The sequence below is a fragment of the Neofelis nebulosa genome, chromosome 12 (assembly GCF_028018385.1).
Source record: "Neofelis nebulosa isolate mNeoNeb1 chromosome 12, mNeoNeb1.pri, whole genome shotgun sequence".
In the NCBI taxonomy this organism is placed as follows: Eukaryota; Metazoa; Chordata; class Mammalia; order Carnivora; family Felidae; genus Neofelis; species Neofelis nebulosa.
In genome coordinates, this window is record NC_080793.1 from 49,069,070 (window position 1) to 49,140,811 (window position 71,742).

At 44.7% G+C, this 71,742-nt stretch overlaps 5 protein-coding genes and 1 pseudogene across 5 annotated transcripts; 2 read left to right on the forward strand and 4 right to left on the reverse strand.

Moving 5' to 3' along the window:
- The first annotated feature begins 2,887 nt into the window (after positions 1-2,887).
- Positions 2,888-3,873, forward strand: LOC131491836 (ubiquitin-conjugating enzyme E2 variant 1-like; annotated as a pseudogene).
- A 5,081-nt stretch (positions 3,874-8,954) lies between these two features.
- Positions 8,955-9,723, reverse strand: LOC131490861 (interferon omega-1-like). The gene has a single exon (XM_058693301.1). The coding sequence runs from the start codon at positions 9,596-9,598 to the stop codon at positions 9,008-9,010; it is 591 nt and encodes a 196-aa protein (XP_058549284.1). The 5' UTR covers positions 9,599-9,723; the 3' UTR covers positions 8,955-9,007.
- Positions 9,724-16,775: 7,052 nt separating this feature from the next.
- On the reverse strand, positions 16,776-17,577 carry LOC131490862 (interferon alpha-like). The gene has a single exon (XM_058693302.1). It carries the CDS (start codon positions 17,491-17,493, stop codon positions 16,927-16,929), a length of 567 nt encoding a protein of 188 aa, XP_058549285.1. The 5' UTR covers positions 17,494-17,577; the 3' UTR covers positions 16,776-16,926.
- Positions 17,578-25,731: 8,154 nt separating this feature from the next.
- LOC131490863 (interferon alpha-like) lies at positions 25,732-26,521 on the reverse strand. Its single transcript, XM_058693303.1, has one exon. The coding sequence runs from the start codon at positions 26,509-26,511 to the stop codon at positions 25,732-25,734; it is 780 nt and encodes a 259-aa protein (XP_058549286.1). The 5' UTR covers positions 26,512-26,521.
- Positions 26,522-45,237: 18,716 nt separating this feature from the next.
- On the reverse strand, positions 45,238-49,605 carry KLHL9 (kelch like family member 9). Its single transcript, XM_058695226.1, has one exon. The coding sequence runs from the start codon at positions 49,020-49,022 to the stop codon at positions 47,169-47,171; it is 1,854 nt and encodes a 617-aa protein (XP_058551209.1). The 5' UTR covers positions 49,023-49,605; the 3' UTR covers positions 45,238-47,168.
- Positions 49,606-70,109: 20,504 nt separating this feature from the next.
- On the forward strand, positions 70,110-71,201 carry LOC131490757 (interferon omega-1-like). The gene has a single exon (XM_058693229.1). It carries the CDS (start codon positions 70,539-70,541, stop codon positions 71,199-71,201), a length of 663 nt encoding a protein of 220 aa, XP_058549212.1. The 5' UTR covers positions 70,110-70,538.
- The last annotated feature ends 541 nt before the right edge of the window (positions 71,202-71,742 follow it).

Genomic DNA, 71,742 nt, shown 5'->3' on the forward strand with positions numbered 1-71,742 from the left:
TGTCTCAAAAATAAATAAAACGTTAAAAAAATTTTTTTAAAAAAATAAAACTGCTAAATTTTTGCCAGCAATCGATGGATTTGTTTGGGAATAGCACAGAATTGCAATCAGGCACAGCAAGGTATAGCAAAACAGTAGACAAGTTTGGGAAAAAAAAGAGGAAATGTTCTTTTATAGACAAAAGTGGGAGAATGGCGTTGCCGGGGAGGGTAGCTGTTATAAACAAAAAGTCCATTGGAGTAAACTAGGAGGTCAAAGTATAGTGGCTTCCCATTGGCTGAATTGTGACTGTCTCTCACTGGCTGGACTATTGCCAATAGTAAAGTAATATTGGCTCGCAAGGCCCATGTCTTCCGGTTGGATTCACAACTGACTTTGATTGGTAGGGCTGGCAAGGCAGGAGAGTTCCCCCTGCCCAACCTCCTGACTCCATTTTATTGAGGTTTCTTTTTATTAATTTTCACAAGTTGGTTTGAAAACCCATGTTACGGATCACATTATTGATTGTGATAACTAGCTTATAAACAATGTGTACAAAAATGTTCCAACTGTCATTTTATTTAAATAGCAAATATATGTATGGGAATCTAGAATAAATAAATAATGCAAAACAAAGGGAAAAGGCAGGCTTTAAAATGATGATGTCAGGCTAACACCAGTTCTGTGTTGTTATTTACTGTCTAATCTGACTGCATCACACCATCCAATATAATTGGCTTTTAAGGGAATTGGGGGTAATTTTTCCCATCCTGGTTTTAATAACTTTATCACCTGGTATCACTTTGCTAAGAAGTAAGAAGCATATTTGAATGGCTGAATGCTGGCAAAAACAAAAGACAACAACAATGACAACAACAACAAAGCATTAGCTGTGGTCGTTAAGGATGAACACAGCCTGGTGCTACGTTAATTAACCAGATGCAGTAAGACGTATGAATACCTAGAATTACTTTGTTTTTTATGGACACACTGAGCAGCCTCTCTAGTGACTGATACTATTCTGTCCTCTAGTGGTTCGAATTGAAAATCCCTGCCTACATACATTCCGGGAAAATTGCTATAAGGTAGAAACTTTGTGAAATTCTCCCCTTAAAAGGAAAACAAACCAAAAATTAAAAACAGCCTGGAAAACTTGATGTATATACATCGTCAAATAATCAGAGCAGAAATAATTTGATCTCACTGTAATTCAGATTTCCATTGTTTTGCCCATTACGTCATTCAAAAGTTTTCAGAACTACGACATTTCAACTCAATTTTAGGCATTCACAACCAAAGGTGGAGTTCAATAGAGTCTTTTCCATGCCATTTTCTAAAGAGTACCATATCTTCAAGCCTTAAGAAAGTAACATTTTTCAAAGGCAGGAAAAAGGAACCATGTAACATACCCAAACACAAATAAAGCTGACAAAGTCTTAGTATTCTAAGTACTTTTTATACACTATTTCCTTGAAGACTCTAGGATCTTTGCCACTTTAGCTCAGTAGCTTTCATCTAGTTCACACACACACACACACACACACACACACACACATATACACAAGCACACATGTGTGAATGACACAGAATAGCTTCTGGATCAGTGAACCCAGATTCTCCCAGTGCCCGACATGTTTCAGCCAAGGTTATTTGTTGACCATCTGCACAGTCAGATGGCCATGACTACATCCCCTATTCTCCAGCACATTCTTTCTGCAGGTTGTTCTCCTATACGAAGCATTTTCTCACTTAGGATGGATGCGGCTATAAACACATGTGCTATTTTGTAATGCTTCCTAAAATCTCAGCTTGTCTGAACATATTCCCATCTTTCTTTTGTGGATATGACCAAAGGAATAGTTTAAATAGGAAGCAATATCAGAATAAGATCGATGTACATCAGATGAGAGCTCCCCAGGTCTGTGACTCAGGCTGTGCTGTTTTATTATGCATAGTCTCCTTTTCTAGTTCTTGTCTATAAAAGCATATCCAACTGTTTACTGGGCCATGTTCCCAAAACTGTTACAATAAAAATGGGGTCTTATCATTCTTTGACTTATTTCAGCCAAAATCCAGTCAACAGCTTTGGGAGTATGGACAAGGAGGCTGGGGAGAAGGAAAGTATAATCACTATTGACTCATCTACTTTATCTTATTACATGGGGAAAGTGTAAGACTCAGAAATCAAAATATTCTTTAAATCAAAATTCAGCCATCAATAAGAAATTTGCTCTGTGTGAGTTTTAATTTAAAAAAGTCAGCATTAACTCATAATTTACAATCCTTGCAAATTTTACTTCTTCCACCAGGCTTAAAGTTTACCCCATTTTTTTCTGTCATCCCCTCTGCCTACATGCATACACCTGCTTTGAGCTAATAATTACAAATTTACTTCAAGAAATATCTTACATTCTGTATGTATCAGCACCAACCTTGGAAGGTCACCTTATTTTAGTTCAAGGAAAAAGATAAACATAGGGTTCTTCACCCTTGGGTGCTGGATCTCCTGCCCAGGGCACAGGTGAGCACGCCCAGCATGCCCTTGGTCTCCTGGATCCATTCTTCCTACCTCTTTGCCCAAAATGTTCCCTCCTGTCCAGTATAAAAGCCCAGTGGTTTGCTTTAGCTCCATTCCAGTTCTGCTTCCCTTTCTATACAATATATCATCCTTAGCACACAGGAAAAACAATCAATCACACAAATGCAGGATTTTCTTTAGAGAGAGTCCCTGAGATAAGAAATACAGTGAATGAATTTTCCCCTGTTAGTAATGTGTTTCTGTTGCTATCTAATAAGCTTTTTTCCCCTTTGTATTTTTTTATGTGCATGTGTTTTGTTTTTTGTGTTGTGTGTGGTTTTTTTTTTTTTTTTTTTTTTTTGAGAGAGAGAGAGCGCGTGCGCACGTGCACAAGCGGGGAAGGGGCAAAGAGAGAGGAAGACACAGAATCCCAAGCAGGCTCCAGGCTCTGAGCTGTCAGCATAGAACCTGACACGGGGCTCGAACTCATGAGCTGTGAGATCATGACCTGAGCCGAAGTCAGATGCTTAACCAACAGAACCAGCGAGGTGCCCCCTGTTTCAATAAATCTTTTACCTCTGCATGATTTTGGTCATTTGGAAATTATTGGGTCACTGAATTATATCGTCCATCCAAATGTTGACACATTTCATTTTATAATTTTTAATGTTTTGTTTTTGTTTTTTTTTTGAGAGACAGAGACAGGAGCGACAGCGACGCAAGATGGCAGCCACCACGGGCTTGGGAGTAAAAGTCCCTCGCAATTTTCGACGGTTGGAAGAACTGGAAGAAGGCCAGAAAGGAGTAGGAGATGGCACAGTTAGCTGGGGTCTAGAAGATGACGAAGACATGACACTTACAAGATGGACAGGGATGATAATTGGGCCTCCGAGAACAATTTATGAAAACTGAATATACAGCCTTAAAATAGAATGTGGACCTAAAAACCCAGAAGCACCCCCCTTTGTAAGATTTGTAACAAAAATTAATATTAATGGAGTGGTGGACCCAAGAGCCATATCAGTGCTAGCAAAATGGCAGAATTCATATAGCATCAAAGTCATCCTGCAAGAGCTCCGGCACCTAATGATGTCTAAAAACATGAAACTCCCTCAGCCGCCCTAAGGACAGTGTTACAGCAATTAATCAAAAAGAAAAACCACAGGCCCTCCCCATACCCCCCTCCCATTCGATTTAAGCAGTCTTCATTTTCCACAGTACTAAGTTTTCTAGATACGTCTTGTAGACCTCAAAGTACTGGAAAGGAAGCTCCCATTCAAAGGCAATTTATCTTAAGATACTGGAAACGATACTAATTTTTTTGTCCATTTAAAATATATAAGTGGTGCTATAACAAATCATCCTGTCAAGTGTAACCACTGTCCACATAGTTGAACTTCTGGGATCAAGAAAGTATATTTAAATTGATTCCCATCATAACTGGTGGGGCACACATCTAACTCAACTGTGAAAAGACACATCACACAATCACCTTGCTGCTGATAACATGGCCTGGGGTCTCTGCCTTCTCCCCTTCTCCTCCCCCTGCCTCCCTGCCTGCCTCCCTCCCTCCCTCCTTCCGTCCCTGCAACAGCCCTTCAGCTTGGGTTGGCTTGCTACAGTAGGTGTGAAGGTTTCAGGTCACAGCCTGTGGGACTACTGCTGGGTGTGTGGGGGTGCTCCAGCTGCACCCCTGCTTTTTTTAAGTCTTAAATGATGCCCTCCACCACACCCCCCCCAAGCCATTGTCCCTTCTTAACTTTCCACCACCACCCTTGGCCGAAGCATAGATTGTAACCTCCTCTGCTCCCCTCTGAAATTGGCCTTTGGTGAGGAATTCAGGGCTCTCCCCATATCTTCTCCCCCACCTTGATTGAGGGCTGCTGCGTTTTCCTTCCTCCTCTTCAACTCCCTTTTTGTACCATCACCACCCAACACTTTCCACAGTACTTCCTTGCTTTGGCCAGAAGCCATCAGGTAAGGTTGGAAAGAGTCTCTGACTTCGCTCGTTTAGTTTTGGAACCACATTTACTCACTCTCCACCAGCCTGGGAATGAATACTGGGTCCCCAGCCTTGCCACCCTCTGCTGTCATCGTCAGCTGATGCGGTTTTTTAGCTCAGGTTCTGATAAAGTGAAAACAACAGTCACCAGGGGTACTCACACCTGCCAGCTCTCAAAGTTCTTGGTGGTTAAACTTGGAGAAAGGCCACAGAAGACACTTGTAAGCACACGCTATCCCTCTGAATGAATTTTCTTTTCCTGTAATTGCTTTTGCTTTTAAAAATTGAAAAAGTTTTACACAGGGTTCTCATGTGGTCATCTTGCAATCCACTTGGGTCTAGTTTGGAATGTGGCAACTGGAACAAAAAGAACCTTGAATTCGGTGCATACTTTGGTTTTGGTGCTGCTGTTTCTCACGGTCCTCAGCAGGGATTGAAAAAGAACTCGGTGTGCACAGCGGATCCCCGAAATTGGCGGTCTTGACTTCCTGGCAAATTGCTGCGTTTTTCCACTTTTCTGTTCAGGACCACTAAATGCTGAGATGTGGATGCATACCGAAAAAAAAAAAAAAGAGAGAGAGAGAGAGAGACAGACAGAGACAGAGACAGAGACAGAGTGCAAGTGGGGGAGGGGCAGAGAGAGAGGGAGATACAGAATCCGAAGCAGGTTCCAGGCTCTGAGCTGTCAGCCCCGAGCCTGACACGGGGCTCAAAGCCACAGACCATGAGACCATTACTTGAGCAGAAGTCGGACGCTTAACCAACTGAGCCACCCAGGCACCCCTGTGCATGTTATTATAACTAATTAATTACTTACTACAAACAAATCAAGAGTATCAGGATCTTGGCAAGAGTGGCAGTGATTAGGCACTGTAGATGAACTGACATGCCTTTGAAGGCCACTACTTGTAGATGCTGAAGATACTCTGGGAGATTTTTCTAGTAGTCGGCACATGTGCTCTGAGTTTTCAAAGCATGAAGGGAGGCCGGTCTGTGTGCTACATCTTTGGAGTGGTGGTGACATTCTTGGAGTTGTCAAAATATCTATTTATTTTATTTATTTTAGAGAGAGAGAGAAGGGGAGAGGGGCGGGGGGAAGAGAGAGAGAGAGAGAGGGAGGGACGGAGTGAGAGAGAGAGAAAGAGAACCTCAAGCTGGCTCCACACTCAGCATGGAGCCCGACACAGGGCTTGATCCCAAGACCCTGGGATTATGACCTGAGCAGAAATCAAGAGTCAGATGCTCAACTGACTGAGCCACCCAAGAGCCCCAATCTATTTTTGCCTTTAAGTGAGTTCAATCCTCATCTTCAAATAGAGACAATAATAGACTTAAAGCTCTCTTAGAGCTAGAATATTTTGATATAGAGTTTCTGTCAGGTGCCTGGAGACTCTCCCTCATCCCAGGAACTTAATGTGTCTATGGGTCCTGAACAAAAATGACTCACTGAGATTTGACCCCAGAATCAGTCTGGGAAATACAGGTATTTCCTGTTTCTAGTGTAGGTCTCTCCTAGAAAAAAACATCTCCTCTCTTCAGTGTGTGTTTGCATCGGCTTAGATATAGAAATTGAGCACATCACTTTTGAACACTTTTCAGAAGTTCCATGTGTTTTTACAGAACAAAGTTGTTATACATTATAATAAAAATATTGTTCTATAAAATATAAATACCATGCGCAAAATAAAATCCATAAAAACAAATTTAAACCTGTCAGACTGATCGCTGAACAGAATTCATATTTCTCTGATTAAGGCCACTATTGCTGATTCCAAGCTTCCGTTTTCAGTTTTTTGAGCAACTTCTAAAATGCATGACCACCTGGACTTGTACGAATCATTTGTTGTTGTTTTACGAGAGCTTACTTCTCTTCCTTTTTCCCTTAGTTTTTTTTTTTTTTACCAGTTTGTTAATGAAGAGGAAGCACCTGCTGATTTCCACTGTGACAATTTCTTACACACAGGGATGGTAACCCACGTTTCCCTCGAAGTAATACCTTATTTCCCTCCCCCCACTTCACAAACAAGCATATAAAGATAATTTCTGGGGCGCCTGGGTGGCTCGATCGGTTAAGCGTCAGACTTCGGCTCAGGTCATGATCTCACGGTCCGTGAGTTCGAGCCCCGCGTCGGGCTCTGGGCTGACGGCTCAGAGCCTGGAGCCTGTTTCAGATTCTGTGTCTCCCTCTCTCTCTGCCCCTCCCCTGTTCATGCTCTGTCTCTCTCTGTCTCAAAAATAAATAAACATTAAAAAAAATTTAAAAAAAAAGATAATTTCTATACATGGTATCCCTAATTCTCGTTCTTGTGTTTTCTCTTCCACCTGCTCCTATCTGGCCTCTGCCCCATTAATTCCACTAAACCAAAACCATGCTAAGGCCACCAGCCCCATCTGTTTGCAGGTCCATGGGGACAGTTCATCCACACCTGCCCTACAAAGCACCACCCTGACCCGTATTCCCTTCATGGTCAAGTCTTGTCCCCATGTGTCCTTCCAACTGCACTGGCCACTCTGCCTCAATGCCCTTCCCAGACTCTCCTCTGCCTGACCTTTAAACATTGAATGGACATCTCATTGTCCATTCTACTTATACGTGACCACATTCATTCCCATGCCTCGTTCCCAGATACTCAATAAGGAATCCCAAACTGACACCTCCCTCATGGTATTTTTGTAAATTCTAGACCCACATTCCCAACTGCAGGGAAGACTTCAGCACTCACGTGTCTCCCAGGCACCTTAGAAAGGATATCTAGGGGCGCCTGGGTGGCGCAGTCGGTTAAGCGTCCGACTTCAGCCAGGTCACGATCTCGCGGTCCGTGGGTTCGAGCCCCGCGTCAGGCTCTGGGCTGATGGCTCGGAGCCTGGAGCCTGTTTCCGATTCTGTGTCTCCCTCTCTCTCTGCCCCTCCCCCGTTCATGCTCTGTCTCTCTCTGTCCCAAAAATAAATAAAAAACGTTGAAAAAAAATTAAAAAAAAAAAAAAAAAAAGAAAGGATATCTAATATCATTCTTCCTTGCCAGCATCCTTTGTACCTAAAGCTTCTTGTGTAAGAACATCACTTTCTTTCCTTTGCTTCCCTTTGTAATTTTTAACATAATTGAAATAAAATAAACATCAGTACTGTTTTTTATGTCTCCTTCCCTATAAGGCTGAGTTTCAACACAGCAGAAACTGTATGTGCTTTATTTACCTCTAGATTTTTTTTCATTTTTTTTAAAAAAGATTTTACTTCTTTCAAATATCATTTATTGTCAAACTGGCTAACATACAGTGTGTAAAGTGTGCTCTTGGTCTCCGGGGTAGATTCCCGTGGTTCATCACTTACATACAACACCCAGTGCTCATCCCAACAAGTGCCCTCCTCAATGTCCGTCACCCATTTCCTCCTCTTCCCCACCCCCACCCCCATCAACCCTCAGAATGTTCTCTGCATTTAGGGTCCCTTTTGGTTTGCCTGCCTCCCTTTCTGTTTGTAACGATTTTTCCCCCTTTCCTTCCCCCATGGTCTTCTGTTAAGTTTCTCAAGATCGACATATGAGTGAAAACATGATATCTGTCCTTCTCTGACTGACTTATTTCACTCAGCATAATACCTTCCAGTTCCATCCATGTTGCTGCAAATGGCATGACTTCATTCTTTCTCATTGTCAAGTAGTATTCCATCATATATATATATATATATATATATATATATATATACCACATTTTCTTTATCCAGTCATCTGCTGATGGACATTTAGGCTTTTCCCATAATTTGGCTTTTTAAGTAATATCTACACCTCCAATTTATAAACCGGAAATCAAGATTTGCAAGCTCTACAGACTAAGCCAGCCAGGCGCCCCTTTCATTTTTTAAAAAGTGAGGTCCATGCCCAACGTGGAGCTTGAGCTCACAACCCTGAGATCAAGAGTTGCAGTTCTACTGACTGAGCCATCCAGGCACCCCAGGTGACCTCTAGTTCTTGACCACAATTACACATTTGTCATTTAGATACTCCCGTTTTGACATATACTCTGAATGGAATGAATGAGTAAATAAATTTTACTATCTGTTCCTCAATATCATTTACAATGATGTGGATTTTGATTTTAGAACAAATTCGAGAAGTTCTCTTTGATAAGTATGTAGCATATAAAGCAAAATGCAAATTTAATAACATGGAGGGGTAAATATGTTTTGTAAATTTTAATGCAATTTAAAGATGAACATTTCACTGTATATAATTCCTGAATTCTATAAATACGATAGATGCAAGAAAGAATACATATAAATAAATAAATAAATAAATAACTTTTTTAAAAAAGGGAAACCAAGCATCAGAGAAGTCATCTCTTAGAGACTAACAATCCTGAAGCTGAATTTTTTAAAACATCTTCTTCATACTATTCACAAAGTATTTGTTGAGTTAAATTCAATGAATTCTCTACTAAAGCAGGAATGAGTCTCTTGAAGTGAGCAGGCGTAGTGCAGGGGTGATGTGGCACGTCAGGCAATGAGAATCACTTCAAGGTGACCCCAGGTCTCCATCCTTGATGGCCAAGCTGTCTTGCAAGGTCGCCGAGGAGGACAAGGCTCTCATGATTTCCAGTCTGACAATTTCCCAGGCGCAGTCACTGTATCCCTCGTCCTCCAGGTAGACGCGGATGTCCTGGAAGTACCTCTTGATGGCCAGGGCAGGGCCGTGCATCCCCGGGGCGCGCTCTCCCTCGCCCGTGGCCTGCACCAAGCAGGCGTCCAGGGCTTCCAGCTGCCGGTGGAGGCCAGAGCGGAGTCCGTGCAGCGGCGCGGGGCTCCAGGCCGCCGAGGAGCGCTCCGTGTGCAACAGGTTGAAGGTCTGCTGGAGCAGCTCCCGCAGGACGGCGGCGGCGGCCTGGGCCTCCCGGAGCTGGCCGCCCTCCAGCATCTCCAGCGGGAAGCGGAAGTCTTTTCTGGCCCGCAGGCACAAGAAAGGGGACAGTCTCCGCATCTGGCCCAGGAGCACCAAGTTGTCCCTGCTAACCTGCGCGTGGCTCCCAGGCAGGGCACAGCCCAGAGAGCCTCCAGGGCGGCAGGTGAGCAGCGCCAGGGCGGTCAGCAGAGGGCGCAGGAGAGCCATGGGGAAGCCGAGGGGGCTGCTGGGCGGGCTGAGCTGGGCGGCTGGGGGACCTCGGGGCCGAGGTTCTCTGAGCACGGCCTCGAAGCATGGCTCTTAAATAGGGAACGCGGACAATTTCATTTTCTGAACATCCTCTCCACTTCTACTTCCTTTTTTTTTGTTTTCATTTATGCATTCTCCTTATTGTGTAAGAAGATGTCATCAATCTAAAATACTACGTTGGCAATGGAAGCTTTATTTCCCAATAAACTTCCGATATGTCCATCCCAATGGACACTTATCAACCAAATGAGAAACGTCTTTGTCCTAAAGACTGGAGTGATGTAGGCATGTAGGTACTCATACACACACCTGCTCACATGTATGTTTTCATATATGAACATTGCTCTTTGTGTTAGAAAGAAACTGGCCTTGATCGTGGACTAGGTTTTTACCCTCTTTACTTCATACAGAGACAGACTCCTTCATTCCTATGGGTTTTTGTATCTTGCTAGGTTCTGACCAGACGATGTATGGTAAATAAGCTCTTTAGAACCAGGACTGGGTTTTAACTACTGTTGTATTCACATTAGAGGCTTGTGGTGATAAGTGAATGAGTTTCTTGGATGTTTCTCTTCATTCTAGAAATAATTGATGCAGGTCCATGCAGTTATGCTTCACTGGAGCCTCAGGGTCAAGACTAATACAGACACTATCCTTCTGCCATTTTGTAACCTATCTACAGTGCTCCTCAGGCTGTGCCAGTGTCCCCAGCAGGAAGCCCGGTTCTGGTCTGGGACATGTAGCTGTGAAGATTCTAATCCCAGATCATTTTATTTTCTCAGCAAACCCTCACGCGCAAGGTTGTTATCACCTCTACTAACATGTTCCTCTGGAGTGACTGAGTGTCCTCAACCCAACCTCTCCTGGACTCACTCCCTGAGGGCAGGCTCACCTTGTCCTGAGGACATTAGAATTCCCCTGCTGTGGAGGCACTGGTTTCTTTGTTAGCAAAAGAGTTAATGCCCCTCATTCCTTGCCTCCACCCCTGGAGTGTTTTTGTGAGGGACCCTAGCTCTCAGTGTTGACCTCCTCCTCTCCTCCTCCTCAAAGTGTCAACAGCTCTCAGATGCCAAGGGCAAAAGTTTGTTTCCTCTAAGGAGGGGAGTGACCCAACTGTAATCATTTCACCTTTAGTAAGCAAATATTTTTATTTTGCAACCATAGCTTTTATTGTTCAATCTTTTACTTCAATCATTGAACACTAGTTAGACTCAAAACTTCTGAGCTGGGCTCAGGGGACTCACTGATGATGCCTCTCAGTGGAATCTTTCAGCACAGAAACTAGCGATTCTCAGGTGTTCATTCAGTCTAGGCATTTCTGTTTAGCTTCTTAGTCTGTTCCTCCCTCTCATGCTCAGAATGAAGGGGATGAGGCCGAGGCTATTATGTCAGAGAGAAATGTCTTTTTTCCTTTATTTATTCATGATCTGTCATTTTAAATTAAATGAAGATAACAACAAAAAGAATTCTAATAATTTTACACAGTGGTGACATAGTCTGTCTTCCTCCTCCTGCGTCGTGTTCTACATCATCCTGAGGTTAATACAAAGGGAAGTTAAAGAAAGGCCAAGGGGCTGCCCCATTTTTCTCTATCATTTTCAAAACATCAGTTGTGTTGTTTCCCATTTCAACTTTCCTAGAAAGCAAAACATGACAGTTCTGCATGGGCAAAAACAAACAAACAAACAAACAAAAACCTCACAAAGGTTAAGTCCAAATGTCACGAAAGTGAAAGAAGTGACCTTTCTGCTGACAAAATGTAAGTGAGCGCGATTCGGTGCAGCAGAACCGGGGACTGGGAGCTCTGGCAGAGAGAAGAACGAAGGCCACCCTGAGTTCCCCCAAATCAGCAAAAGAGCTGTGTCGGCCAGAGGCTCAGAGAAGACCAACTCCTGGATCCATGGACTCAACTCTGCAAGACCAGCACCTGATTTTACTTTCACTTAATCCACATATGATCAGCTCTGAGGAGAGACGACAGGGGTCACATCAACCAGCTCACAAGAGACTGGCAAGCAGACCCCACCTGCTAACCCCGTGTGGAAGGATCAGGATCGCAGATATTTGCCTTGCCCGAGCACGCTACCTCGTTAAGAAAGCCACTCACTCAATGGCAGTATTGCCCTGAGAAAGGGAATTGGATGGTCCTAAAAGATTCTGCTCTTCATCTGCATAATAATAAGGATGATGATGTTTTATGATGATAACATCGGGGTTGATTGGATGCTAACTATTCTAAGATCTTTGAAATGATGAATTCAGTCTTCTCAATGGACCCATTGGGATCACAGTCATTTATACAACGGTTTAGAGAGAATATAAATCTAAAGGAATAAATTATCCTGATGGGAGGAAAGATCCAAGGTCAAAACCATAAGGAGAATTGAGATAATGACTTTTCTGGAAGCACCTCTTAAGGGAATGAAGGATAGAAATGGACATTGGAATTCAGAAAGGCTATGGCATGAAATCAGTATGGCAGGAAGGGTGAGGTGATCAAGGATTCCAAATTCCACTTCAGATGCCAAAGGGTTGTCGTCTATGTTTTGGACGGCAACAGGGGCTGTGGTATGAGTCACCTAAATGGACTGACTTGACATTCTAAGGACAAGTTGACAAAATCCCTTTTAAATAGTCATAAGGCAGTAGATTTTTCTGCCAATTGAGACAGAAGTTTGCAGCTGGCACTGGAGTAGCCCACCCCCCCTTCCAATACCCTGCAGGCTGCTGTGATGTCATCATCACCCCTGCTGGGGACACTACTATTGGCCATGTCCACATAGGAGAAGTCTGTGCTCCCAATGTCCACTTGAATCTTCTCAGGGTCCGGAACTGAAGGATCTGGAGAGCCTGGACTCAATGCTGCCCTTTGGTGTTGTTCCACCCCCTGAGGACATGTCACTGATCCCATGGACCCTTTTACATTTCTCTTCTCCTTCCATGTTCCCCAGTGGCTGCGGACTTTCGACACCTTTACGTTTTCAGATGTGCAGCTGTGGTTTTTTGAAGAAACGAGCCTCTTGCACCTGTAATCAGAACACAGTCATGCCCAAAGACAGGCACAGATGAGCGCCTGGGTGTAGATGTGTGGGCAGGGTTCCCCGAGTTTTGTGTTTCTGTGCTGGACTGGACATCTGGGGGCCTTGACCACCGCAGCCCAGCAATCAGCCGGCAGAGGGTGGAGCTATGGCCCGATGCACACTCTGACTTCTGAAGCTGGAGAACGTTGGCTGCTTCCGCTGCTGCTGCAAGTGATCTTGCCAAGCCCATCAGTGGGCACCTGGCAACAGGCCCTGCCTCCTCCGTGTCCCCTGTCAGGATGGCCAGAAGTGCCTGGAGATGGAAAGTTGGCAGGTGGGGGCTCAATCCCCTGGCCAGTGCCTCTGGCCCTGCAGCTAAGTTCTCCAAAACTTTTGAATATTTAATATTTAATATTTAATATTTTGAATATTTGAGTCCTTTAAGTCGTAGCTTAAAGGGACAATTTCAGGAAGAAGTCGAATTTCTGCATGCATCCCAAACCCTTCCCCCAGTTTTGGTCGCTGCCCCAGTAGCACATGGCCACCAGGGGGCGGTCTTCCCTGAAAGGAGCTTCATTCGCCCACCCTTCAACGGGATCCCGCTTTCTGTTTCCTTTTAGCCTCAGTTGCTATTACATCACATTCAATGGAAATTAAAAGAAAGTCTCTCTTGCAGGTGTTTCTGCAAAACCTAGACGTTTCATTTGGTTTTTGCTTTCTACTTGTGATGTGCTGCTCTTAAGGGAAACTTTAAGCTGAGACCGCAACGGAACAGAAATAGGCTGACAGGTCAAGGGAGTGAGCGACCACGGTGTGTGGGAACTTCCGTCTGGGACAGGGAGGAAACCCTTAGGGCAGGGAAAAGTGTCCTGGAATGCTGGGGGAGGGGCAGGTGCCAGAATATTAAAGAAACATCATGTTCTTCTGTACTTCCACCTAGATGTGTATTCTCGACGCTCAGATATTAACACAAGCCACCGTTTCATCACTGAATATAAAGAAGACACTTTTTCGAAATGAGGAATGAATCAGTCAGCCATCTCTAGAATTCACGATAGGATTCTGGTTTTTTAGGCTGCTCCTTTGAAGGTTAGTGCAAGGTAGGACAGGAAAGCTTGCTAAGAATTGTGTAGAAAGAGACAAACACTATTCTCATATATAGCTGTCTGAAGAAAACTAGGAAAATACGAGCCATGTTTTTAGTCATTACTCTCAGGAAGATGCAATGCTCGGTGCCTTTCATGTGCATGACTTCATGCATAATATTCTACTATCATAAGGGTTTTTTTTTAATGTTTATTTATTTTTGAGAGAGAAAGAGAGAGACTGTGAGCAGGGGAGGGGAAGAGAGAGAGAGGGAGACACAGAATCCGAAGCAGGTTCCAGGCTCTGAGCTGTCAGCACAGAGCCCAATGCAGGGCTCGAACTCACACACCACGAGATCATGACATGAGCTGAAGTCAGACTCTTAACCAACTGAGCCACCCAGGCGCCCCCATAATATTCTACTATAATCACTCCTGAATTATATACGACGCTCTTGTGCTCTATGGATTTCCTTCTTGGTGTTGTATTTTCAGCTGATTTTAACTAAATTTTTCTTTGCCTTAAGTATTAACAAAGAGAATGCCTGACCCAGCTTCCCACTTTCATTTTAAGAAAACCTGTCTGTCTTTATGTCCGTAATAATTTTGCTATTTTGGGATCCACCAATGATTGTAGTAGTTACAAAATTAGGGAAAATTACCGGTGACTAACATAAGAGAATTCTTATCATATCAAACTCGCTTAAAAAATGAAACATGGCAGAAAACTGCTGTAGTAAACCAATGTCACAGTGATCAAAGTTAAGTAACTGAATTCATAAAGCCAATAATTCCAGGAAACATTATTGTGTCAGTGGTAACAGATGTTTTGATGAACGATTGAATTAGTTATCTATTCCTGCCTAGTGAATTCTTAAAGATGAATAGCTTGCTGATATACAAGGTAGTAATAACTAAGGATAAACCATTGAAAGTAATTAAGTAAATCATGAATCAAAATAAATGCAATTAACACATTAACATGCCAGTGCATCAATTTCATGAAATCACCCACAGGAAACCATATGGCATAAAAGGCAGAACGACGCACAGAAAAACTACCCCACAACATTTTCCAGATCCCACACTGTCTTCTCCACTTCAGAGGCCCTAACTTCTCTTATTAAGGCTTCCATCCACTCCGGGGTGGTTTCTGCTTATTAATTCCACCAAACCAGCTCTCATGAAGTTCACCGATGGTATCTATTTTTCTGACACAGCAGGCAATTAAATCCACATCGCCCATGAATCCACTGACACTCTTCTAAACACAATGTATTTCCTCAAATACGCTCCTCACCATCCTCTCTTGTTATCCTTCTACTGAATGGTCAGTATACTTGTGTATTCTTTGTGTCTCTTTTCTCTCCCCCCTTGAATGGTTGAGGATCCTTAGAATCCAGTTTATGTCTTTTTCTCACACTACACTGTCTCCCCCCCCCCCCCCCCCCGTCCACCTCTGTTTCTAGCTTCCCATTGTCACATATGGACCGCTAGGCATGGCATTACTTGTAAAATGCAAGCTCACTTGTCCTCTAACAATGGTAATTTGCACTCCGATGTCTCCCAGTCAACTGTAGAGATGGACAGCTTTTATTTTTATTTCTTGACATACTTCGTTCTAGCACCAGGTGAGAGAATTCACTTATTTGCCTTCTTCATTATAACATTAAGTATGATTATTGTTTTTATTATTTTTTTTTTCTTCAACGTTTTTTTTTTTTTTTTTTTTTTTTGGGACAGAGAGAGACAGAGCATGAACGGGGGAGGGGCAGAGAGAGAGGGAGACACAGAATCGGAAACAGGCTCCAGGCTCCGAGCCATCAGCCCAGAGCCTGACGCGGGGCTCGAACCCACGGACCGCGAGATCGTGACCTGGCTGAAGTCGGACGCTTAACCGACTGCGCCACCCAGGCGCCCCTATTATTTTTAATGTTTATTTATTTATTTTGAGAGAGAGAGAAAGCATGAGCAGGGGAGGGGCACAGAGAGAGGAAGACAAAGGATCCCAAGCAGGCTCCATGCTTCCAGCCCAGAGCCCGACACGGGGTTTCATCTCACAAACCGTGAGATCATGACCTGAGCCCAAATCAAGAGTCAGATGTTTAACTGACTGAGCGACCCAGGTGCTCCTGGTTATTGTTTTTAGATCTATCGCTAGAAAAATGAAAGATAAAGACATTAGAAACTGTATCTGTGGGACGCCTTGGTGGCTTAGTCCGTTAAGCGTCCGACTTTGGCTCAGGTCATGATCTCACAGTTTGCGAATTTGAGCCCCACGTCGGGCTCTGTGCTGACAGCTCGGAGCCTGGAGCCTGCTACGGATTCCGTATCTCCTCTCTCTGCCCCTCCCAGACTTGTGCTCTGTCTCTGACTCTCCAAAATAAAAAATGTTAAAAAAAATTAAAACAAAAAAAAAAGAAACTGTATTTGTTAGGTCCTATATCCTCGGGGCAAAGTACAACTTGTCTTATAGGAAGTCAGTTGCTACTTCTGATGTTAACATAATATAATAGGTAAATGCATTTTGCTATATCCATTTTTTTAATGTTTATTTATTTATTTTTTTTGAAGGAGAGAGAGACACAGAGTGTGAATGGAGGAGGGGAGAGAGAGAGAGAGAGAGAGAGAGACAGATTCTGAAGCAGGCTCCAGGCTCCCAGCTATCAGCACAGAGCCCGACACGGGACTCAAACCCACAAACCGCGAGATCATGACCTGAGCCAAAGTTGGACGCTCAACCGACTGAGCCACCCAGGCACCCTTTGCCATCCATTTTTAAATCAAGTTACAAAATTAGGCCTGGATTTCTTTTTAAACACACTTCCTATAGTAAAATTGAATAAACAAAAAACAAACACTAAATTGACAAAATATAAACAATACATTTTATTATATTACCACAATGTAAATGTGCACATATTATATGAAAAAATTTGATCTTACAAATAGTTAAATAAATAAATATATAAATAGACAAATAGACATCAGCATGGTCATTGATAAGTGGCTAGTGCTTGCAGAGTTGACATGATGTCATTTAATACTCCTGAAAACATTGGACAAATTGATTCCATTCATGTCACAGCAAAATGGAGAAATGAGAGTCTTTGACATGGCAGGACAGGTGGAAAGCGTGGTACAATTAGTCAGTGAGAATCATTTCCATGTTGAACAGGTCTCATTTCTCGCTCCTTAACCTTTTCTGCAAGGCTGTTGACGAATACAAGGATCTCATGATTTCTGCTCTGACGATCTCCCAGGCACAAGGGCTGTATTTCTTCTCTTGCAGGTAGAGGGAGAGTCTTTGGAAGTAGTTCCTCAGGATGGAGTCCTCGTTCGTGAGGGGAGCCTCTCCCTCCCCCACCTCCTGCATGACACAGGCTTCCAGGCGGGTCAGCTGCCGATCAAGTCCCGTGCAGAATTCCTCCAGGAGGGTGGTGTTCCAAGCAGCAGACGAGGACGCCTCTGTGCAGAAGAAGTGGAAGATCTTCTGGTTCGTCACGTGCACCACAGAGAGGGCTTGGGCCTTGTGGGACTGGTCTCCACCAAACACGTCCTGGGGGAAGGCGAAGTCATTTCTGTCCTTCTGGCAGGAGCTGGCAGGGAGTCTCCTCATTTGTCCCAGGAGCGTCAAGGCCCTCCTGTTCAGCAGGCCGTGGGTCTGAGGCAGGTCACAGCCCAGAGAGCAGACGGAGTTGCAGCCCAGCGCCACCAGGGCCACCAAGAAGGAAGAGGGCAGCGCCATCGGGGATCTTGCAGATGCTGTCGGCCTGGCTGGGGTGGGCGACTCTGTGACCCGTGGCTCTAGGTTCTCTGAACATCTTCCCTTGTGCGCGTGGCTTAAGTAGGGAACATAGCAGTTTTCACTTTCTGAACGTTGTCCTTACTTTCTACTTCTGTTTTTGCTTTCCTTTATGCACCTTCTACTTGGGGTTCCACAACCATTTTTTTTTTCATCATTACCTCCTGCCTCCAGAGTTTTTGTACATATTTATCTAATTGAACCTTCTAAGAAAATTTAATAACACAGATACACATTATGTGTAATTATGTACTGTATATTTAACTGTACTTTATACATAAAAAATCATAAAAAAGGAAATATAAAGTTTACTCTATTTATCCAATGCAGGGTTAAGAATTACTAAAAATTTTTAAGTTAAAATTTAATGCCATTGATGCTTAAGTATGGACCTAAATTTGATTTTTTTAATGTTTGCTTATTTATTTATTTGTATTTTTACTATGAAATTTATTGTCAAATTGGTTTCCATACAACACCCAGTGCTCATCCCAATTGGCGCCCTCCTCGATACCCATCACCCACCCTTCCCTCCCTCCCACCCCCCATCAACCCACAGTTTATTCTCAGTTTTTAAGAGTCTCTTATGGTTTGCCTCCCTCCCTCTCTAACTTGTTTTTTCCCCTTCCCCTCCCCCATGGTCTCCTGTTAAGTTTCTCAGGATCCACATAAGAGTGAAAACACATGATATCTGTCTTTCTCTGTATGACTAATTTCACTTAGCATAACACTTTCCAGTTAAATCCACGTTGCCACAAAAGGCCATATTCCATTTTTTTCATTACCAAGTAGTATTCCATTGTGTATATAAACCAAAACTTTATCCATTCATCAGTTGGTGGACATTTAGGCTCTTTCCATAATCTGGCTATTATTGAAAGTGCTGCTGTAAATATTGGGGTACAAGTGCCGTTATGCATCAGCACTCCTGTATCCCTTGGGTAAATTCCTAGCAGTGCTATTGCTGGGTCATAGGGTAGATCTATTTTTAATTTTTTGAGGAACCTCCACACTGTTTTCCAGAGTGGCTGCACCAGTTTGCACTCCCACCAACAGTGCAAGAAGGTTCCCATTTCACCACATCCTCTCCAGCATCTATAGGCTCCTGGTTTGTTCATTTTGGCCACTCTCACTGGCCTGAGGTGATATCTGAGTGTGGTTTTGATTTGTATTTCCCTGATGCGGAGCGACGTTGAGCATCTTTTCATGTGCCTGTTGGCCATCCGGATGTCTTCCTTAGAGAAGTGTCTATTCGTGTTTCTGCCCATTTCTTCACTGGATTATTTGTTTTTTGGGTGTGGAGTTTGGTGAATTCGTTATAGATTTTGGATACTAGCCCTTTGTCCGATATGTCATTTGCAAATATCTTTTCCCATTCCGTTGGTTGCCTTTTAGTTTTGGTGATTGTTTCCTTTGCAGCGCTGAAGCTTTTTCTCTTCATGAGGTCCCAATAGTTCATTTTTTGCTTTTAATTCTCTTGCCTTTGGGGATGTGTCAAGTAAGAAGTTGCTGCGGCTGAGGTCAGAGAGGTTTTTTCTTGCTTTCTGCTCTAGGGTTTTGATGGTTTCCTGTCTCACATTCAGGTCCTTCATCCATTTTGAGTTCATTTTTGTGAATGGTGTAAGAAAGTGGTCTAGTTTCATTCTTCTGCATGTTGCTGTCCAGTTCTCCCAGCACCGTTTGTTAAAGAGACTGTCTTTTTTCCATTGGATATTCTTTCCTGCTTTGTCAAAGATTAGCTGGCCATACATTTGTGGGTCCGATTCTGGAGTCTCTATTCTATTCCAGACCTAAATTTAATTTGTGACTTATAACTTATTTACTTATATAAATTTCATATAAAGTACATAAGTAAATTAAAATTTCTATAAAGACATAACTATTTCAATGTACTTAAATATTTAAAATCATTCCAAATTGCTTAAAGCAAGAAAAAATTTTAATTATTCACTTAAGTTATTCCCTGATTTATTTTCAGTGTACTGAATTTTAATGTTGCCTCATGACAAAATAATTTTTTTCAGTTTATTTATTTACTTGAGAGAGAGCACAAGCAGAAGAGGGGCAGAGAGAAGGAGAGACAGAATCCAAAGCAGGCTCCGCGCCATCAGCACAGAGCCCGACATGGGACTCAAACTCATAAACCGTGAGATCATGACCTAAACTGAGATTAAGAGTCAGACGCTTAACCGACTGAGCCACCCAGGCGCCCTGATAAAATAATTTTTAATTTAACCTGCTGCTAGATACTCTTGAAGATATTGTCACAATATTTTTTTGTTTCCCACTAGATAATTGCTGATGTGTTGAATGAGTTTTGTAGAATTAAATCATAAAATATAATATATTTGTATTTAATTCCCAAAGCCCACATCACATCGAGGCTCAGACAAGAGCAACATGCACAAGACAGCCAATAGCAGCTCACAAGTAAGCAAAGGCCACCTCTCCCAGAATGACTTTGAGATCCAAGAAACAATGGAGAGAAACTCTTCCAATCACAGAGACGGGTTAGCCCCAGTTTGTCACACTGATCTTGCAGATGTTTTGTGTATATTCCACAAATCCAATGTCCGTGCTTCTCGTATGATACCCAAGAAAATCCAATGAGAGAAAATAAATATTAAGGAATAATGTTTTGTTAGACTGGTCCAATGTTGAGCTTTGGAGTGCCACAGACCACTGCAATATTTCAGGCTGGTTCACACCCTAGGAACTTACTGTTATACCCTAGGAAGTAATTGTAACAACTATTCCACCTGGTGTGGCAATGCTGATAATGGGGGAGACTATTCATATACAGAACCGGGGAGTATGTGAAGTCTCGATATCTTGCACTCAATTTTGCTGTGAAGCTAACGGCTCTTGGGGGCTCAGTTGGTTGATCATCTGACTTCAGCTCAGGTCATGATCTCACGATTCATGAGTTCAAGCCCCACATCAGACTCTCTGCTGTCAGCACAGAGCCTGCTTCAGATCCTCTGTCCCCAGTCTCTCTCTGCCCCTCCCTTATGTGCTCACTCTCTCTCTCAAAAAAAAAAAAAAAGAGAACACTTGTGCTTTTTCAAAACTGTATCCAAGGTAAGGAAATTGGCTTATTATGTTATTGGAGTCAATTCTTTCCAGGAAAGAACCATTTTTCTCTGTAGAAAAGACTCCTGCCTGGGAACAGACTTCTGTAGACCACAAGCCACGTCTCCAGAGCCGGTCATTGTCTTTGTCCATCTTGGCCAGTAGGTGGCACTCTTCCTTTGTAAATATTTTAACAGACCCCTGGCTAAAATGATTCTGCTTTCTCTTTCCTTTTTCCCTACAGCTAGTTACATCATTGCAGGAGGAACATTCCCTCATGGCCAAAAATAGTCACGAGAAGAAAAAGAAGAGAACAAGAACTCTCCTATGAGAGTTTCCAAAAACCTAGAACTTTCACACAACTCTTGATTTCAGTTAGTGACTTTTGCACATGGCCAGAAACCACAGCGGAAAAGGAAGCAGCTGTGTGAATGGGCAGGGCAGGTTCAGGAGGAGAGACTGAGGAGAGCAGAGCTCACTGGGGGTTTCTACACTGGGGCAGAAGGAAACACTGTGAGATGCAGGTGAAGAATGAGATCTGGGGAAGCGGGAGGAAAGGGGAACGTGCTAGTGTCAGAATACATAGTGCACGTGTATATACATAGTACCTATGTGCACATAGTATATTAGTAGGTATATAATTACATTGATGAGCCACTTGTTCCCAATTCTGTTTCTTTAGACTATCAGCATTTTGCAGTCAGTTACAGAGAGAGGGCTAGGAGAAGTTACTTACGCTCTTATAGACCTCTACGAATAAATAAGAACATGATGGTAAGCCTTCATTCAGTGGAAAATACTCCGCTAAGTGCTTCTAAATGTTCTAACGTGACCACCCTGCTAAGGGGACACAGGAAAGTTAGAGGGGCTTGCAGTTTTGTCTTTCCTGTCCCCCGAGTGGAAGAGGAGAGAGGGCTGGACTTCCCTTCCCCCGGTGGGGGTGGGGGGAGGCTCTAGGAAAATCATTTCCCTGGAGAGCAGGCCTTTGTTGAGGGGAACAGAAGACTGAGAGGATTCCCAGCCAGTGATTTCTCTTTCCTTTTCTCTGCTGGAAGCACCAGGAGTTTGTTTTCTCATCTTCACAGTGAGAACCTGGTGAAGGTTTCTCCCGAAGGTAACACTCACAAAAGCGTGTGGCCCCCAAAGACAGGATATCTTGCAGTTTTTCGATCTCAAGCTCATCCATATGGAACTGCCAGTAATTCTTCCATTTCAGCTTGTTTCTACCAATAGGAGCTTCAGCTGTGCTTTAAACTCTTGCATTTCTGCTCCCAGTCATCCAGGGTCTCTGTCTGCATCCCCCTCTTTCTGCAGAGCTAAGGGCGGCAGCTGGCACCTCGAACCCCAATTCTCTGATGGATCTAAGAAGAGTTGTTGCTTTTCAGCTTGTTTGGCACTTGTGTTGTAGTTGATGGAAGGTCAAGGCTGACGACCAGCCCAGCTGATTACATGTTGGATGGGAACCAGAACGTCCGCCAATACATGAATACGTATGTCCCATCGTTAGAGGTACAGTGTCTCCCAAGGAAAGAGGCCCCTAGAGATAATCACTGAAGAAGAACATTGGAGCACATTTTTGAACAATTTAACTCGATACATTCTAAGACAAAAGCAGAAATAAAGTCAGCGAAATGACTAAATACCTGGGAATGTGACTTCATGTATTAAAGAGAATCATTTTGGGGTCTCCTTCCTTCCTCCTTACTAACTGTTACGAATTTGAATATGCAGACAATGATCACGTGATTTGCACTCAGGCATCTTTCTAGAGGCACAATCACTCCATTGCTTCTCTTTAGACTGAGATGAAGCCCCCGGATGGAACTTTTGTCCTCTAGTGAAAGGTTCTTGCAGGAGTGTCCGGGTGTATGCATTTGAGGCAGGTGTCCCGGGTTCTGGCTGTCCCTGGAGCCCCGTGCAGTTTGTCCAGCAGGATCGGGTTCCAGGCAGCAGATGGCACTTTGTGAGGAACTTAGAAGGTCTGCCGGAGCAGCTCCTGAGGACAGAGGTGGCCTGGGCCTCCTGCAACCGGCAGCCACCCACCCTCTCCCCGGGGGGGATGCCCCTCAGTCAGGAGAACTGGGACGTCCTCCTGATCTGTGTCAGAAGCAGTAGGTCTTCCTGTGAAGCCGCCTGTGGCCGGGAGGCAGGTCAGAGCCCAGAAAGGAGATGCGGCCACAGGGATCCAGCAGGAGACCCGCAGAGGGGGTGCGTGCTGGGCACGTGAGGGGTCTGGTGGCCTGGGTGACGAGCGAGGGGGGCATCTTGGGCTCTAGTTCATCTCAAGTTCTTTTTCACATGTCTTTTAATACGAAACCGTTTTCATTTTCTGAATGTTCCTGTATACGTTTTATTCTTCTCAAGTTTTTTTCCTTTCTTTATGTAAGCCTTAGATTAGAGTAGATTAGATTAGAAAATATTAACCCTATGAATTATTCATTTCACTATTTCAGTGAAGTTTAATTTGCCCCAGTACTTCAAATGTTTCAGCATAAAGGGATCCAAAGCTTTCAAATGACAGAAATCTTTTGTGTTACGATCAAAAGTAGGTAGGTGGTGTTCTCCTTGCTCAGGACATACTTTTTCCTCCGATCCTGAGCTCTGTTGTTGTGATTTTTATTTTTTGCGCATCAGTCAAGATGCCTGGTCCCTTTGGGTCAGCGTGCCCATAGCCCTGTGTGTGACACCTGGCTCCCCTCGCTCACTCTCTCTTTCTCTGTAACTGGCCGCCAGGGGACAGCTCATCATACTTCCAGCTTTGAGCAATATTTTATTGGAGGGTGACTGCTTTTGTCCCCCAAATAATCAACTGTCTGCGACCCAAGCTTGTTTCTGTGACCAATTCCTTCTCTTTCTGTCAGGTGCTCAAGAGTCAGATTTTTCCATAGCTTCTAGAGGACACAAACGTTATGCACTTCATGTGTGTAGGGGGCACTGGTGTGGGTAAACTATCCTTTTTTTTTTTTTTTGTAACCTTAAATAGCAACAGGAATTTTATTTTGCTAAATGTTGATTTCTATGTGGAGTTCAGTTTATTAACCTGTGGAGTCCTTCTCATGCTCTCAGTTTCTGAGGCCGCAGGGGACTCAGTGTTGATTTTCCTGCTGCTGGAGGCTTGCACTGAAGTAACTAATAAGGGTTCCGGGGTTAGTGAGTCAGTTCTTTTCTCCTGAGCTATTTGGTTCATCGTGATCCATCTCACAGCGAAGATGTGGGGCAGGGAGGCCACATACTAGAGAAAACTAACCCCGTTCTTTACTAGCTTGGAGTTTTCTAAATTGTATATGTTCTTTTTAATTTAGTAATTTTATAGGCACGGGTGGACTTCTCTTCTGAATTCCTTTCTCCTTCATCTTGAGGTCAGTACCAAAAGAGGGAAGCAAGAATGAAAACGGGAAGGGCCTATACCATTATTTCCCATCAGTTTTGATACAGCATCTTTTTCTTTCTCCACTCAGCTTTCCTGGAAAGCTGTCACGGCATTGGGATGCACCGAGGCACCAGGAAATCAAAGGCAAATCTGACCGTGATGGGTGATGGCCGTGGAAACGCTAGGGTGGCTCCCAGGTGCGAGGAAGCCAGCAGGAGCCCTTGGCTTCTGCTACCACCTTCCACCTGCTCACTGTGGTGCCTGCTTGTGAATTCCACCCAGCCCTCGCTAAGGTCAGTTCCATCTGCTTCCCCACGTACTGGAAGGTTTCCGTTTCCGTCCACAGAACAGCTTCCTGACCTTCCGCATAGTACGCATCAAAATGATAATAGATTATCATGGTAAGGAATGAAAGGTGCCATGCTTTAAAATAAACACAACATTAAGCATATGAACATGATTTGCCAATACATCCAATCCATGTATCTATCCAGAGACACACATAGCGCAAAACGGAGAACTCTGCAGGAAAAAAAAAATTCACGTAATTCCCAATTCCCATTCTATTCTCCTGTTGCATTGCAGCAGGCACATCTCTCACAACTATTTGCTCCTTATAGCTGAACTTCTCTTCTCTTATTCACTCATTCCCTCCCACCCTCCAATATGGTTTCTGTGAGTTCTTCCAAACCAGCTCTCACCAAAGCTTCAATGCCCCCTTCATCCCAGTGCGGTGGGCACTTTACATCCACATTTTACAATGATGCAATTCTTTGAAGCCATTTCAGTCCTTGAAATAGACTTTTACCGATATTCTCTCTTACCCTACTACCTCATGGCCATTCCGTCTCTGTTTCTGTTGTGGCTCTTTTCTCCCTTTACCATCTGAAGTTTCGAGGAATCAGTCTGAAGTTCTTTGCTCATGCTCTCCTCTTCCCTGTGACCGCTTCTGTTTTAAGGCTTTCAGTTAATGGAGTTGCTTGTAAATTGCAGACTCAAATATCCATTTTCCAAAGAATATTCGCACTTGGAAGTCTACCAGTCAATTATAGGAGATATCTACGGCTTTTGTTTCTGTTTCCTGGCATGCTTTCCTGCAGATTCTGCTGAGAGAACTCCATTTTTCCCCTTCTCCTCATTCTACCGTTTAATATAACCGATATAAATTCAGTGTGGTTATTGTCTTTAGGTTGCTTTCTCCACAAAACTCACTGGTGCAAAAGCAGAACTGGATTTGTTATGTCCACCCCTATCCTGACAGCCGCATACAGACTGGCTTAGAGAAAGTCTATTTTTAATGTGTAACGTGAATAATGTAATGAATAAGCGAATTGCACAATCCATTCTTTCATCAGAGTTGTTTCTTTTTTAAATGATAAACAAAGACAAGAATTTTTCTATAGAAAATATTTAATAAAGAAAATAATAAGTTGAATAAATATAAAGAATATATTTTTCTCTTAAGCACAAAGTGAAAGTACATCATTATTATTCAAATATAATTTAAATCTTATAAATAGTTAAGTAAATAAATAAATTGTTAAATAGATCAGCAAGGTCATCGGAAAGTGACTAGTGCTTGTAGAGTTGACATGATGTACTTAATACTCCTGAAAATATTGACAGATTGATGCCATTCATGTCACAATCACAGCAGAAATGACTCTTTGACATGGCAGAACACGTGGAAAGTGTGATATGATTCGTCACACTTTAGTCATTTCCATGTTGAACAGGTCTCATTTCTCGCTCCTTAATCTTTTCTGCAAGACTATTGATGAATAATACAAGGACCTCATGATTTCTGCTCTGACGATCTCCCAGGCACAAGGGCTGTATTTCTTCTCTTGCAGGTAGAGGGAGAGTCTTTGGAAGTAGTTCCTCAGGATGGAGTCCTCGTTCGTGAGGGGAGCCTCTCCCTCCCCCACCTCCTGCATGACACAGGCTTCCAGGCGGGTCAGCTGCCGATCAAGTCCCGTGCAGAATTCCTCCAGGAGGGTGGTGTTCCAAGCAGCAGACGAGGACGCCTCTGTGCAGAAGAAGTGGAAGATCTTCTGGTTCGTCACGTGCACCACAGAGAGGGCTTGGGCCTTGTGGGACTGGTCTCCACCAAACACGTCCTGGGGGAAGGCGAAGTCATTTCTGTCCTTCTGGCAGGAGCTGGCAGGGAGTCTCCTCATTTGTCCCAGGAGCGTCAAGGCCCTCCTGTTCAGCAGGCCGTGGGTCTGAGGCAGGTCACAGCCCAGAGAGCAGACGGAGTTGCAGCCCAGCGCCACCAGGGCCACCAAGAAGGAAGAGGGCAGCGCCATCGGGGATCTTGCAGATGCTGTCGGCCTGGCTGGGGTGGGCGACTCTGTGACCCGTGGCTCTAGGTTCTCTGAACATCTTCCCTTGTGCGCACCTCCTAAATGGGAACACGTGAGTTTCCATTTTCTGAATCTCCTCTTACTTCCTATTTTTGTTTTCTGTTTTTCATTTTGCATTCTCCAGATGGGTTTAGAGCAGTGCTTCTCAACCATTTTATTTAATTATTGCCCCCTTCCCCTGACCCCTGAGCCCTTTTAGATTTTTTTTGCTAATTGAACCCCTAATGAAATTTTAATGACACAGTTATACTCTATATCTATTTATGTACTCTCTCTATATCTATCCTTTATACATAGAAAAAGAGAGTGCCAAACTTCCTTTTTTATCCAAGGCAGGGTTAAAATTGATAAAAATTTTAAGCTAAAAGTAAATTTAAAGTTATTAACATTTTATTTATCTCTATAGCTAAGTTTGCAGAGCAAATTTTAACATATTTACGTATATAAATAGTAATGTATTAAGTTACATATTCAAATTGAAAATTATACAAAGGCAATAATAATATACATGTAATGATATACTTAAAACGTTTTCAAGAACTTCTAAAAACAAATGAAAAATTACAGTATTGTCCTAACATGTATTTTTAGGTCTTAACTTTTAAGTTTGCTTCGTATCAAAAAACAATTTTTCATTTCACTAGCAGCTAGATATTCATCAAGATATTCTCAACATCGGTTTCTTTTCAGCAATTGACATAATTATAAATGAGTTGAATAACTTTAGTAGAATTAAATGATCAAATAGAAACTACTCGCATGTAGTTTTATAGCCCAGTTCACGCTAAGGCTCCAACGTAAGCACCGTGGCCTCTTCTAGGTAAGGGAAGGCCACCTCTCACAACACAGCTTTGAAATCTAGCAAATGATGGAGGGAGAGTCCTCTGGCGATCCAGCTACTGGGCCATTGACGATTTCGGTGGTTTTCCAGGCGGCCGGCAGGTGGCCCGCGGCCGTCCTTTTCGGAAGTGGCTTTGGGGCAAAGAAGCTGTGACTTTGAACCCGAAAGCGGAGCGTCGGGGCAGCTTCTGGGCAGCTTCGGGGGACTCCAGGCTGAGCCGTTCCAAGAGCGCCAGGGCAAAGCGAGGGCTGAGGCGCTCTCGGCACCAACTGTGTGCTGCTTTTATATCCCCGCAAAGCCCTGCTTCTCCCCGCCCTTCACGCCTGGCGGGCACCTCCTCTGTGCTTCCTCCTCCAGGAACATCCTCCACGGGGAGGGAGGCGTGGACCTTGAGTTTTCTGGGCTCCCTGTGTCCAGGACGCTCCTTTTGCGCCGAAAGTGCAGCCGGGCCATTTTTTCCAACAATCGTTTCCTAAACGAACTGGACGCCCCGAACCCACGTGAGCGCGTTGAATCGCGCTGTCAGCCTAGGGTAGCGTGTGCGCCCGAGGCCGCGGCCGAGACCGGCTCGGACAGGATTGGGGGGTAAGAGGGTACGGAGGACAGGGCCCGAAGGCAGGATGATGGGAGGGTGGTAGGAGGGGGCAATGGAGCGACAGGGTGAGCGGACAGTGGGACATTAGCACGATGGGACGACGGGGTGATCAGGCGTCGGAATCAAGGGACGACGGGACTGTGGGACGATGAGACGATGGGACGATGGGGCTATTCGACGATGGGGCAATGCGACGATGGGACAATGGGCGATGGGGCGATGGGACGGTGGGGCGATGGGACGGTGGGGCAATGGGACGATGGGGCTATTCGACGATGGGGCAATGCGACGATGGGAAAATGGGCGATGGGGCGATGGGACGATGGGGCGATGGGACGATGGGACGATGGGGCGATGCGACGATGGGGCGATGGGGCGATGGGACGATGGGGCAATGGGGCATTGGGACGATGGGGCGATGGGGCGATGGGACGATGTGGCGATGCAACGATGGGGCAATGCGCGATGGGGCGATGGGACGGTGAGGCGATGGGACGATGGGGCGATGGGACGATGGGGCGATGCGACGATGGGGCGATGCGACGATGGGACAATGGGCGATGGGGCGGTGGGACGATGGGACGATGGGGCGATGGGACGATGGGACGATGGGGCGATGCAACGATGGGGCTATGGGCGATGGGACGGTGGGGCGATGGGACGATGGGGCTATTCGACGATGGGGCAATGCGACGATGGGACAATGGGCGATGGGGCGATGGGACGATGGGGCGATGGGACGATGGGACGATGGGGCGATGCGACGATGGGGCGATGGGGCGATGGGACGATGGGGCAATGGGGCATTGGGACGATGGGGCGATGGGGCGATGGGACGATGGGACGATGTGGCGATGCAACGATGGGGCAATGCGCGATGGGACGGTGAGGCGATGGGACGATGGGGCGATGGGACGATGGGGCTATGCGACGATGGGGCGATGCAACGATGGGACAATGGGCGATGGGGCAGTGGGACGATGGGACGATGGGGCGATGGGACGATGGGACGATGGGGCTATTCCACGATGGGGCAATGCGAGGATGGGACAATGGGCGATGGGGCGGTGGGACGATGGGACGATGGGGCTATTCGACGATGGGGCAATGCGACGATGGGACAATGGGCGATGGGGCGATGGGACGATGGGGCGATGGGACGATGGGACGATGGGGCGATGGGGCGATGGGACGATGGGACGATGTGGCGATGCAACGATGGGGCAATGCGCGATGGGGCGATGGGACGGTGAGGCGATGGGACGATGGGGCGATGGGACGATGGGACGATGGGGCGATGCAACGATGAGGCAATGGGCGATGGGGCGATGGGAAGGTGAAGCGATGGGACGATGGGGCGATGGGGCGATGGGACGATGGGACGCTGGGACGATGGGGCGATTCGATGATGGGGCGATGGGGCGATGGGACGATGGGACGCTGGGACGATGGGGCGATGCGATGATGGGGCGATGGGGCGATGGGACGATGGGGCGATGGGGCATTGGGACCATGGGACGATGGGGCGATGGCGCGATGGGACGATGGGACGATGTGGCGATGCAACGATGGGGCAATGCGCGATGGGGCGATGGGACGGTGAGGCGATGCGACGATGGGGCGATGGGGCGATGGGACGATGGGGCGATGTGGCGATGGGGCGATGGGACGATGGGACGATGTGGCGATGCAACGATGGGGCAATGCGCGATGGGGCGATGGGACGGTGAGGCGATGGGACGATGGGTCGATGGGACGATGGGACGATGGGGCGATGCAACGTTGAGGCAATGGGCGATGGGGCGATTGGAAGGTGAAGCGATGGGACGATGGGGCGATGGGGCGATGGGACGATGGGACGCTGGGACGATGGGGCGATGCGATGATGGGGCGATGGGGCGATGGGACGATGGGGCGATGGGGCATTGGGACCATGGGACGATGGGGCGATGGCGCGATGGGACGATGTGGCGATGCAACGATGGGGCAATGCGCGATGGGGCGATGGTTCGGTGAGGCGATGGGACGATGGGACGATGGGGCTATGCGAAGATGGGGCGATGCGACGATGGGACAATGGGCGATGGGGCGGTGGGACGATGGGACGATGGGGCGATGGGACGATGGGACAATGGGGCGATGTAAGGATGGGGCATTGGGCGATGGGGCGATGGGACGATGGGGCTATTCGACGATGGGGCAATGCGACGATGGGACAATGGGCGATGGGGCGATGGGACGATGGGGCGATGCGACGATGGGGCAATGGGCGATGGGGCGATTGGACGGGGAGGCGATGGGACGATGTGGCGATGGGACGATGGGGCTATGCGACGATGGGGCGATGCGACGATGGGACAATGGGCGATGGGGCGGTGGGACGATGGGACGATGGGGCGATGGGACGATGGGACGATGGGGCGATGCAACGATGGGGCAATGGGCGATGGGGCGATGGGACGGTGGGGCGATGGGACGGTGGGGCGATGGGACGATGGGGCTATTCGACGATGGGGCAATGCGACGATGGGACAATGGGCGATGGGACGATGGGGCGATGGGACGATGGGGCGATGGGGCATTGGGACGATGGGACGATGGGGCGATGGGACGATGTGGCGATGCAACGATGGGGCAATGCGCGATGGGGTGATGGGACGGTGAGGCGATGGGATGATGGGGCGATGGGACGATGGGGCGATGCGACGATGGGGCGATGCGACGATGGGACAATGGGCGATGGGGCGGTGGGACGATGGGACGATGGGACGATGGGGCGATGGGACGATGGGACGATGGGGCGATGGGACGATGGGGCTATTCGACGATGGGGCAATGCGACGATGGGACAATGGGCGATGGGGCGGTGGGACGATGGGACGATGGGGCGATGGGACGATGGGACGATGTGGCGATGCAATGATGGGGCAATGCGCGATGGGGCGATGGGACGGTGGGACAATGGGACGATGGGAAGATGGGTCGATGGGACAATGGTGCGATGGGGCGATGGGACGATGGGGCCATGGGGCATTGGGACGTTGGGACGATGGGCGATGGGAAGATGGGACGATGGTGCAATGCGATGAAGGGACAATGGGCGATGGGGCGGTGGGACGATGGGACGATGGGGCGATGCGACGATGGGATGATGGGGCGATGGGACGATGGGGCGATGCGAGGATGGGACAATGGGCGATGGGGCGATGGGACGGTGGGGCGATGGGAAGATGGGTTTATGGGACGATGGGCGATGGGGCGATGGGACGATGGGGCGATGGGGCATTGGGACGATAGGACGATGGGCGATGGGAAGATGGGACGATGGAACGATGGGGCGATGGGGCGATGGGGCGATGGTGTGATGGGGCGATGGGACGATGGGACGATGGGAAAATAGGCGATGGGGCGGTGGGGCGATGGGACGATGGGGCTATGGAGCGATGGGGCGATGGGACGATGGGATGATGGGCGATGGGGCTATGGGATGATGGGTCGAAGGGACGATGGGGCGATGGGGCGATGGGACGATGGGGCGATGGGGCATTGGGACGATGGGGCGATGGGGCATTGGGACGATGGGAAGATGGGACGATGGGGCGATGGGGCGATGGGGCGATGCGGCGATGGGGCGATGGGACGATGGGACGATAGGCGATGGGGCGGTGGGACGGTGGGACGGTGGGGCGATGGGGCGATGGGGCGATGGGGCGATGGGGCGACGGGGCGACGGGGCGATGGGGCGATAGGACGCTCCTGGACCAAAGCCTGATACAGTCGTGGGAGCCAGCCGCGCGCCCCCAGCATCTGGATGCTCTTTGTGAGGAAGTGTGGCGCCCACTAGCGTTCTGCTGACTTCTAGCCACATTAGCCAGCGGGAAGCTGGTGCGCAGGTGTCAACAGATGGCAGTTTGCAAAGGAGGAATTGAGAATCTCGCACAGCACTGTCGTCAACTGGGTCACCATGACGTATTTGATAGTGAATATTACATTAAAATATCAGACATAAGATATTAAACATTCTCATATTAAGATATTCAACCGCTATTTTCGTGAACTTTTGGCAGTGGGATTGAATGCATATTTACTGCAAAACCACAATTGAATACAACTTTACTCCTCCACCATTGATGGAAACAAGCTCAATAATATAGTGGAGATTACTTCTTCTTACAGTTGGTAGAACTGTACGTTTGACCATTTCTTGTGTCTCCCTGACAAACTTCATGTCATTTTTATTTAACTCCTGGTTAATGAAACTTCTCTCCCAGTATTCCAACCTGACTCTATGGTTAAAGAGGAAGGGTGGTGTTGTGCACAAGCAGTCAGCACATTTGGCAGGTGAGATCTTTTTATTTTCTTTGGCAAGAAATTCATAGACTGAATGGAATTTGCCAAAATTTCATATGCACCGTGGCTCCTTTGAAGACTCAGGAAGTTGCACATGCAAGGTCAGTTCTCCTCTGTATTTAACATGTTGATATTTTGTACCTCATGGATGTTTTGCGTTAGCTTACATTTTAAAGTATTGCATTAAGGTATTTATCTTGATTACTTAGATTTGGTGCCTCTTTAAATTTAGTACTTGAAGGAAGCACTCACTTGCTTTACCCAAATACTAACCCAGGAAATAGCTTTTGAATTAGGGCTGTGAAAGTCAGTGGCTGAACCTCTAGGAATGTCCCATTTCTCATCACCCTCTCCTTCATAATTTTTAAAACTGGTTTCCTCGTTTCTACAAATTGTGTCTTCTCCACTGTGCCTTCAAAACTATCACCGGAAGTGGTCTGAAGGTGAGTGAGCCTGAGGGAAGGAGCTCTGACCGCTTTATATGATTCACAGAGCAGCCATTTCTGTCAGACAACTTTCAAGAGGCTGGTTCCCCGCAAAGACCTTCTTTGCGCTGTGAGATCTCTCTCCTTTATGCTCCAGGTACTGACCCCAGAGGGGAAACTTGGGCTCTGGTCCTTCACAGTCCTGCAGACACTGTCCTCTCCAGGAGGGTCCTGGGTGGGGGGAGGGGCTCCCCATGCACACCCCTGAGGGTGTTAGGGGAGCTTCACTGAAAGCTTGAGCTGGTTTGGCTGAGTGTGGACTCTACCCAGCATTGGACGTCCTACTAGCCCTGCAGGCAGCTACCATTTACTGCGGTCAGGTGGATTCTCATCTATGATCAGCCTAAAATTTGCAAACTTTATCTCATTTAATCTTTACACTTTCCTGTGTGACCACTACTAATGTTGTCTCCACTTCTTTTGGAGGAGGAGATGAAAATCCGGTGTCATTTATCCTCCGCAGCCACAGGTGTCTTCAAAAGTGGGGTTTTCTGCCGCTCTCCAGTCCCTCCTCTTCCTCAGCTCTTAGTACGTGCCCTTAGCTGCACTGACTGTACTGCTGCCTCATTAATCTGAACCATGTCTTTAATGTCTGCCTTCCTTGTTCCCTGGAGGGCAGTCACCATCCCTGTCTTGCCTTCTGTGAGTCCACATGGCCACACACTGCCTTCCGCGTGTTGTGCAGGCAGCACCTTCTGGGGGACAGGATGCAGAGAACTCTGTAAGTTAACCTTTGAAGTTCACCTTTATGCCTCTATTATCTTCAGACTGTCAGAATATATGAGCCATGTCTCCTGTAAAGAAATAGGGGAGAATTCAAAGTTAATGGAGAGCCCCTTACGAGGGAAATGCAGAGGGTTGGGGCATGTTGTCTTCGAGTGCATTGGAAGAAGTGGAAGAATGGTACCTGGATCAAACCACTGAGCGTTCTTTTTAGAATTGAAAAAGAGACATGGACGGAGAGTCGGGTTTTTACTTCAACCTGGGGTCTCATTTAGGTGAACGTATCTTATTGGACTGAGACTTCTATTATTTCCATGAGTGTGTTTGATCTGCAGCGTCACAATACAAAGGAAGTGTTGAGGTCATGACGTTGTCTGAAGCCCTGACAAAAAGTGGAAAGAAGATCGGGAGAAGAACCGAGGCGGCAGTCCCGGCCTAATGAAGAACCTCATGTGCAAGAAGGTGTTCAGAGCAGCTGGGTAAAGTCTCCCCGGGGTGGACTTGTGCGTCATCACGCCCGCCTGGGGCCTGCCAGCCTCTTCATGATGACACTGGAGACGATGCTCTCCAGCTCTGTCAGCACCCCCTGCGGCGACCTGGCCCAGAACTGTGGCCTGCCCACGCTGGAGACCGTCACAGTTCTGCAGTATGCGGGGAGGATCGTCCTTGCTGTCGTGCCTGAAGGACCGAGAACATTTTCAGGTTTCCCCAGAAGCAGGTGCATGGCAGCCAGTTCCAAAGAGCGCAGGCCACCCTTGTCTTCAGGAGATGATGATCCAACTTCACGACGATCCAGCACGAACCGCTGAAAGTGCTCACTGGACTCGATGAGAAGGTGGACGACCCGGTGACCAGTTCGGTGCAGGAGATGGGGAAGGAAAAGACCCTCCCGAGCAACGAGGATGCCAGCCTGCCTGTGGGGAGCTAGTTGCAAAGAATCAGTCTTCTCTGGCAAGACAGTACATAGCTGCCCTGCCCAGGACGTTGTCAGACTGGAAATTCAGAAGCGGAAATCAAGAAGTGCTTTCTCTGTATTAATAAGCTCATCAGAAAACCCGGCAAGTTGGAGAGGAGACTCAGTTCAACCTTCTGCAATTGGGTCTCATCTATTTCTGTGTGGCTTCAATTTTATAAATATTCACTGAAATATTTTTTGTCTGGGTCAGTTTTAAAATGTGGAGAGTCGTTTGCAGCACATGATGTATTAATAATAATGAACTATACTTTTGGGAAAAGGAATTTCATTTTAACCTGAGTAATGAGAATTTAATATCCTATAATATTTTCTATTTTTGCACATGTCATCATTTATATTATAATATGGTAAGCTTTGCTTTCTGTTTATATTGCTTTGTGGAGATAGTTAAATCTGTATTTTAATGTTTGGGTCTTACCCATACCTGTAAAGAGATACAAAATATCTATACACCTTTAATCTGCCTTGAAATGCAAAAGGAGCATAAGTAGTTTTATTAATTCCATTCACACCTTTGCCGACTTTGGTAAGAACTGGAAGGAATGGCCATTTGATCATGCCATTCCCTTGCCAGAAACTTGAACTTGCCGCCATGGGAAACCGTCACCTCAGCTAGAAAACGTGGAGTTTCCACACAGAGCCTGAATCTTTTCGCTTTTCACTTTAGGATTAACATGTCACACATTGCTTCTGATTGGCAGCTGTATTCAAGTGCCCATGTTCTATCTGCAAAGGAGACTGGAGATGTCAATTGCGTCTTCTATATTGTTAATTTAGTTTTCCATTGATGCATAATTAGTTATTAAACAACAATAGTTTTTTACCAGTTTTTGTGAATCAGGAATTGGAAAGCAGATTCAGTGGTCTCAGGGTCTCCTGTGTGGTCGAGATATCAACTGGCCTGAAGTCACCTGACGGCTTCATTGAGACGGAGAATCTGTTTCTACCGTGGGTCACTTGTATGGACATTGGCAGGAAGGACGTGGAAGTTCCTCATCACAGCCACATGGGCCTCCCCATGGTGGTCTAGGCTGTCTGCTCAACATGGCAGCTGGCTTCAACTAGAGCGAGTGATAAAAGAAGAGAGGAGTGGAGGAGGCAGTAAATTGTTTTGAGGCATAGCCTTAGAAGTTTCCAGAATCATTTCAGCCATATGTTGTGTATGCATTACAGGGGAGTCACAACATCCAGTATATAGTCAAGGGAAGGGACAAGGAAGAATATGAGGCAGTTTGTGGATGTATTTTAAAACAACCACAACTGAGGGGCACCTGTCTGGTTCAGTTGGTGGAGCATGCGACTCTTGGTCTCAGGGTCCTGAGTTCAAGCCCCACACTGGGCATAGAGATTGCTTAAAAAAAATAAAAAACAAAACACCACAACCTGAAGACAAAGGATTCGTAAGGTAGACTATCCCCTAATGTGGAAGGTTGTTATATAGAAGATGGGTAGCCGTCAATATGATAGGTGATATAAGTGCTCAAATGATAGTGTGAGGTTTCTTGGGTATGGGCTTTGAGGAAGTCGAGGAATCAAGGATGACGTCTGTGTCCCTATCTCTGGTAGCAGAAGGATGAATCCACTCACATAGAAGGGGAACACAGGAAGACCAGATCTTAAGGGCAAGAAAGTTTGAAAACAGATGTTCCATGTTGGACCTGTTGAGTGGAGACGTTCTAGGGCAGCAGGTAGAAATATGGGTCTAACGTTTGGTGATAGGACTCTGGGTAAAGGCATACACATGGACGGGGCAGCTGGGTGGCTCAGTCCATTAAGCGCCTGACTCTTGGTTTCAGCTCAGGTCGTGACCTCATGGTTCATGAGTTCAAGGCCTGCAACAGGCTTCGCGCTGACAGTGTGGCGCCTGCTTGGGATTCTCTCTCTCCCTCTCTCTCTCTGCCCCCCACCCCTGCTCACTCTATCTCTATCAAAATAACTAAGTAAACTTAAAAAAAAAAAAAAAAAGACCTACGTGCAGAAGTCATAATCCTAGAGGTGACACTCGGGGCTATTTGGGAGGTTGAGACTGCACGTGCAGAGAGGATGGAGCAAGGCGTTGAGCATAGAATTTTGAGGACTCCCAAGGACCCGGCACCCTCCCCTGGCAACCAGCGGACCTGGGGTCATTTCAGGACTGTGCTCTGATAGGTCATGGGCTGGGAGTTTTCGGATCTCCAGAGTAATTTTCTCCCCACCGGGTCACGTTTCTCTGGGCAAAGACTGAGCCTGCAGCCAGTGCTCCTGCAGTTCCCTAGTGTGCTAAAACCTCTTCTAGCCTAGGCCTGCAAGGCTCCCTACCCTCCCCTAACCTTGGGAGGCACCCGGCCAAAAGGTTGGCCAATAGATCACCTAGGGAAAGAAAGGGATGAGACACTGAGCTAGTGGGGTTACGTGAGTTCCAAGGCAGATTCCCTGCCCCTAACTACTTACGTCAATATTATTTTATTTCTTTACATTTTTAAAATGTTTATTTATTTTTGAGATGGACAGAGAGAGAGAGACAGTGTGAGCAGGGGAGGGGCAGAGAGAGGCACAGAATCCAAAGCAGGAACCAGGCTCTGAACTGTCAGCACAGAGTCTGACACGGGGCTCGAACTCGCAAGCTGTGAGATCATGACCCGAGCTGAAGTCGGACGCTCAACCGACGGAGCCACCCAAGCACCCCTGTAATATTTATTCTCTATCCATTCTCTTTTACTGTGCCTCCATCATGTGCAACTGACATAATCGTGAGCAAGACCGTTTCCACAGCCCTGCTCAGCGAGTGTCCTTCTCAATGTGAAGACCTACAATCCAAACAGAGAGGTTATGTGCATCACCAACACTCCCCTTCAAAATGAGGGAGCGCAGAAAGCACACAGCAGTCCCTGGTCTGTTGTAAATCTGATATCCGTTAGGGCAGGCCAGCTCTCTGGGCATTGCTCTCCGTGGCTCACCTTTCTCCTCTGTGCTTCTTAGTTCTGCCTTTTAAATTATCCTTCCTTTCCCACAAGAAGCGGTTTGTGTAGCTGCCGCATAGTCTTCCCAACCTTCTTGCTTTCTGGAAAAGTTGGGGGCTCCAATGGCCTCTTTATTTCAGGTTATCTCTTACTTTCAGTCTAAACTGATCTATGACTTTGAACATTTAGTGGGCTGGCTGTGTTTCAATTGATAAAGAGTGTCATTGGACGATAGGTACACCCACAAATCTCTCCAAATCCACGCTTTTCCACTTTGGGCTTCCCACAGGGCTTCTGTGACACAATAATTTGGTCTCTTGGAATCCTCTTGCTGAATGGCAAGAATCTGTGAGGCACTCCCTTGTGATCCTTAGGGGCCTTATGTCTGTTTGAAAATCTATAAGGTGCCTTAGATCTTCCTTAAGTGTTAAAAGATCTTACAGTCTCGGGGCGCCTGGGTGGCTCCGTTGGTTAAGTGTCCGACTTCAGTTCAGGTCATGATCTCACGGTCTGTGAGTTTGAGCCCCGCTTTGGGCTCTGTGCTGACAGCTCGGAGCCTGGAGCCTGCTTTGGATTCTGTGTCTCCCTCTCTCTCTGCCCCTCCCCTGCTCATGCTCTGTCTCTCTCTGTTGAAAAATAAATAAACATTGAAAAAAAAAAAAGATTTTACAATCTCTTAGTCTGATCTGATAAACAGGGTTTGTTATTTATTTATAATTTGTATCACTCCATGCCCGATACAAAATATCCCCATTACTATAGCTTTGAAACACATTACCTTAAAATGTATTATCCAAGGGGCGCCTGGGTGGCTCAGTCAGTTAAGCATCTGACTTCAGCTCAGGTCATGACCTCACAGTTCATGAGTTCAGCCCTGCGTTGGGCTCTGTGCTGACAACTTGGAGCCCAGAGTCTGCTTCAGGTTCTGTGTCTCCCTCTCTCTCTGCCCCTCTCCCACTCGTGCTGTGTCTGTCTCAAAAATAAACATTAAAAAAAAAAAGAAAGAAAAAGAAAAAGAAAAGGAAGAATGATCTCTCTTATTAAAAGAAAGTATTATCCTAAATAACAGTTGTCTTACTCTCACATGTTCTGTGAGTCAGGGATTTGTATAGGGTACAGAAGGAATGTCCCTCACAATGTCTGGGGCCTCAGCTTGGAACACACCCCACTGGATGGCTTGCCACCTCGCCAGAACATCTCCTGGAGGCCTGTTTTGTTCTGACAGATCGGTGGACTCACTACAGTTGCACCGTTTACATGGGGACCAAGGGCTCAAAAGTGAGTGACCCAGTGACAAAGCTGTATCACCTTTTATGGCCTAGCCCAGTGATTCTCAGTGGGAATGATTCTGTCCCCCAGGGACTTTTGGCAATGTCTGGAGACATTTTTGGTTGTCACAACTGATGAGGACTGCTGCTGGCAGCTAGTGGGTATAGGCCAGGAATGGTGGCAAATATCCCCACAGGGTACAGGACCGTCCCCACAACAAAGACGTATCTGGCCACCAGCATTAGGAGTGTCAGGATTGACAAACTCTGATTTAATTCCAATCTTGAAGTCACACAACACTATTTCTAATGAATCTTTTTGTAAACAATTTCCAAACCTTCCCGTATTTAAGGGGAGGTGAATTGGATTCAACTTTGCAAGAAATGGCAACGTTCTCAAGACACGTGTGGGCTGGGAGATGCTGTGGTGGGTCATCTCTGGAAAACACACAGTCTGTCTCAGTCTCCCCGTGATTTCTCTTGCTCTGTAGCGATTTCGTCATACTCACCTCGCGGGTCGTGTGTTTTCTGCTCTTAGAATCCGAGCCAATCAAGTCTGCTTGTAATCTTCCAGGAGGTCTTCAAAAGCAATGTTTCCAATTGTGCTCTTCTCATTTCAAGGGATTGTGGTGCACGACGTGATCACATCACTAAATTTTTTTAACATTCAAAAATATCTACACGATAGCTATGAGAATGTTATATGTATTATCTATAACATACATATAAAATACATAATGTTATAGCTTTCTCTGTTATGGGTTTCCCCCATCCTCATTTTTTTTTTCTTTTCACATTAGAAGAAAGTTTTTTTTTCTTCTAAAATCTTTCAGATATTTTAACAATAGTTAAAAATGTTACTTATGTGTATAAAGTAAAGGGGACATCTACCAGCTTCCTCCCCCCACCCCCAAATGAGCCCTGAATTATCTTCTCTCTGACCACTAACAGCATAGATGGGGTTGAAGATTGTGCTGGTTCTCTCTTGGGTTACTCTCACACTCCTTCCTTTTCTGGAGTTGTAATGAGGCACAGCAGGTGTAGACCAACAGCAACAGATCTATAGTCAACCCAGGTCAGATTTCTTATGCTGTGAGAGCATTCACCATGAAGAATCACAAGGTTCAGTAGGAAGGGATAGAAAGGGGATTCTTACAGGGTTTGAGCTTGGGCTACATGATTCTAAGGGAATCAGGGAAAAGAATATCAGTGCTGGACCAAAGTGCTTGAGCTAGTATGTACTGGTTTTATCCTGGATGTTCTAGGAACACAGTGGAGCTGGGGTAGTCACTGGTAGGAAAGTAAAACTCACTCAAAAGCTGAGAGGGTTGTGTCTTATTGGCCACATTCCTTTCCCAACAGGTCTGAGAAGGATACCCAAGATTCCTCTTTCCTTGGAAACTATAATGCCAGGATAAATGTGGAATGTAGTGTATGAAAACCCACTATACGAAGCTTTGCAGGTGAGTTGGAAATTGGGTTGCCGGTCTGTTGGGTCAAAGTGGCCATGTGGCTCAGAAACTTGAAAAAGATGATAATCAGATATATGATATCAGACAAATAGATACTCGTCTATGATGTGAGAGGACAGTGCTTCTCAGTACCATGTCCTCAATATTAATAAAAGCAGTCTTTATGGCTTGAATGCCCAATTTGGGTAGAATAGAATTATTGGGACTATGGTATGGGTTAGGTCTGGGGTGTGAAGTCATTCCGAGGGGGTGGACAAGGCTGTTACGGAGTTACGTTATTGCTGAGATTTTTCTCTGTGACTCTGGTCTCCTGAAAGCCAGCAGTGGGGCAGTTATACAGAAATGTGGACTAGAGGGCAATCAATCACTCTTTCTATGCAGGCATGGAGCTGAGCAGTCGCAGGTTGTGCATGTTTCTTGTGCCTAATACCACCATCTGTGGTCATCTCCCTAACAGCATCCTCAACATTTCTATGATGAAGTTTTCAAAAACTGCCCATTTCTTCAAATAGAACAGCTTTGTCCTGCGACATCACAGAAGTGTAATAACTACTCCAGGGAAGTGCTATTGTGGTCCAGAGTCATCAGTTGTCTTAGTGATTTTTTCTTTAAATACAACATCCAGCCAGCGACTGGTTTGTCATTCAGGACCAGTCTTAGTAAGAAGTCACCTGTTTTCAGTCATATCCCTCCCGAGGAAAAGAATGCTTAATGTATGAATGTAGGAGGATATTTTAATCTGAGACAATGTTTTGGAGAATTAGAAAATGGGGAGTTATGCCACTCTTACCATTCCCATAGCCAAGAAACACGCTTTCTCAAAGAAAGCCCATGGATGGTACTCTAAAGAATTTGGATGTCTGCATTACACGTGTGTGTGCCTGTGTACATATGTTGCTGTTTAGGCTGAATGAAAGCTGTGTGGCTAGAGCAGTGACCTGATCCGTGGAATCCACATGGGCAAGCCCATATAAAAAGCTCTTAGAATAATATGTTTGTCAGATTTACTTATGCCTGGATTATTGCATATTATATCCTTTCTGCTGTTGAAAAGATTTACTGTGTAAGTGTCTTCATGATAAGGCTCTCTGCTAAAAAAAGTTAAAAAGAATGGGGAGTGTACTCCCCTGCCCACCCGAAAAGGGGCATGCAGTACTGAATGTGGTTGCTTAGACAAAATGTTGCAAACCTTTGATAATAGTCATAATTATATGAATTTATCAATAAAATAATGATCAAAGCAATTTACATGTATATTTTTATGTGATGTCAAAAAATACATTCTCTTTGATTACTGTCCCACTGTATCCACCAAAAGTTACCATAGGTTTTGTATATTTAATTATGTAATGAGTATGATGTGAAGCCTTGAAGTTTCCCATATGCTACCAAAATTTCTCATGGCTTTTGTCATTACTGGGGTCTTGCTGCTGTTGTTTGTCTTTCAGGAGATACATTTTCTGCAATCTAGCTAAAACGAGGACTTTTACTTTCAACCAGTAGATGGCAGAATAATATCAGTCCCTAGAAAGTGGTTGCTCAGAGACTGTTAGCAAGCAAATAGAGGAACTAACCTATTCTCGGTTAAGGAACTCAACTTCAACAGTTCTGCACTGTGTTCACTTACATTTAATGAGCAAAATCAAGAATGTCTCTCTTTAACAAATAAATTATCAAACTATAATTACCCCTTTTAAAATCACCTGCAAGACACAATGCCTTGTGTCACTACTATAATTGTGCTGGAAGCATAAACTAATGTTTTTAGTTACGATACAGATCATATGAAACAAGGTTTTTTATACTCTGCAGATAACATAATTATCTAAGGTGAAAACACTAGAGAGTCAACCCAAAAATCTGTTACAAACCAATGAGAGTAACATTTCATCCAAAAACTTAAGAATCAATGACAGTAATGATGACAGAAAACCAGCATGCTTCAACCATGTATTTCCCACTATAACTGCAATAAAGTCTGGAATACAAGATGAAAACAAAATCTCATTCAAAACAGCAATCTATATACCAAAGACAATTTGAATAAAAGGTCATTGGAACTGAAGAAAGAGACCCTAAATGACCCATCCACGATTTTATTATACGATTTTAAAAAGCCTAAAAATTCAGTGAGAAAGCGAAAATTATTCAAAAAGTGGTGATGGGACAATTGGATAACAATTTGAAAACATACATTAGATTTCATGCCAGAAGTCTAATAAAAAATCATACTCACAACAATATAAAATACTGGGATAATTGTACCATATCATGGAGGGAAAAATATGCAAGAAAACATTTAAAAATGACAAAGGAAAAAGTAATTTCACCACATTACAAAAAAACCCAAAAAAACCTTACGTGTTAAGACATATACTCAAAGAAAAAAGATGGGGAAATACTGTATTTAGAGACTAATACTAACATAAAGGGATTTTTATAAATTTGTTTTAAAAATTCATCTTCATTTCAATCAGAAAGAAGAAAAGCTATCTGAACAGAAGATAAGCAGTAAATGCCACCTCAGCAAGTTAAGAATTAGCACTGATAAAGCAATAGGATAAAGGGCAAGAAATGTGACATCAGTACTATGTAAAACAGAACAAAACAAAAAAACAGCAAAATTATCACTGAGAGTTCAAAATGCAAAAAAGATGGACATATTTGGCTGTGTCAAATTGAATGGGTGAAGGTGGTCAGAGGGTTCAGATTTCTAGTTATAAGATAAATGAGCCCTGCAGATGTAATGCACAGCAAGTGACTAGAGTTAATACTGCTGTGTACATGAAAGTTGCTAAGAAAGTAAATCTTAAAAAGTTCTCATTTCAGGAAAAAAAAATCGGTAACTATGTGTGGTGATGAATGTTAATTACACCTATTGTGGCGACCATTTCACAGCATATACATATTATCAAATCATAATGTGAACCTGAACTAGCATATGTTGATTATATAGCTCACCTTAAAAAGTTGAGTAGACCTGCCCCCACCAATTAAGAAAAAAAAAAAAAAAGTCTTTGCAGCAGATAGGACATTTAAAGCAAAAGACAGGAAAAAATGACTCACAAGAATGCACCTGCTCAATAAGCAAAAAATTCAGTGTTGTCAGTAACTGAAAACATATAAACCCAAACCAGGAAGGTAACTAGAACTGCAAAGATTTCCTTTGAAATAATCACTAAACACATTCTGCTGGAAAATGCACATTGGCGCATCCTTGGAAATATTTTTCAAGAACCTAAACTATTTGACTTAGATTTTACTTCTTTAGAATTTATCAAAGCCAGACATGGACAAAATTTTATGTAGGAATATAAAATCTTGCTCAATTTATAATGGTGAAAACATAAGGTAGATATTTAAATATACATTTATTGGGAAATGGAAAATATATGAAGGTACATTCGTGAGTGGAAAATTGTACAGGCATTTAATACTTTCTAAGAAAATAACCTATAAAAATCAGTAAGATAAGGGGCACCTGGGTGGCTCAGTCGGTTAAGCAGCTGACTTTGGCTCAGGTCATGGTCTCATGGTCCGTGAGTCCGAGCCCCACGTCGGGCCCTGTGCTGACAGCTCAGAGCCTGGAGCCTGTTTCAGATTCTGTGTCTCCCTCTCTCTCTGCCCCGCCCCCATTCATGCCCTGTCTCTCTCTGTCTCAAAAATAAATAAACGTTAAAAAAAATTTTTTTTAATCATTAAGATAAAACTGAAGTAAAAAATTGTGATGCAAAATGATGCCAATTTTATTATACCCACTATCGTTTACTAAATGCTTCTCTGTGCACATCTTATGCTAATCACTTTGTAACATTTTCTACTTATAATTCTGATAGAGATACAATTATTAACGCCCACCCTAATTTCACATACTAAAGGGGAAACTCAAGCTTTGAGAGCTTACTTATCCCAGGGTCTTTCAGTTCCTTAAACGGGTGAGCTGGGGATAGGACATTGGTTTCACTGCTTTTGACAGATTTCTGTAGTTTTGAATGAAATGTTCTGCAGGAGCATAGTTGGGTCTTTATAATCAAAACCAGGTAATTTTAATTACAAACCAGAAAAATTTGAACATGATTGAATGTGTTTGGTTTGCAGGTAAACTACAGGAATTCTGTTGACAAGAAGGGAAAAATAGAAGTATGGATTTGCCTGAGTAAAAATAGAATGTTTTTCTTAATGCACATGTATTTGATAATTAGGAAAAAAGCACATTATTTACTATTTTATACATTTTGTAAAACCTAGAGAAAAAGTCATGATAGCAGCGTGTCTTTGAAAGTTGAATTTATTTCCTCTTACCATCCAGATTTTAGGTTAGGGTCTGGCAGATTTGAAAAATATTTGATGTCTGTACATGTGTATATGCACAATATACCCAATATTAACAGAAATTACCATTGACATATGGAATCATTGATAATTTATACTTTTCACATTTATTTTCCTATACTTTCTATAATGCTTCTATAGTACTTCTATAATCAGAAAAATATAATTTTTAAACTTAGAAAAATGAAAATAAGAAATGTTAAGAAATGTTTAATGTACTTGGAGTTTATCCTTTTTTCATCTTTTCTGTAAAAAAAAAAATCGGCTCCAATCATTTCAAAGCTACTGAAGTTTTCTTTATAAGCAAGGAATTCCGGATGTAATTAGTAGTATTTGAATAGCATCAGTCAGCTATTTTATGATTGCCAAGAGAGAGATCAACTGCAGAAAATTATAAAGTGAAAGGATGAGAGGTGGAGTGTGTGAGGCTGCAGGCAGGGGAAATAGGGGGAGCAGTTGGGCAACATTTAGCTAATTACAAAGCAACAGAGTCAAAGGTAACAGAAGGCAGAAACCTTTTTTCAACAAGGCAAAGAGAAAAGCTTGTGCTTTTAGAAGGCAAACAGGGCAATACCATCTCAGCCTGTCACAATTAGCGCCAAAAGAGTCATACATCAATACTAGGTAAAAAATAAAGGAGGGATGCCTGGCTGCCTCAGTTGGTAGAGTACGCAACTCTTAATCTCTGGGTTGTGAGTTCAAGCCCCAGGCTGGGTGTGAAGCCTACTTAAAAAATAAACATAAATTTAAAAAAATAATAATAAAGGAACTATAGCAGAATTATCCCTAAAAGGTCAAAATGCAAAAGGATGGACAAATTTTACCTCAAAAATTAACTAAATGGCCCTGCCTTTGTAAAACTGTAATAGATTGAGAAAATGAAATCGATGCAAGCAAATGCCAGTTAAATTACATTTATTATATAGAGAGCCTATAACTTGGTATGAAAAAACAAAGCAACTCCAATAGGTATCATCACAAGGGTAAAAGACATGAACATTCAAACACAGGAAACACAGCTACTCAAAAGAAACCGCACAAATATTTAACCTTATTAATAAAGAAATGATTGGGATGCCATTTCTTGCTTATTCAATGCACAAAGTTTACATCAATTTCTACTTTTTCTATTTTCTAAATGTACTCAATGTGCTACTTTTAGTAATAAAAAATTAGTCATTTAAAAAAACATAGAAAGTATGAAATTTTCTGCCAATGCAGAAATCATAAAAAGCATTAAAATGAATCAACACTTGTATGGGCAGTAAGGTTCAGATCCCTGGAAGCCATTTCCTCTTGTCTTGGTTCCTGAGTTTTATTATGGGATTGTCAATAAAAAGATTGTTCCTGGTTTATACTATGACAACTTCCCAAGTGTAGGGATATACATATTCATATGTATGTCAAAGTACATATGTAAATTTTTTCTTCAGGTAGGCAATTATTCTAGGAAAGTACCTCTCCAGAATCACTCACTACATAAAGAGGACTCCTTTTGCTGAAAAAGTCTCACTAGGATCTCCCCATGTGATTCGCAACCAGGTGGGATGCCCTTGGTATTTTAAAGGCTGAACATCGACTTTAGTACTGCCTGAAAGACAGCAGAGTCCTAAGCTTTCTGTAGCTGGCTTCTTAGGGAATCTGAAGTTGGTCCTGTTCTTTAGACATAGCCAAAAGGACATTATTCTGATTCGACGCAGAACTGACTGTATCTCTCCTGCTCAAATCACAGCCTTGAGGCAGATCAAAGCTGGAGCAACCACCCCAAATCAAATGATCATGTTAGAATGACTGAGTTGGGAAACCGAACTTAAAATCCTATAGTTTTGTTCAGCATATTCCTCTCTCAGCTGTCTTCATCTAAGTTTTACCGAATAAAAAGGTAGAAAATAGCACAGCTTACATTTACTCAGCTAAACCAATTCTCAGAAACCTGAACTTTGCTAAATAACCTGTATAAAAGCAACTCCACAGAATTCACAAGCAGAAGAAGTAAAAGAAGTTTCATCTGAAGTGACAATTTAGTCAAATGACAAATTTGGTGGTCAATTTAATATGTTGTAGCCCTTATCTGTCTCAATTTAGTATGACTCTACAGACACTTATTCTCTGGTACTGAATTCCCATTTGAATATAAATAGCTGCTAGGTAGAACAAAAAATTAATTTAAAAACAATTTCCCTACAGATGAAGTATCAACTTAAAAATCAGATGTGCCTATGTGTGGACATACGAATGTATATACACATGTATGTATGCGTGTGTGTGCACACACGACCTTATATTTTCTCTGTCCCTTTCCCTCTCCAGAGAGAAATACAAAACCCTGGCTTAGGGCTTTACTGTTTATTTCTAAGAAACTTCACGTATTCTGAATGCACTCACACGATCTGGTGAATTGGCAACGATGTCAAAAACTATATGAAAAAAGGGACGTAGGTAATAATATTTGGCGACCTTTTATTTTAGGTTAGAGCAGGCAGCCTCCCTTTGATGTTTTGAAGTCAAAGATGAAAACTCTCCACTTTGAAGCATAATGAACACAGTTACACATTTACTACGATCACCTACAATTTAACTTACACAACACCACAAAGACATCTAAAACAGTTCGCTACCTATCTTCTTACATCTGTTAAAACAGCTGGCTATGTTGAATACATTTTCACAATACATTTGTTAACCATATGATAAACACACTAAGCCAAACAATACAAATAACATCAGTTACCACTTATCTAATTAACTGTACCAATCGCTGTAAGAAGATAACTGAAGGGGAAGTGTGAGATCATCCATGATGTGCTGTAAAGGTATTACATTTTAGTCCTAAGAATGATCTGAAGGTGCTGAAAGAGGTGATTCTCTAGAAGGTGACCCAGGGTTTTCCTCAGGTGGAAAAACTGTGAGAGTACAAGCTCGAATGCCACCAAGAGACTCTGGAAGGTCAAAAACTTTATGCCACTCATCCTTCTCTGGGTCATATTTCTGGACAATTTCTACCATACAACGATTATTCCAAGAATATCCACCTACAACATAGATTTTATTTTCAAAGACGGCAACTCCAACATCACTTTGACCTCTTAACATAGCAGCAATTGGAGTCCACTGGTCCAGGGTTGGTGAATAGTATTCACAGCTTAGAACATCATCATAATCACTTGTTCCTCTGAAGTGATTGCCACCAATGACATAGAGCTTGTCTCCAACTGTACACATGCAGTGCAGACCTCTGACTGTAGTCATTGGAGCCTTCTGTGCCCATTTGTCTGTATCTGGGTCAAAACACATAAGCTCATTTTGGAAAGTGTCATGAGTAATTCCTCCTGAAATATACATTAAGCCTCCATACACTGTTCCGGCATGGCCATAGTGCGGTTCACTCATCTTTGCAACATAGCTCCACTCATTCATCCTTGGGTTGTAACATTCTACTGTGGCCAGCTCACCAGCTGCACTGCGCCCACCAACAGCATATAAATGTCCCTTGAGAGCACTCAAGTGGAAGAATGTGCGCTTTTCGTTTAAAGATGCAACCTGCATCCATTTGTTATACCGAGGATCAAATCTGAAAACTGTATCGACAGCAGTCTTTCCTTTCGTGTCATAATTACTTTGACCACCAACTACATAAAGAAAGTTTCCAATGACAGCAATACCATGCTGGTAACGAGGAGCATCCATGGGGGCTAAAGATCTCCATTCTTGTGCCCTTTCGTCATACATCCGCAGTTCTTTACTGACAACCAGCTGCTGCCTCAAAACTCCTCCTAATGTGACCAAGTGCGTCGAGTCAGATCGAATGGCAGTTCTATCTGACTGCATCACTGGCTGCATGTATGGCATCATTTGGTAATTGCTAGCTTCTAAAAGCAAATTCACACAGGTATTGTCTGTTCTCATGAAATCTACTGTCTGCACGTAATTGATGAGATCCTGTGGTGTCATCAATGGAAATCGAATATTCTTCATTAATTTTGCAGCATAATCCATCCGAGGATCTTCCAACCTTAGCCAGCGACAGGCAGCCTTGAAGAGCTCAAGTTCAGTACAGTGCTTAAGACTATTACTGGAAAGCACAAAGGCAAGCCGTTCAAAAGGGAGTTTTAGAAACTCTCCAGTACTCAATAATGCAGGAAAATTCTTCAGGATGAAATTATTGACATACTTATCCACTTCTATGAGATTGTAGGTGTTAGCAATTCGTCCAACTTCAACGCAGTTATCTAAAGAGACTCCTGAAATAAGAAATACTTTACAGAAGTCCAAAACAGGTAAGATTTGTAAAAAGCTGGCAGCTTCAAGAGTGTCCTGAAGATTGTCCATATTAAGAGAAAGTTTTGCAGTATAAATAAAGTCAATTATTTTCTTCAGACCAACCTTGTTCACCCCATGAAGCTTAATGCACATTAGATCTTGTTCTTTCATTCCACCCGTGAACATAGCCTTGAAATAATCGCTAGCAGACGCCATCATAGCTCTGTGAACGGGGAAGATTTCATCTCCATCACCCGGTACCAGTGTCACATCGCAAAGCAATCCTTCTATTCTAAGCTGATCAAAGCCTTGCAATACCACCGAACTGTGAGTATTGCTGGTAAAAAAACGTGTGGTTCCTGCCTTGCAAGGCTGCAAATGGGCGGAGACGCCCATTTCGCCGTTACCAAGAGACACTTTCATGTGTGAAAGCCTTCCTTTTGCACAGATCTGTGCCGGAGAAAGAAGTTATAATCTGAAAGCTTTCAAGGAAACGAGGCTGTCCAAAGAGCCGGGGAGCTCGCTTTTCTTATCAAGGGCAAGCAGTCCCTGCGGCACCCCTCAGATCACACCAGTCAGTCATCCACTGAAAACTGTCCGATAGCAGGACCACAAAGGGCTGTGGACCTCAAATCTGACTGTCATGCAGATGATTCATCACCAGAAAGCTGTTAAGTGACCCGGTTCACCTGGTCCGTCCGGCCTGCGCTGCCGCTCCTCCAGCAGTTCCGCTCCGGGCCAAGGGGGAGGCGCCGCCACGTACTGCGGCTCGCTTGGCGGCGAGGCCGGCCCCCTCAGCGAGCGGCCCGCGGCGCCCTCCGCTGTCACCAGAGCGTCGCGGCGGCTACGGAGAGCGGTGTTAGGACGAGGGCCTGGAACGAGGGCCTGGCTTGAGCCCGGGCCTGGAACAAGGGCCTAGCCCCGGACGCCGAGCCGCTCCTTCCGGAAAGGCCTCGTCCCAGGATCCCCAGGGCTAGGAGCGGCCGCGGCAGCTACTGCGGCTGCGCAGCCGTCCGACCTCGTCAGTGGGCGGACGTATGGGGGATGGGGAGGAAGGACGGGGGAGACGCAAAGGGCGGGGGTTGGGGAGGAGGAGGGGTGTGGTGTGAGCGCGAGCAGGGCCTCTCGGGGTCGCTGCGGGGGTGGGATTCAATGGGCCGGAACCGGTGCCCGTATGTTACGCTGCGCGTGTGGTATAAACGTGTCGCGGCCTCCGAGCTCTCCTCCTCAATTCGTACTTTTTCTTTAAGATTTGTACTTCCTGGCTTCTGCCTTTGGAATAACAATGAAATGCGGCTTTTGTATGAATTGAAAAGAAATGGGGCAGTAGAGAAGGCGGAGGAGGAAGATGCTTAACACTTTGCCTCAGTAAAGCACGTTAGCTGTGATTTCTATCCGGCACAACATAATAACACCTCAATTATAACTTGGGTTCATATTTTCAAATTACTAATCACTTGAAACATACATCGTGTGTCTCTCAGTAACCAAACTGTGACCCCGCTATGTGAATAACGTAGCCTAAATTTTGTCCTCAAAATGCAATTCCATCATCAGTAATTGTTTCCCGCTCACACATCTTTACGTGGCTATACAACTTTCCAATGAATATGCATACTATAGTTTCCTTTGCCCATTATTTGCTCCTGAATATATATAACTTCTGGTACTTCATTCTTTTATAGTCTCTAATAAACTTATAAAATCTAGGCACAAAACTTTCCCCCGTTTTTGGATAAATCCTAAGGATGGGACTTAAGACATATAAAAATGTTCCCAAAATGTGGTCACCAGCAATGTTTGTGCATTTCCCCTCTATTTTTCCCTTTATGAATATATTTATTAACTTGAATTTCTTTCGTAGTAAACTTAAATTTTGGCATATGAATAAATGTACATTGTGACACAATTTCTTCCAATGCTTTCCATAGTCTGAAGGGATTCATGTCTTTTAAATCTGTCTAGTTTCTTTATGCATATGCAAAATAGTAAGAATATAACATTTTATTATACTCTATTTTCATGTAAAAGATAGCAACCTATAGTCACTGTTCTGCACCTACTTTTTTTTTCACTTGGAGATCTTCCCATGTTTGTAAATAGAGAACTTTATATTGTTTCCCTATAAATGGTTGTATCATAAATTATTTAACCAATCCCCTACTGATGGACAGTTAGCTGGTTCCAATCGTTTTCTTTTGTTTCAGTAGATGGCAGCAAGTTCCAGAAGGTTCAGACTGCCAGTGGCCTCCACCAGATGCTCCAGCATATCTTAAACATGTTCAGCATAAGAGGTTGGTTGGATTGAGACTGACCTGAAAATATTCTTTACTGGACTTCATCAGCATTGGGAAGTCTTGGAAACCTGCTTGGTGCAGGAGTTGGCGATAGAAAGACTCCCCTGAGCAATGAAGACTCCATACTGGCTGTGAAGAAGGACTTCCAAGGAATCAGTCTCTATCTGAAAAAGGAAGAATAGAGCTACTATTTTGACAGTTGTCAGAGCAAGAAATGATGAGATCTCTTATCAAGTTTGCAAGAATGATTAAGAGCTAAGGAAACAGACCTATGCTCTTTTATTTGTTTGTTTATTTATTTATTTGTTTATTTAGAGAAAGAGGAGAGAACTAGTAGGGTAGAGGGGCAGAGGGAGAGGGAAAGCATCTTTAAGCAGGCTCCACACACAACGCAGAACCCAATGTGGGGCTCGATTCCATGACCCTGGGATCATGACCTGAGCTGAAATCAAGAGTGGGTCTCTTAACCAACTGTGCCACCCAGGTGCCCCAGACCTGTGCTCTTAATAAAACAATTAGTATGGAGGTGCTTGGGTGGCTCAATTGGATAAGCGTCAAGACTCTTGATTTCAGCTTAGGTCATGATCTCAAGGTTCATGAGATCAATCCCTGTGTCCGGTTGTCTGCTGACAGCACAGAGCCTGCTTGGGATTCTCTCTTTCTCTCTGCCCCTCCCCAGATCTCACATGCACTCCCCCCACCTCAAAATACATAAATGAACATTTAGTAAAAACAATTACTATGGACAGATACACTTCATCATACTCCCACATGTTTAGTCATTTTGAAAGATTTCATCATGAAATAAATCAAATGTGTCACATTTATTGATAGTATTAAGCAACTATAAAGTCAAAACACCCAGTTCATAGGAGGCACCAGCCCATCATAAATGACTTTATTCATGTACTTACCTATTTTATTATATTTATTGTTTTCAATATTTTTGCTTGTATGCTGTTATGCTCACCTGTACATCATACTAGTTATACAGTGGTCACCTTTATATTTTTAAATTATTCTCTTTGTTCTGTTTAAAGTTTTACTTTCAAATCTTTTTGTATTGGTTTATTTTTAATAAATAAATACCAAGACTGTTTTTGTAGCTTAATTAAAGGTACAGTTCATCCATTCATTTCATCCAAACTACATGTAATACTTAAGTCTCTAAATCATAGGTGCTATGCCTGCCTTCAAGATAAAAAGCTGAATAAAGAAAACCAAGTGCCATCCCTCTTGGAACTTTTCCTTTTTGTTGGAAGGAAACATGAAAGTCTTAAGCAATCAGTTAATTAATTTCAACTACATTATAGACTAACACAGAAAGCAAAAGAAAAGTAGCATCTATCACCAGAAACTGGAGGATGCAAAAATACTAAGCCCTGATATCTGTTGCACGGTTCTAGAATTTGCAGAGTGCTATGGCTAGAAATGTTAACTTGGCAGCTGAAGTATACCTGGTCCCTAAATGCTAAGGAATGATTGAGGTCTTTTAGACATAGAAAATAGAAAGCCTACCACAAATTGAACCATAGGGACCTTCACAATTTCATGGGGGAAGAGAATAAGGAGCCTGAGAATGACACTGGAATGGAGGCAGCACAATAGGAGGACAAGCAGGAGACAAGGGTGATGAGAGGTGTTTAAGGCAAGAGATATGTCAAAAGGTGATGTCTTGTCTTCAGGGAAAGTGAGGTTTGGCAGAATTCGTGCTCCAGAATCCAGATCAGAGTGTATTGACTGAGGGTAAATAAGATAAGAGGTATTGGAGACAGAGTGGATAGAAACTATTGACTGAGGGTAAATAAGATAAGAGGTATTGGAGACAGAGTGGATAGAAACTTTTCTTGAGAAGGTTTATCTGTGAAGGAAAGAAGAGAAATAGGGAAGGACCTGAAAGGAAAAAAATTGGGATAATAAAAAGATAAATTAAAAAATTTTCAAAATCAGGTGCAACCTTTTTACAAACATTTTGGGGGATAGAGTTCCAGGAATGGATGTAGTGGCACCAAGCGTATAAAATCAATATTTTATTTCTTTTAAATAATTGCTTATTTAATAGGCTAAAATGTCAGGCATCACTGTTCAATCATGTTTATGTACTCGTGGGCTAGAATGTTCTTTCATTTGCTTTGTTTGCTAGTTTTAGTTCTCTTTATTTGGGTTTCATTTTACGACATTAACTAGTTTTGTACTGTCCTGATGAATTTTGTTTTTATATATCCTTACTTCTGAAAAGTGGGTATAAACCTCATGCAGATTGTGGCTACAGTCCTATGATGTACCTCTTTGTCAGTTTCTTTTTTACAAATAACAGCCCATTTTCTTTATATTTTCTCTGAGTGCCGGTGTGTTGAATGTGTAGAACACCAGTACTCTCCGTCCTCATTCCTCCATAGATCTTATGAATTATCAGTTCCCATTTATATTTTAAATACTTCACATTTCTTTCTTCTTCTTCTTCTTTTTTTTTTTTTGAAGTCTATTTATTTTGGGAGAGACCACACGTGTGCACAAGTGGGGGAGGGTCAGAGAAGAGAGAGAGGCAGAGAGAGAGGGAAGAGAGAGAATCCCAAGCAGGCTCTGCACCATCCTTGTGGAGCCGGATGCAAGGCGAACTCAGGAACCTCGAGATCATGACCTGAGCTGAAATCAACGGTCAGATGCTCAACCAACTGAGCCACCCAGGTGCCCCCCTTCACATTTTTTTCTATATTCCATTAGAATTTTGTTTATTTTTGGGGCGCCTGGGTGGCGCAGTCGGTTAAGCGTCCGACTTCAGCCAGGTCACTATCTCGCGGTCTGTGAGTTCGAGCCCCGCGTCAGGCTCTGGGCGGATGGCTCGGAGCCTGGAGCCTGTTTCCGATTCTGTGTCTCCCTCTCTCTCTGCCCCTCCCCCGTTCATGCTCTGTCTCTCTCTGTCCCAAAAATAAAAAATAAAAAAAGTTGAAAAAAAAAAAAAGAATTTTGTTTATTTTTATCTATGATTTGCGATGAGCATCTAAATCAATTTGTGTCTAGAGTGCCAGGCATTTATCCCATTACCATTTACTGGAAAGCTCTTTTCTTCTGTATTAACATCTAATTCTAAACTTAATTACTACTGATAATATGACCATATCTGGGATTGTTTTCTTCATTGTTCTGGCCACCTGAGTTCCCTTACTGTCACCATGTTTACATGTGTTGTAACTGTATTATAATCCAATTCCTTGTCTGGTAAAGCTAGATATGTAAAAATGTTTCCTGTTCTATTCTTCGATATTTTTGCTTGGTTATCTTTCCTGATTAACTTCTGAATTGTTCTACAGAGGTCAGCATGGGTCTTATAAAAATCATGAAATTTTAGGGGTGCCTGGGTGGCTCAGTCGGTTGAGCGTCCGACTTCAGCTCAGGTCATGATCTCGTGGTCCGTGAGTTCGAGCCCCGTGTCGGGCTCTGGGCTGATGGCTCAGAGCCTGGAGCCTGCTTCCATTCTGTGTCTCCCCCTCTCTCTGCCCCTCCCCCGTTCATGCTCTGTCTCTCTCTGTCTCAAAAATAAATAAAACGTTAAGAAAAATTTTTAAAAATCATGAAATTTTATAATGTTACCATAACCATCCTGCAGTGAATATAAAATTCTGAGAAACTTCCTTCACCAGATGGGCAAATGAAGCTGCATTAGCGAATTTCTCTTTCACAAAAATCTAAGGTAGGGAACAAAGAATAGATTAAAGCATCAGAAAGTACAAATGTAACCACTAAAAAGAGAAGCCCAAGGAAAAAGAGAAAGAATAATTTTTCAAGTAAAAAAAAATCGATTAAAAAACCAGAAATCCAACGTAAAGAATCACCCATAACTCACTAGGGGAGATTCAACTTGCAGATTCTATGCAGGGTTCTGCATGGAACACCCCTTCTGCTCAGAAACGACTCAGCTTCCCAAGTTGTGGTTTTCTCAAATGGAAAATGGAGTAAAAAATATTTGTAGAGCTGACATAAGTACATTTACAGGCTCTTAGCCACCCCTTCCTTGGGGTTAGCACTTAATAAGTGGTAGCTATTTTCTTCATTTTCTCCATTACATGTCTTTTCCTATAAACTGGTTTGAAACTATGCCATCTCGCTCTTGATAGCTGACAAGTCAGCTGAGTTCTAGCAATAAACCTGAAGAAAATAAGCAGGCATCGCATCAAAGACGTGTTTGATTTCTGTGCAGTCAGCACAGTCAGCGTCTTACATCAGTATCTGAAATTGGGAGGAGGCTCCTAGCCCAGGATGGGGAAGATGTACCTGATTCTTTTGCTGATTCCAGCACCTGATACCTCTCCCTCCTTTCCTGGATCTATTATTCCCTTACCTCCATTTTCACACAAGTTTCCTTCTTCATTCAGCTTGTCAATTACCGGGGAGCCCTCCTCCCGCGCTCCCCTTCCTCACACTGCCCTTTCAGTACAGCAGCTCCCTGTTCTGTTGTGGTTTCTGGCTGAAAGGTTTCCCAGATGAACACAAAGAAATAGTTGAATGATATTTCCAGATTTTGTAAAAAAAACATATGTAAGAGAAGTCTTCCTTTTTTATGTCGAATACGTTTGAAGAATGAGGGCGGCCAGCCCATGTAGTTCAAAGGAAACAGAAAGCAGGATGCAGTCACTGTGTGGGCTAATAAAGCTCTGGCAGGAAGAGCCCACGATGGCCAAGTACGACAGGGCCAGACACCAAGTCTGTGGAGGGCAGGCTTTTCTGGTCTGTGTAGATGTGCCTCTTTGGGGGGAATTTTCCTCTGGAACTGATAAGAGGCTCTTTCCTAGCAGAAATTGATCCTCATGTTAGGAATAAGCCTCATGCCATAGCTTTCATTACAGAAGATGAGTCTTCACCTTTCAGCAGGGCCTGAGGCAGCTATAGTGAGAGCAAGAGGGTGCAAAATGTTTCCTTTCTCCAACCTGGTGTGCAAACTCAGGGCCCCTGATTAATGACCCGCTCCTCGTACTGTCTGACGCTAGGAGGTGGGTACGGCCTGAAAATCTGAGGGTAAAAACTGCAAAGGTATTTTGAGGACAATCTCATATTTGATGGTGCATTAAATTTCTCAGTTAATAGTAAATTCCCAGTTTCACAAATTCATTTTTTATACCCGATCTCTTGACTTTATAATTAGGAAAATCTATTCATCAAAACTTTGCATCAGGATTGCAACATCCCTTTCTAACTCTGACACAGTAGTAAAAGAGAGCAGTCCTGCTCCAGGTTTGTCTGGAAACTTCCTAGTCACCCCTGGTGAAAAGCCCAGCTAATTATCACATCTTCACTGAACCCTGAAGACTAATCCCTTGGCAGAGTTCTTAACTCACAACGCTGAATGCCTACGGTTGCTGCATGGCTGTTTTTACGGCACTAATTACCCTATATTCCTCTTTTGTTGTGTCCTGTTCCTGGAAGATGAGAGCCCCTTGAAGGAGAGGACTTTACTTGATTCATCTCAGAGTGGGTATTGACGAATGACTCTCATGACTGTTACCTGCTGTTCACTATGACAGCACCTAATTAAAACGCACTGAAACCTTCTGTTTGTCCTTGCGTTAAATCTGTTTCTTGGTAGATTCCCCAAGCGAAAAATACGTTGTTATGAGTGAAACACAGAACCTTGTGATTAAGATAAAACACCTAGTAGGGTGCCTGGGTGGCTCAGTTGGTTGAGTGTCCAACTCTTGGTTTCGGCTCAGGTCGTGAACTCCTGCTTCATGAGTTCAAGCCCCGCCTCGGGCTCTGGGCTGGCAGTGCAGAGCCTGCTTGGGATTCTTTCTCTCCCTCTCTCTGCCCCTCCTCTGCTCACACTCTCCCTCTCAAAAAACAAAAAACAAAGATAAAACACCTAGAATGCATGCATTCAGTGACTGAAAAATATACCAAGACCAAATAACAGTTAAGGAAAATAGGTTTCAAATCACACTGGCTGCATCAGATGACTGGGTTATCTTTGCTGATGTGAATAAATAATATCCAAACACTCCCTGGAGGGAGTATGGATGACTGGTCAGAGAGCTCATTTATCACACTATTCTCACATCGAACATGTTAATCTGCGAAAGTAGAGAAACCAAGGAGAGTCTAGACAAGGATGGCCTTCTCAGTAAAGGGCTGTGTAGCACCCTGACCTGTCCCCATTCTGCTCCCGGATGTACTCTGAACCTCCCATCTCCTGCAGGAGGACCTGTACAGGGTCCTGTACAAGTTCCTTTTTGAGGCTACTTTTCTGGAGCAGTTACAGCCACCAAGGAAGCAGGCATTCTTTCCCATGTGGGACCTGGGGAAGACTGTTCTCTTTGGGATCCACTGGGGCGTTAACTCTGATCTCTTTATCTCTGACCACTCCCTGCCCACTGGACCATTTTACCTCTCACTTTCCATTTTATCACCACCACCAAGGGGTGCCTTTCTTCCTCCAAATCCATTTATCACCGGATCCCATAATATTCAAGGATCATTCTGACCCCACCACTTGCCTTTTACTTTCGACACAGAGCATGCAAAGCTACCAGAACCTACTCCCCACCATGTCTTTCAACACTACCCCCTCACTTGACCTACACTTCCCACGTCCATTTTCCCCTCTTCAGTTACCTGTGTTTCAAGGACAAACTCCACGCCAAGGTTGCAGAGTCCCTGGGAAGAACCCCCCAAGCAGGTCAGAGAGAAGAGATTATCACAAGAAATTCAGTCCCTAAACTGGATAGCTCTTTCCCTACACCTTCACCTATGGCAAAGGAAGGCCAGATGGCCATGTGAGGGGGCCCCTCTAAGACTTCTCATAGGTTTGTAGAATCAGGCCCCCAGCCTCCATCAGCCTTACCGGGACCTATGGAAAACATAGTATACAGTATTCAGAAATGGTTGTCTGCATAGACCAGAACAGTCCACGAGAAGAGAAACTCCACATAGTCTTCTGCCCTATATATTACGTTACTGTACACACACACACACACACACACACACACGAAATCTCGCCATTTGCAACAACATAGATGGAACGAGAGTATATTATGCTAAGAAAAATAAGTCAGTCGGGGCGCCTGGGTGGCTCAGTCGGTTAAGCGGCCGACTTCGGCCCAGGTCATGATCTCGCGGTCTGTGAGTTCGAGCCCCGCGTCGGGCTCTGTGCTGACAGCTCAGAGCCTGGAGCCTGTTTCAGATTCTGTGTCTCCCTCTCTCTGACCCTCCCCCCTTCATGCTTTGTCTCTCTCTGTCTCAAAAATAAATAAATGCTAAAAAAAAAAATTAAAAAAAAATAAGTCAGAGAAAGACAAGTATATGATTTCACTCATATGTGGAATTTAAAAAACTTAACAGATGATCATAGGGGAAAAGAAGGAAAAATAAGATAAAAACAGAGAGGGAGGCAAACCGTAAGAGACTCTTAAATACAAGGAACAAACAGAATTGATGTGGGTGGGGTAAATGGGTGATGGGCATTAAGGAGGGCACTTGTTGGGATGTGCACAAGGGGGGAGCCTCCTGGGTTCTCTTCCTGAGGCCAAGACTACACCGCATGTTAACTGGAGGGGAAAAAAAGCTGAATCTTGACATGTATGTATATGTATAGAATATGGATCTACAAAGATATATGTCAAATTATTTATAGTGTTTTATACAGGGAGTTTGGTGGCAGTCTTCCACTATTTACATACTGTTAAACATTTTTTATAATGAAAACATGTTTCATAATTAGAGAAAAGCTGAGCTGTTTAAGTGCACCGGATGTGAGAGTGGGTCACCTAACACCATTAAAAGGAATCTTGTGATGAAAAAATATATATATACGACCACACAAACAAGGCCGACCGAGGAGCTGAATAAGTAAAAAGAATGTGACGGGAAGAAAAGAATATTCTACCATCCAATCACTGCCTCCTCACCACTTGCAGCAATTAGCTCTTCGGTCTCTAGAAGATATCTGTTCTTCTTGATTGTACAAAAATGGAAAAACTACCCTTTTACTTTATTATTCCTTCTTATAAAAGTTTTTTTCTCTTCCTTTTGCTTCTTTTGGATGGTCGTACTCAAAGTTTCATCCTGGTCCACAAGTTGCAAAAAGGCACAACAGGACTGTGCTGGGCAAAGTACACTTGGGGACCAGTGGCCCTATGATGTTTATTAGAAGCAATTTATGGATGTGATAGTTGTCTCTGATTGAGGGCATTACAGTTACAGAGGGGATCGCTGAATGGGGCATCATTGAAATAGAGGGAATGGGAAAGATGTGGATATTGGGAAGCCAAGGGTGGGATGGAGTAGCCACATTATCTGATTTCACAGCCCTTCTAGAACTGCCCTACAGCTATGACGTCAGGATCTGGAAGCTATATTGCTGTTGCCAATCAGATAGCTACTCTTAAAAAATTTGACTCAATGGGTGTCTGGGTGGCTCATTTGGTTGAGTGTCCAACTCTTGATTTTGGCTTAGGTCATGATCCCAGCATCATGGGATTTGGCTCCACGCTGAGTGTGGACCCTACTTAAGATTCTCACAATCTCTCTCTCTCTCTCTCTCTCTCTCTCTCTCTCTCTCTCTCTCTCCCCCCCCCCACCTCTCTCCCCTGCTCACCTAATTAAAAAAAAAAAAAGCACTCTCTAATTAAAAAAAAATTGACTCAAGAAAGCCACAACCTTAAACTTAGGAGCTAAGTCACATTAACGACAATGTTCTGAGGTTGTTAGAGTTTATGTCGTTCTTACCTCTTCTCAAGTTTTACTGTTTAACCTTTACTTGGATTCTATGAAATATCATTATATTCCTGTAATTACCCTGCATATTGATGCAGACTGTCACATTGTCCTAGGGGCATATTATGTGTATTTTTTGAGGACAAATCATGATGTCCCTTTAATAATAAAAATATAATTTAAAAATGTTTTATCATAGGGACTCCTCGGTGGCTAAGTTGTTTAAGTACCCGACTTTGACTCAGGTCATGATCTCACAGTTTATGGGTTCAAGTCCCGCATCGGGCTCTGTGTGGACGGTTCAGAGCCTGGAGACTGCTTCCGATTCTGTGTCTCCCTCTCTCTCTGCCCCTCCCCTGCTTGTGCTGTCAAAAATAAACATTAAAAAAATATTTTATCATAGATTCTTATCCATCTTAAAATCTCTATTACAAACATACACTTTATAATATGCACAGTATTTTATAACTATAATATATATATTATAAATAAAAATAAACATTGGAGGTGTGTGCTCAACATTTTTTCTGAGGGGTAGAAGGTGAAACATCGAATACCTGTATCTCCATAACCCTGTGTACCCCACCTTAAAGTCATGGTGGACATTCTCTGGGATTCCACATATGTGTTCAAAGTTGACAGCTTTGTTTTGGTCACAGGAATCGCACAAGATTTTTATACACACTTTTCTGGACATGTTAAGCGTACCCAGAAGAGCTAGATTGTGTGAGATTGTACGCCCACAGCACCGAGTAAATGTCACAATCCCTTCTCCCAAGGTGGTTGTGGGCTCTCAGGACAGATCAAGGGCCCATAAGTCACCCCTTCTAGAGCCTGGGTTCATAGAGAGTCCCTGCCCTGCACCCCTGGGCCTTGCTCTCCACCATCCACCAATTCTCATCTTCCTACATTATCTGCCTGGGTACCTGGCAAATCTCCTATCACTAACTAGCACAAGGGCAGTCAAGATCTAGCGCTCCCTCCAGGAAGCTGGGGTCAAGTATCATCCAAATATTCAGGACAGAGATGAGGCCAGTTTAGGACTGCACACAAGTTTAGCACGAACCCCTTGCAAAGGTGTTGAGCTGGCCCCAGTGGAGAGCAGGGACTGTAACTCCTACACCCCACGTGTGGAACTCAAAATTGCTGTAGTGAAGCCTTGAGTTCAGAGGGTGAGGGGGAAACATCTAGGACCATGAATCTATGGTGGGGCACAGTTTCCACCTGCGCCCAAGATCCCATTCCCTTCAGGATGGCAGCTGCAGAAGTGGGCACTGCGACTCATTTCTCAGCCTCGGTGAAAGCATACCGCTGGCCCCCCACCCCCACGGGACGTGCCCTGGGGCCAGTAGGGGACGCAGAACTTGGGGCTCTGTTCTGGTAAAGTGCTGCTGGTGGTGGTGGTCTGTCGGGAAGCGTGCACCACGGGCGTGTTGGGGTTGCTAAAGCAGGACGTGTTCTCCACTTTTCCCTCCCGATGGGGAGGTAGCTGCAGGCAGGGCAGCTGATAAAATGGGCTCAGCAAAGCCGGGAGGGAAAGGAGAAAACACTGTTTACAGGTTCGGGAGAGAAACGGACACATGTCTTCCAGTAACACGCATGTCACTCTCTAAGCCACTGGAAAGGAACTGGATGCAAAATTAGGGACATGAACAGTGAGCCATGATACAGGTCACCCCCTCTCCTGCCCGCCAGGCAGCCCAGCAACGAAGGGGGTCAGTACTGCAAACTAGGTGCTGAGATGGATGTGCTCAGGCCTGAGACGACAACAGGTGCTACTCAGAGGTGGGCATTATCCGCAAGACCCATCTGTTTTTTTTTTTTTTTTTTTCAACGTTTTTTATTAATTTTTGGGACAGAGAGAGACAGAGCATGAACGGGGGAGGGGCAGAGAGAGAGGGAGACACAGAATCGGAAACAGGCTCCAGGCTCCGAGCTGTCAGCACAGAGCCCGACGCGGGGCTCGAACTCACAGACCGCGAGATCGTGACCTGGCTGAAGTCGGCCGCTTAACCGACTGCGCCACCCAGGCGCCCCAAGACCCATCTGTTTTAAAACAAACTTTGAACTCAAAAGTCAATTCTCCCTGCCATTTGGTCCCCCTGAGGCATTGCCCGGCTCAACAACACCAAAGCAGGGCAAATGGGTCGCCCGGTCATCAGTGACAGGAACGTTCACACTGCAGACACACAGCACCTGTAGCGAAGCGAGGAGAGCATGAGGAAGGGTCAAGGGTTGAGTGGGTGAAAAGGAGGGACACAGACGGGTGGGAAGGAAGGAGAAGGTCTCTATACCACGAATCAGGCCACTCCCATTCCTTGCTCTTCTCCCCCAGTTCCTGACTCAGGCTCCACCTGCTGGTGGCTGCCTAGAACACTGACGAGGTGGCCTGAACTTGGTGCCATCTCGGCAAGTGTGTATACATGTTTTCTTGTGCGTGGAGCAGGTGGTGTAGAGGGGGAGGGTGTCTTTGAGCACAAAAGCAATGCCTGCCAAACCCCTTTATGGGTAAGTCCTTTTTTACAGCCATTCTTGATGACACTGTGCAGGATCGTGTGCTCAATGCGAATAGTTGGTGATCGTTGTATGCTTGGTAGAGTCATGGGGTATCTTCTTCAGGACATACACCGCACCTGAACCACAGGCAGGTTCTGCAATTTGTGACAAGGATGCGGGTGTTCTGGGCTCACCCGGGACCACAGTTCAGCCCGCTGAAGCCAATGTGGCCAAACATTCCAAAGGTCTCTCCACAGCCATCCACATGGTCGGGGTCAATGCTGCTAAAGGGCCGAGTGGAGTCACTGCTGAAAAAAGAAGAGCCACCCAAAAAGTGGAGTCACCAAGGAGGAGGAGTCCCCATGAAATAATAGAAGAGCGACTGGAGCCACCCTTTGTGCCATTTCCACCTGGAGGAGAGAAGAGGGTGGGGTCAATGTAGCTCATCCCGGCTCTCCTCCAGTCTCTTCACCTGTCTTGGCTCCCTCATCCAGGCCTAGAGAAGCAGCCCTTATCTCCTCCAGGCAGGTGCACACTTACACAGCAACTGAAGCCTGGGAAGATTCACGTCTGCTTTTCGTTACATAATTAAAATGGTGAACATTAATTTTTAAAATTGCTTCTCCTAACGTGAATTTTAGACACGATGAGTAACCACATCGGTAGAAAACCCAGGGCTAGAGAACTCAGGGAGGGGGTGACCCTCAGGAGTGACCCTCCTTATGCTCCCAAGGGCAAACACTACTCCCCCAAGGAGAGGCAGTGGCTTCACATGCTGAAGGACTGGCCGTGGGTTCCATAACAAGCCGCTTCTGACTCACAGTTCTTTGCTTTTCACTGGGGCTGCTCTATGTTGTGAAGTACTAGAATCATCCAGTCTAGAATCCCACTCTCTGACCTCTGCCTTCGCTTTTTCCAAATTGCCCTTCATAGGCCAATTAGTCAGGAAACGACAGTCTGCTGGCTCTTACAGGTGTCCATCAGCAACCTCTGGTCTTTGTTCTCTCTTCATCCATGGTAGATGTTATAGGCTGAGTTGTGTCCACCACCGGCCCCGCAAAATTCACATATTTAGGTACCAACCCCCCAGTATCTCAGAATGGAACTGCGCTTGGAGAGAAGGTCTTTAAAGAGGTGATTAAGCTAAAATGAAGCCCTCAGGGTGGGCATTAATCCAATATGACCGGTGTCCTTATAAGAAGGTGTAGAGACACAGAAAAGGTCACGTGAGGACACGGCAAGAAGGGAGCTGTCTACAAGCCAAGGAGAGAGGCCTCAGAGGAAACCTAATCTGCCCACACCTTGATCTTGGACTTCTAGTCTCCAGAACCGCAAGATAACAAATTTCTGTTGTTTAAATCCCCCAGTCCATGGTAGTACTTGCTATGGAGGCCCTGGCCAACGAATAGACTTCATGGACCATGACTGAAGCAACATTCTAAACACCCTCACCTCCTTCTTGATTCATCATTCCTATCGGGCAAAAGACCAAACCCTCTGCGTCTCCCCGCACCTGATCTGGCTGAGACTCGCTAGATAAGATCACCCAGGCAAGTATATTGTGCCACCACAGTCCTACAGTCTCCAGCTAAGGGACATCTCCACTACTACCTGGAGTTCGGACTTCCATTCATCCCACCTGTTTGGCTAAGTTCCTTCTCAGTGCATTTAAGAGACATGAGTGAACAAGACTGACATTGCTCCCTGCTCCTGGGACCTGGTATCACTGTTCCATGGTCAAGTCTCCCGTCCTTAACTATTTCCAACGTTCTCCACTTTGACAAACTTCTATTCCCCCAACCTCAACACATGCATCACATGCCACGTCACAGAGGAAGCAGAAGCCACCAGAAGAGAATTTCTCTTCGCCAAACTAAAAAAAAAAAAAAAAAAAAAAATGTGTACCCCACCCCTCCTCTCCTCCTTTCCTGTTATAGTGAAAAAGGTTTCTCAAGGTGAATCCATTGAACTTTCCAGCTGGGAAAGTTGCCTTTCTTTCCCCAGGCATACTCCTTTAGTCTATGTTGTGACTTTTGGCTCAGTTGTTTATTATCGCCTTGCACAACAAGGACTCACTGCTCGATCACCAGCATTAAGTGCTTAGCATTTAGCTGGTACTCAAGAACCAATGTATTTTTTGGATCCGCTTGTATAAGAGTATACCAAAGGCATCACTGTATAGCTTCTATATAACATGGAATTCTGCAGAACAATCCCGGCAATCTTTCTATGGCAGTTCACACAGATGGACCTAATTTTGTATTTTGGGTGCGACATAGTTCGACGATTGGACAATTCCACGGTTGTTGTTAAGCTTAATGAACAGGGGAGTCCCACTTCCCAAATGGGAACCTCTCGTGCCCAGGGCTGCCTGCAGGAGCCCTGGGCACGAGAGGTTCCCTAGTGAAGCAGCAAAGCCCAGCCTACGTTGTTACAGCAGAGCACATTTGAAGCTCTTTCTGGAGAACCCGAACCTCAGCAAGATGTCTGGCAAATTACAGCTACTCTGTGAAATGCGTAAATAGCTGACATAAATAATCTCTTCCGGCATCTTCACTTAGTATCAGGCCACCTGTGATGATAATCTTTAAGGTACAGGTAAAACAATGGTATAAAGACAAAGACAACTTGTAAGAAAATATATATATATATATATATATATATATATATATATATATATATATAATATTTATATGTAAATATAAAATGAGGGAGATGGAAAGGGGATGTTCTCTGACTTTCAGACATAATTTTCAGCCAAGGAAAATCACAACGCTTCACATCAAAAACTCTTTCCAGTGTGGCCATTCGGTTTGGGTGAGTTAGGAACTTGCCTCACACACAACCTGAAAGGGGGTGTCAAATGACTTAGTAATGAAGAAATATTTCAAGGCAACATTCTTAAAAACAAAAGTTAATGACAAAAAATCCTTGATGAACAAAATATCAAAATTTTAAATAAAGACAAGATCTGGCCTTGAATTACAAAAGCCTGAGAGTTGTACAAGTTGGGTGAAGGGGCAGCAAAATTCGATTTTGACAAATTCCATTTGGTCTACCCATTTTTTTGTCAAAGAAACTGAAGTTCATTTACTTGCTAAATATCCCGAACACTATTCACACGACACTGCCAGAAAGGAGTATGATTTGCTTACTTACCTCTGATAGTGAAGTGTATGTCTCAATACATAGAGAAGCACTTGATGAAAATTTTGATTTAGTCAAAATGGAGACCGAGCCTAAAAATGTGCCAACAAGATAGTTATCACTGTTTTCAGCCGAAGAAAAGATTATCAAAATAATGGCTTGCCATAAAATCATATTTTCAAACTGTGGGAAAAGAATATCATCTGGAATGTGGAAATGAATTAGGGAAAGATGGAGAAAAGAATTAATGTAAATTAAACATGTGTATGCTATTTCTCCAATACCATTTCAGTACTAACGTTAAATTCTCTCAGACGGCAACTCTCTCAAATGAAGATAAATTGAGCAAAATAGTTCTGAAAATGATTCATGAGTTTGTTTTCATCGAAGCCCAGGAAATGATAAATTCTGGGTTTGGTATACATAAAATATTTAACGTTAAAATAATCCGAGTTTTAATACACCTACTTTTCAATATTTTTCCAACAGTTTAACGTTGCAGGAAAAAGTAACCTTTACATTTCAATAAAATCATACATATTGATTCGTGTCCAGACTGTAGATGCGTACCACCTTTCCCTGACCTCGCATCCTTCTCCCCCAGAAACAATCTTGGATCTGCAAACATGCCCCACGAAGTGCACTTTCATCCCGCATCCCGAGGAAATGAGCCCTTTGTAAACCGCTCTGGCTGAAACACTGCTCGACAAAGGAGAGGATCCACGCAGGTACCGACCATGAACATGAAAGGCTCGGTGCGAAGTGCGGCTCAGCTCCCCCTCGGCGGTCAGGCCCGACAAGGGAGGGGTCTGCTCGCTGTCCTCGCGGCCCCACCTTGTCCCGGATTCCGGCGGCGCCCCTCCCGGGAGGGGCTCCCGCTGCCTGCGAAGCTGCGGTTTCCGCGGGACCCGGCGTTAGACGGCCTGGCAGGTTCCGCTGGTGGGCGATGCCGGTTGGGTCGTTACGTTGAGTTCGAGCGCCCCCTTCTGGCCGTTGGGGCGTAGCGAGGGGCCTGGCGCGCGCTGTTTAAGAGCTGGCAACCTGAGGTTTCACTGTGGTCCAGGTGAAGCTGAGAAATTCTCCACTCCTGGTCTCTGCAGACGGCAATGGTGATGGTCAGCGGTAGCTGAGTCTGTTCCTTTGGTTCGCTATGATTTTGGAACCAAAGCCTGGAAAATAAGGACACCTGAATTCTTTTCAGGCATCTGAAAAGCAATGCCTATAAATTAGGCTGGAATGCCAGAATCCAATTCAAGTTTCCTGAGGAAAGTAGACATATCATCAAAATCCAGAAGGCATAAGATCTCTGTTTCTGCTATCAGATTCTCCAGCATATCTTCAGTCGGCTCAGAATGGAGACACAGCTAGTTTAGAGGAAGAGCCTCCTGGAGAAATTTACCCTTTAGCCTTAACCACCAAACCAGGAACTACTGGAGGAAAAGTTGAATATAGAAATTCTTCAGCCCTGTCCTATGGGGATATTGCTGCCCAGAGATTCTTCCAGGGCATCATTCCCCATATGAAGGACTAGGAAGTTGTCAGAAAGAAAACTGAAGTGCACTCTTCCCTTAGTTAATAATCCCTGTAGGAAACAATCAGGACATGATGTTATACTCAACTGATTTTAATCAATTATGTCACTGTTTGCCAGGCTGGAAAAAGCAGTTGACAGTTCTTTCCAGGTGCTTACTGAAAAGGCAAAGAGAAAAATAGAGACTGAGTATTCCAATAATAACCAGAAATTTGTTTCTCAATCTGATATTCTACATCTTACAAATACAGAGAAAATATTTTTGTAATCCATTAAATGGTGGTTGTTGTTCTTTTTTAAAAAATACTCTTCAAAAATCTTTTATATCTTCCCTTAAACCATAATTCACATTGTGTCTTTTGGTCATTTTTATATTATTCTCTCCAATCAACGATATATATTATGTGTTGGTTTTATTCTTTCTGTTTCTAGGATCAGCACGATTATTCTCTTAACGTATATTGTTTTGAGATCCTCCAATGGTAGCCACTGGGCTAGATGCCAAGGACTCATGACTTGATAAGGTATTTTCTTGCCCCACCGCTACCTTGCACACTCCCGAGGAGCTATTCTAGAGGAAAGGGATAGATCTTCAAAGGTGCTTCTATGAGTGGCGGCTAGGAGCCGGGAGGTAGCCATGCTTACTTAGCCTGTGGACAGGGCACATTAGCAGACAAAAAAGAGTGGACCGGGTGCAATGCTGAAGTTATTAAACGCCATAATCGTGAAACACCATAATTTTGGAAGTCCGTAATGGAATAGAGCTCACTGTCCTGGGCTTGGAGGTGAATGAATGGAGATGAGAGGTACAAGGTCCATGGGCGAAAGTTAGTTAATTACATGCGTCTCCCAGTGGTGCAGACTTTCCGTCCACAGGAGCTTCTGGTCAACCTGAGAGGGGACTGGGGATGGCAGGGCTCGGCGCCCAGGTGCTCACGGATGGGCTGTGAGAGATCACCATGTAGCAGCAGCTGGAAGCGGCCAAGGTTTTCCAGCGTCAGGAGCCAGAATGTGAACGTGGCCACACCTCCACCCTCCCTGCCAGCCGATTCCTACCCTGCATTGCTCAAGGCCCTCAGGCATCAGGTCGCACAGAGCAACACACTAAATACGGGGAACCCTGCCCTCACATCTACACCCAAAGAATCCAAGAGTGGAGTTATCAACTAAGTAGAATGCTCAAGCAAGGCCAATAACCACTGTTCCTGCAGAGGGGGCTCCTTAGCACAACGCGGGTTCTGGATGCTAGTTTTCTTAGGAGCAGGTTGGCGACTCCTCCCTTCTCTCCTTAGAGCTCCTCACATGCCCATTAAGTGAAAGCAAAATCAGGCGGCTGGTCTTGCAAAGCTGAGTGCGGTCCTTTCATCCAGAAGAACAGCATATGAGTTCTTGTTTGAGCCTTTGGCAGAAGCAGCCACCTTCAGGCCCTTGTATCCTTGAGTGCTGGTCTTCAGGCTTCCCTCTGCCATGGCCCCAGCCCCCAGTTCTCTTGCGTCGAATTTTGCCAACTTACACTTTGCTTTTCTGTCAGCGCAAAGGTCACTGCCCCTTTTCATTTTCATGACATTCAGACTTATGTTTGTTTTCTTTACGCCTGCACAACTGTCGAGTTTTGCTTTCTAGGAAGGTTGAAACGAGAAAAACCTCTCGAGTCTTGAACATTAGAGAGAAAAACCGTGCAGCCCATTTCCTTGCTTTCACTTCCCTTTGTGTTAACCTCAGGATGACGTAGAACATACATACTGGAGAAGCAGGAAGACAAACCTCGCCCATAGGCCAGTGCCTGAAAAGAAAGGTATAACATTTTTACATGAAAAATCACAAATGGGTAAGGAGAAGAAGGCTATTTCTCCCTGACTTACTAGTCTATCCCTCACCCGCCTCCCTGCATTCTCAGCATGAGAGAGATGAACAAAAAGGAAACGCCATAGAATCCTGCAGACTGAATGAACAACGGAAGTTCACTATTTCCTGTAATATTAACTTCTACCAGGAGATGTCACCATTGAGCGCAACACGTTTCTGGTGATTTCAGTAAGAGACTGAACCATAAAAGCTGCAGTGGCAACGTCCAAAGCATGTGCTTACTAAAAGGTGAAATTGTTGGCAGAAAGAGTAAGGGAGCCCCAGGTAAAGAAAGACAAGATACAGCTTTCAGGACACAAGAGAAATCGTTTCAGGCCCCAGCGATTTTTCCGATTTTCCGTGAACTTGGCCCCACTGGTTCTACTTCCCCAAGCACCCTTCCAGGGAGGTGTCAGAATGGCAAAGGAATGGGAAAACCTCAGTAGGTAACGCACTTTAAGGGAACAAAGGGAGTGCGAAATAGTCTCTACCCGGCGTGGAAATAACCGTATCAGAAGACCTAAATCCGGGGTACAACTCCTAGCGCTGTCTCAAAAGTAAGCAAGACCCTGTTTTCCTCACCCGACATAAGGAGTCCAAGACCCCATCCAGTTTATACTGGTTCTCTGAGCTTGCCTGTAGTCCCTTCCCCTATCTGACCTTCACCTCTGCTTCATTATAATGTTAAAGTCCCCGTCCCAGGAGGATCACGAGCTTCATTAACGTAACACGGGATGCCTGCATAGGTAGGTTTTCTAAGTCACCCCCCCCCCTTTACACGTGATGACAAAGCTCCCCTAAACATTCATCATAAACCTTAAATAAAAAGCACCCGCTCACCCCTGCTGGGGAGTCACGACTTTGGAAGTGTTTCTCCTTACTTGATGCAAATACAGTTCCTGTGTGTGACATCCCCACCTGGTGTAGTCTAGCTGGAACTCACCAAGGAGCAGACTCACCTCAGTTGGGTTACAAAATGATTACAACTGGGTCACTCCCCTACTTACTTAGACAAAACAAACTTTTGCCTTCAGCTTCTGAGAGGGCTGTTGACCCTTTTGATACGTGGTCAGGAAAGGAAGGGATCGCCCCTGAGAATTGGGTCCCTCACACAAACGCTCCAGGGGCAAGGGCAAGGATCTAGGAGCATTAACTGTTTTGCTAACAGAGAAACCAGCGCCCCCACAGCAGGGGAATTCTAATGTCCTCAGGACAAGGTGAGCCTGCCCTCAGGGAGTGAGTCCAGGACAGGCTGGGTTGACGTCACTCAGTCCCTCCAGAGGAAAACTGTTGCCAGAAGTGATAACTACCTTGTCCGTAAAGTGTTGCTGGGAAAATAAGATCATCTTGGAATTATAATCATCATAGCACAAGCACCTTAAAAGAACCAGGCTTCCTGCTGGGGGTACTGGGACAGCCTGAGGAGAACTATAGGCCCCTGGTAAAACAAACAAACAAACAAACAAACAATGGAGGAAAATATATATGTTAGTCCTGACTTTGTGGTCCCAGTGAAGCATAGCCTCAAACCTGACTGAGGTTCCAGAAGGAAGAGGAACATCAGAGAAGCTCATTCATTAATAACCATCAACCTCTGCTGTGATCCAAACGGGAAATAAAACGTAGTCCTTGGTTCTAAGGAGCTTAATTGCCAAAGATGGTCTGGTGAATCCCTAAACAAATATGGAAACCCTAAGGACTGAAGGATCTAGCCTTCCTGTGTAGAGAGTAAGGAAGATAAAAAGGAGCTAAAATTTTGTTCCTAGACAGTTATAACAATAAAAGTGAGTGATTCTCATTTGACTGATAAGAATCCATTGGGATGGACACATGGGAAGTCTCCTGGGAAAATAAACTTCCTTCGTACAAGTAATCATTTAGAATGATGACATATTCTTAGACAACATGGAGAATGCATAAATGAAAACCAAAAAAGGAAGTAAAAGTGGAGGGAAATGTTCAGACAATGAAAATGTCCGCGTTCCCTATTTAAGAGCCATGCTTCGAGGCCGTGCTCAGAGAACCTCGGCCCGAGGTCCCCCAGCCGCCCAGGTCAGCATGCCCAGCAGCCCCCTCGGCTTCCCCATGGCTCTCCTGCGCCCTCTGCTGACCGCCCTGGCGCTGCTCACCTGCCGCCCTGGAGGCTCTCTGGGCTGTGCCCTGCCTGGGAGCCACGCGCAGGTTAGCAGGGACAACTTGGTGCTCCTGGGCCAGATGCGGAGACTGTCCCCTTTCTTGTGCCTGCGGGCCAGAAAAGACTTCCGCTTCCCGCTGGAGATGCTGGAGGGCGGCCAGCTCCGGGAGGCCCAGGCCGCCGCCGCCGTCCTGCGGGAGCTGCTCCAGCAGACCTTCAACCTGTTGCACACGGAGCGCTCCTCGGCGGCCTGGAGCCCCGCGCCGCTGCACGGACTCCGCTCTGGCCTCCACCTGCAGCTGGAAGCCCTGGATGCCTGCTTGGTGAATCCTCAGGAAAGGGTAGGAGTGGGGGAAGGAAGAAAAGCCAAGTTCCCAAGTTTGATCTTGGCCCTGGATCATGGCCAGCAGGGGGCGAACTTCCCTGTGAGGGTTTTGTTCTCCCACTGAGTAAACTGGGTTCCCCTGTTTCCCTTCATGTTCAGCACTTAGCTCATCATCGCCATGGGGGCATTCACTCGGGTCCCCCAGCTATTCATCATGACACAGAAACAAGCCAGCCTACATGGTTTTGAAAAACATAGAATTCCCGTTTAACTTTTGCTCTCTGCCCGTGGCTTTCTACTCTTAACAGAAATCTTGAAGCTAGAAACCACAACAGAACCAGAGCACCCTTGTGGATGGGCAGGAGGTTGAGGGAACGAAAAAATTGTGTAGGAGTGAATGGATTCAGTAAAGTAGGGTGGGGGAAAGGGTGAGGGGCAGGGGGGAAGAGTGCCAGGTGTCAGGATCGGCCAATAAATTCCATGTTTTCCCCCACTTCACTCTGGGAGATGATTCCCCTCAGACATTCCACCTGCCACTGTGTGCCGACTGGCTATAAATGGGTAACACCCCTGACGCGGGTACCAAAAATTTTGATATTTTCTAACATCTCTCAACTTCATGGAAATGCCAGCTTTTAACAGGCATTTTCTGGTAAGTTGTATGA

Bases quoted from the DNA above. Each gene is read 5' to 3' on its own strand.
- LOC131490862 (XM_058693302.1), bottom strand. From the start codon at position 17,493: ATGGCGCTGCCCTCTTCCTTCTTGGTGGCCCTGGTGGCGCTGGGCTGC.
- KLHL9 (XM_058695226.1), bottom strand. From the start codon at position 49,022: ATGAAAGTGTCTCTTGGTAACGGCGAAATGGGCGTCTCCGCCCATTTG.
- LOC131490757 (XM_058693229.1), top strand. From the start codon at position 70,539: ATGAAAACCAAAAAAGGAAGTAAAAGTGGAGGGAAATGTTCAGACAAT.
- LOC131490863 (XM_058693303.1), bottom strand. From the start codon at position 26,511: ATGGTTGAGAAGCACTGCTCTAAACCCATCTGGAGAATGCAAAATGAA.
- LOC131490861 (XM_058693301.1), bottom strand. From the start codon at position 9,598: ATGGCTCTCCTGCGCCCTCTGCTGACCGCCCTGGCGCTGCTCACCTGC.